This window comes from Cynocephalus volans, chromosome 4, assembly GCF_027409185.1.
Source record: "Cynocephalus volans isolate mCynVol1 chromosome 4, mCynVol1.pri, whole genome shotgun sequence".
In the NCBI taxonomy this organism is placed as follows: domain Eukaryota; kingdom Metazoa; phylum Chordata; class Mammalia; order Dermoptera; family Cynocephalidae; genus Cynocephalus; species Cynocephalus volans.
The window spans coordinates 11,137,608-11,209,696 of record NC_084463.1 but is presented as its reverse complement, the minus strand read 5'-3'; the positions used below and the strand labels follow the sequence as shown (position 1 = coordinate 11,209,696).

Here is a 72,089-nt window from a genome sequence, read left to right as displayed (position 1 = left end):
TGGGAGCTAAAAAAAATAAATAAATATACCAATAAATAAAAAAAAGAAAGAAAGATACAAAAATCACATTAACGTGTTGAACTTTCAAAAGAAGAGAACAGAACTGAGGTTACTGGATGTAGGAAAGGGGAAGGGAGAAATTGGGAGAGGGCCATGAAAATTGACTGCATTGTATAATGTTGAATATACTAATTATCCTGATTTGAACATCACATATCGCATACAGGTATTGATATTAAATGCTGTATCCCCTGATATGTACAGTCAACTATGTTCCAATAAAAAATAAATTAATTTTTAAAAAGAATGTAACAAGTGATCAAAATTAAGTGTTTGTAAAAATAATTTTAATTAAATTTCTGAGAACTGAAATAAACAATAAATAAATATCCTTAAAGAGTTTTCAAAATGCCTCCATCAAGGTCAGAGCTTATCTCCTACTGCATTTTCTAGTAATTATTACTGGTATAGATAAATGCTTTTGATTTTGCAAGTTTAGTGTGTATTCAGCTCCTTGCTGACTCTCTTAATGCTAATAATTTTCTAACCCTAGTTTTCTTTGTAGACAATCAAACACCTACCAAAAATAAGGAAGAGAATGGGCTGGCCCCGTGGCTCACTTGGGAGAGTGCGGCGCTGGTAGCGCCGAGGCCGCAGGATCGGATCCTATGTAGGGATGGCCGGTGCGCTTATGGCTGAGCGTGGTGCAGACCACACCGTGCCAAGGGTTGCGATCCCCTTACCAGTCAGAAAAAAAATAAAATAAAATAAGGAAGAGAAGAAAAAAGACAAAGAAAGTCTGCCTCCTCCTTTACAATTCTCATACTTCTGATTTTTGTTCATTGTTCAGGACTTTCTCATACGTTAAACTTTATTTCAGTTAATGATGGCTAAAATCTGTATCTTCTTCCTGACTTTGAAAATGTCAGTTTGGAAAAGGTTTTCCATTTATTGAACTTTAATGCTAAATAAATGTAGAAAAACATCAAATGCTTTTTTTGGAAATTGCAATCCCAATCAAAAAAGTTTAAGAACAAAGAAAAATGATGAGATTTTGTTTTAATCCATTACGATATAAATTATACTGAAAGATTTTTCTCCCTCGAGTCATCTTTACAATTCTGAATTAATTCATAATCAACCATGACTAACACACACACACACCTGTATCTATCTAATCTACCTATATATTTACATATATACATACAGGTAGAGAGAGAGAATTTAAAAGCTGAACTAGACCTGTATTTTTCTTGTATTGTGCTTATCAGGTTTTACTATAAAACCTATTTCCACCTCATAAAATTTATTGGACAGTTTTTCCTCATTATGTAAATTAGGGACATCTGTACTCACCAATAAAAGCATCTCAATCTGTGAGTTTTGGAGGTGGGAAAAATTTTTAAAAGATTTATCATTATGATGATGATATTGTTATTATTATTATTACAATATTACATGGTTATTTTCTATTCCATTTTTCTATTCCCTATTGAGCAAATTAAGGTTTTTTTATATATTTTCCAGAGTTATATAAGAAGATTCTTATTTGGGATTTGGCTTTTTTGCATCTCTCTCTGTTTCTTGGTTGACATTGCCAAAGGTTTGTCAATCTTGTAAGTTTTTTTCAAATATTCAATCACCTTGGGTTCCATCATCTTTATTTTTAATTATATCTGATTTCCTTGTTTCGCATCTCTTTTGTTTTATTCTGCCACTTTGTCACCAATCACAAGCATTTTATTGATTGATGCTGGGGTGCAGGGCAGCTTGGCAGGCATTTTTTTTTAAAGCTTTACATGTGTTCTAAACTGTGAGAGAGTTGACAACCACTGGTCTGTAATCATTGTTCTCAAACTTATCTGATCATAGGATTGCCTGTGAGGCTTTTGAAAAATGTATACAACACATTTACTGATTATGATTCAGTTGATCTGGATTAAAGCCTGGGAATCCATATTTTTATAAAAATTCGGCATGTGCTTTTGACTGCTACCAAGGTTTGAAATCATTGAATATGAGTAGCTATAAAACACTGTCTATTGCTAAAACTGTAAGTGACCTCTAAACTTGCAGTGATTTCTAAATGAGACATTAACAGATGTTTAGGTAACTTTGGGGAAAACGTGGAGGTGGCCAGCAATCCAGGAAAAGGAAAGAGTATTAGTAAAGAGAAAGAACTGAAAAAAAAAGGAGATCAGCTACTAAAAATAAAAATAGTCATAAAACTGGAGTGCAAGGGAGGAAGAGGTAAGAACGGGAGAGTTAAAAAGAGGCCACAGCATGAAGCACATTAAGATTGGACTTTACCCCAAGAGTTACAAGAAACCATTGAAGGGGCTTAAGCAGGGAGATGACATGAATAGAGTCTTGCTTTAAAGGACCAGTTTAGCTTCAATGGTGACAATTAAATGGAGAGAAAGCAGGACTGCTTTCATGAACTCTGAAGACAGACTTCATCCCTGAGTGACTGCAACAACCCTGGAGGATAAATGATGGTGGCTTAAACTCTGATCCAGCTGGGAAGGAAAGGCCTATCAAACATTGGTAAAAGGCACTTAGAGGTGGAACTAGCAGCAATTAGTTATTGCGTGTTGGGTGTATATGAAAAGGAAGAATAAAGCAGCAGCAGCAATTTACTACTCATAAATTATTCTCTGAGGTGTATATTTTAGATTTATCTACAACTCTTCAGGTAGTCTCTAAAATATTGAGGTAAAAATGTAAGTGTTTACATTTTATTCAAAACTGTCATGTTAGTTAATATTGATGATAATATGTAAATAAATACTCAAAAATGATGAGGAACAGGTTCATTTCATATTATGTCACATTTCTTGTCATTTCAGCTTTGGTCTGTTCTAAACTTACCCACCTTTTCCCATCACTGGAACATATATACAATGTCCTTATTCCCTAAAACTCCATTGGGCCCATTAAAGACACTAACAGAGACTGAGCTGAGAATAAAGGAAATCATGGAGAAACTAGACCAGCTGATCCCACCCAGACCTTTCACCCACGTGAACACCACCACCAGTGCCTCGCACAGCAGAGTCACCATACTTAACCCCAGAGACACATACTGCAGGGGGGATCAGCTGGACATCCTGCTGGAGGCGAGGGACCACTTAGGATGCAGGAAGGAATATGGTGGAGATTTCTTGAGGGCCAGGATGTCCTCCCCAGCCCTGCAGGCAGGTGCTGCAGGAAAGGTGACCGACTTCAACAACGGGACCTACCTTGTCAGCTTCACTCTGTTCTGGGAGGGCCGGGTCTCCCTGTCTCTCCTGCTCATCCACCCCAGTGAGGGGGCATCAGCTCTCTGGAGGGCAAGGAACCAAGGCTATGATAGAACTATTTTCAAAGGTAAATTTGTTAATGGCACCACCCACATCTTCACTGAATGTGGCCTGACCCTAAATTCAAGCGCTGAACTATGTGAATACCTGGATGACAGAGACCATGAAGCCTTCTACTGCGTGAAGCCTCAACACATGCCCTGTGAGGCACTGACCCACATGACCTCCAAGAATCGAGAAATTTCTTATCTTACTGTCAAGGAAAAAAGCCTTTTCAACAGGTAAGTATACTTTTCAATACACAGTGAGATGCCCCCAGCCCAGAGCTACATTGCTCACCTCGACTAATATTAAGCATCACCTTCTCAGATGTCTCCTCTACTCAAGGTTTTTATCAGACATGTGGTACTTCATGGGGCCCCCTTTCATGCCAAAGTTTGCATTTTCATTGAAATGGTCAATAAAAGAAGACTGCACAAGACGGAACTCTGTAATATATAGGCCTAGCTTCTCCATGATGATTGATATTTTCAGATTCAGTCAGGTCTTTTGATACAGACTTAGGTCTTACAAAATGTGCTCTATGGAAAACTATTCTATGTATTCATAGATGTTCCACTGAAAATAAGATTCCTTGATGACATCCATGCTCTTTCACCTTCCATATCATATTCTGTAGATTCTGCCTCTTATCTTTCGCACTCATCCATTTTTCTCCATGCCTAGTGCTGCTATCCAAGTTCAGACCACCATCATCTCACTAGGCTACTTGTACCAGCTTCCTGGCTGGTCTCCCTCCCACCAATCACAGCCTCTCTAATCCATTCTCTACTCTGCAGCCTGAGTAATCTTTCTAAAAAACTAACTCCTACTGGTCATCTCCAGTTGATCTCATGATCAGATATTCCTCAGTATATACTGCTCAGGGTAGAGGAGTCTTTCATACTCCCCAAATGTGACCCAGTGATTTCTGGAGCCTCCGTGTATAAGCATGTTTCCCCTAACAATCTTGGCTGTGTCAATGCCATGCCTTTCTTCCCCTGCTCACAAACAGATGCTCACTTCCTGTCTCCTTGTTCTCCATTGAGCAGGAAAACACTTGATTGCTTAGAATCAGAGTCTCCTCAAGGGCCACTTCGAAGATTTTCAAAGGGTGACTATCTGTCACCACAAACCCCAGAAACTGTGAGCCAAGCCCTGAGACACCTATCAGTTCCAGAGTCTTTTGCTAATTTGCTAACTTTCTGTAAGCCTCAGGGGCTCAGTCCATTTCCTTTTCCGTTTCCATTCTTCCAATGCCCATTTTTTCCCCTGAAGATCCATTTTCCCTAAGCTTTCAAAAAATATGCAAAGAGGAAGTAAAGAATAGACACCAAACATGGAAAGATAACATGAATTCTAGACTCTTGCCTATTTATCCAAGATTGGCTCCGGATGTATAGCTCCTGACTCTCTTCTGAAATAAGTAAAAGTGTAGTTCTGTTTCTGTTCCTTCTCTTTTATCTCTGATGGTGCAGCTCACCAAATATCAGTAGCAGAGAATCAGGTGCCACCTATATCTGTTGTACTTGGCACCTGAGTCCCCATTCCCCTCTTAACCCTTTTCTTCCTGCCTCCACTTACAATACATATGTGCACAGGTTTGAAACAGAGTCAGAGAGATGGTAAGAGCTTTGAAGAAGGAAGAGTCAGGTGGTCTTTCATCAACTGGAGGAAAGAAATACAGTGCACATTTATTAATGCACCAGATTAAACACTCCCTTCTGACAGATATTGAGGATACAGCAGTGGACCAAGCAAATGCATTACCTTCCTTCACATAGCTTACAGTCTTCAGAAAGCACGTTTCTAGGAAAAACTGAAGTAAACATACCAGGAAACACGAGTAAAGAGAGAAGCAGGGGCCCTGGGTAAGTGGTCTCTACATCATGCTAAGGAGTCTGGACTCCTTAGGAAGTGATGGGAAGACAATAAAAGGTTTTAAGCAATAATGCAGTTGCCTTTGCAATTAGAAAGGGTGCTCTGGAAGTTGTATGGAAGAATTTAAGTAGGATAAAACTCAGATAGGATGACCAGTTAGAGGCTGAGAAAAATATTATGCCAACTTGAACAGGTGATGTGGAAGCAGAAAGAGAGAAGAGAACTTGCAGATTAGATAAATATTTTGCGTCTAAAACCCCAAGACATACCAATTGCAGGTGGCAGATGAGCAGAGCTGCCCTGGACTTCAGGTGCTCTCGGCAGGTTATAAAGTCTTCCCAAATCCTAATTCAATTGCAATGTCCAATATAGCTAAAATGTACAAAAATGACTTTCACCTGTAGAAAATTAAAAATTATCATTCAGTTACAAGCAGGAGATTCATGTTACCTGTGTCATGTGGGCAGACAGCAGGCTAATTTGTTGTCCTATTTTTTGAAGGTCTAAAGTAGGAGCTGAAATGGTGAAAGGCTTGAAACACATTGATGTCTCCCGATGTAACAGTAAGTCTGCTCTTTCCTGTGGCAGGTGCTGCTTAGCATGTGTCTTACACAGAGGAAAGTTTATCTGTATTAAACCTAGTAATTGCAGTTTTCCTGAAGCACAATTTCTGGCAAGTGTCAATTCCGTTGGACTCTAAGAGACAAATAATGCAGGAAAATTATTTCAAACTCTGTTTATAACAGATTTCATTTTGATTTATCTAAAAGAAGAAAGTGTTAATATCCTACACATATTTAATCCTGGTCGTTCATCTCCTAGCATCTGAGGCGCTGTGCAAATGACTTTGATGAATACCCACAATTTCAGAGTAGAAATGTTTTGGTTTTGATTTCCTAATTCTTTGTTGGCATAGCCTCTTATCTTTTAGTTGATACACTTACCAATTTTTTATGAAGTTTCCATCTTATTAAATGTTTCGATGGCAAACACAAAGCCATGTTGCTTATGAAAGAATAAAATTTATACTATCTTAGCTTTAAAATAGTATAAAGTTAGTTTACCAACAACATGAGATTTACTTCATCTCATGATTTATTGACAATATTTATTCATTTATTTAGCAAACATTTATTGAAGGTCTTATAAATATGAGGCATTGTGGACAATTGGAGAAAAATAAATGCTCAGTAAACTTGCAATCTGAGAGACATTAACCTACCAAATCTATGAAGAAAGTAAAAAGACAGAAGAGTTTATTTTAAAGTTGTTATTTGAGTGAGCCCTGAAGGATAACTGTCATCAGAGAATGAGGTGAAAGAGAAACCTTATAAACATCACGTGTAGGGCTGCCTGATTTAAGTAAATAATAATAATAATAATCAGTTAAATTTGAGTACTTTCTAATTGTCTGTGAATATACACATTGAGATAAAAGAAAAATGTTGCATGGGACATACCTAAAATAAGATAGTATTCCTTGTTAGAACTCAAATATAATGTGGTACCCTGTATTTTTATTATCTGATAACTCTAGTCATGAGCAAAATAATGATGGACCTTGTTCAACAGGCCAGTGAGGTGAGTATATGGTAGAAGATGAGTCTAGAGGGGAAGAAACTAAACCCTGGAGTTTCTTAAGTGCCATGCTGAGGATTTCAGTATTTATTCAGTAGGCTTTTGAAAGCCACAGAAACCAATTGAGAGAGGGTTATGATACACTTTGTGGTTTAAAAAGCTCATTTACAATTAAATAAAATATGCATGATCTATAGAGAGAAAATTTTAAGTGTTACTAAGGGATATAAAATAAAATTTACATAAATAGAAGAAAAATACTCTGGGTAGATGACTTCATATTGAAAATATGTCAGTTTTCACCGATTCTTAATGCTGCTGTAACAAATGTGGCTTAAAACAACAAAAATGTATTATCTTACAGTTCTGTAGTTCAGAAGTCCAACATCAGTCTCACTTGGCTAACATCAAGGTGTATGTAGCAGGCCCACACTCCTTTCTGGAAACTCTAGGAGAGAATCCATTTCTTTGCCTTTTCTAGCTTCTAGAGGCTGCCTGCGTTCCTTGTAACCCCTTGCCCATCCTCAAAGCCACAACAGTGGGTCATGTCCTCACGTCACATCTTTCTGCCTCCCTCTTCCTCTTCTGAGGACTAATGAGACTTGATTGGCCCACCCAGATAATCCAGGATAACCTCTCCATCTCAAAGTTTGTGCCATTAGTCATATCTGGAAAGTCCCTTTTGCCATGGAAGGCAACGTATTCAAAGATTCAAGAAATTATGATGTAGATACCTTGGAGGGGGCCATTAGCCTCCCTACCACAATCTCTAAACTAGTCAAAAATATAATGAAATCCTAATATTATCCATATATTTTTTGAAATACTCAAGCCTATTCTAAAATTAAGTAAAATAAACATGTAAGAGTAATCAGGAGAGAATTTGTTATATATTTGAAATAGTCCTTCAGAGCACTTAGTTTGATACTTGGCAAAATGAATAACCTGAATAAACACTATATATAAGATATGGTTTATGATAACAGGCTGAAAGGCTATCTTTTCACCAAAGTATGCCAATACATTATTAGGATGGGGAATATTTAATAACTATGGACCTCAAGTTTCTAAGGTTATGGTATTCAACCATCCACAGTACAATGCTCTCAAGCCTCATGTCACACTGAAATTACAACGTAGCTATAGGATTACGAAAATTCCCTATAGTAAGCCAAATCATCTGTATTTAAGAGCTATTCCTAGTGCATTTTCCAATTCTGCGACCAGCACCATTTTGCCACTTTGCCCACAGGTTACAGACAGTACAATCATGTAATGATGTACTATTCTGTGGACAAAGGCAATCAGAGACTGCAAGCCTATGAGAAACTAAAGGAGGGTAAAGCAGAGATTTCTGGTGATCCCCCAATATCCATTCCCTCCTCCCCCTTTAGTAATAGAACCCATCATTTTAGTGAACCCATGGTCACACTTCCTTGTAACTAGTTGTGGCCATGACTAAATTTTTTCCATGAATATAAATGGAAGTGATATGGGAAACTTTTAGGCCATGCCTCTCAAAGCAAAACAACTTGCTCTCCCCTTCCATTTCTCTCCTTCCCACTGGCTCAGCTGTAGATATAAGTGGGAAAGGAAAGAGCTATGTTGGACCATGAGATTGATGTCATATATTAAGCATGGCAGAGCAACAAGGTAGAAGGAACAAGAGTCCCCGACACCATGCAACATCATATTAGTCCTGACCTGCTCACTCTAGACTGTTATGGGAGGGAGATATAAATTTCTATTTTAGGTCATTATTATGTTGGCCTTTCTTACAGCATTCCAGCTTACTTCCCATCTAACACAGAATGCGGTATCAGTACGGAAGTGCTGATGTAACAAAACCTAAGATAGGAGGGTTGACTCAGTGGTGGGGTAGCAGCATAGAGAGCAGCAAAGAAACATGACATGAGAAGTCTGATGATACTTGTTATGTCATGGCAAAACATTTGTTGCACTGCTACCAGTGATACATCGGAAGGCAGGCCATGTACCAACAGAGTTTATAATTCTAGTGGAACTTGCTGGAATAAGAATACCTGAAACTAGGTAATTTATAAAAATTTATAAAGAAAACAGGTTTATCTGGCTCACGATCCTGTAGACTGGAAAGTCCATGATTAGGCAATGCTATCTACCCAGGCTGCTTCCATTCATGGCAGAAAGTAGAAGGGGAGCAGGTGTGTGCATACAGATCACATGGCAAAAGAGGAAATGAGAGAAAGAGGGAAGGAGCCAAGCTCTTTTTTTAGTAATTGTTCTACTTTATTTCATTTTATTATTATATTTGTATTTTTTATCAGCACATCCATTAATACAAATCATAATTTTTTCTTTATGCTCCTTACCCGGCCAATCACTCCCCAACCCCCCTTCCTTCCTTCCCCCCATCTCTGGCATCATTAGGTTTACTCTCTCCTCCTCAAAGTTCAATGTGTTATTGTGGTCTTTTCTCTTTCTTTCTTTTTCTTTCTTTCTTTCTTTCTTTCTTTCTTTCTTTCTTTCTTTCTTTCTTTCTTTCTTTCTTTCTTTTTCCCTATCTATCTTTCTTTCTTTCTTTCTTTCCTTCTTTCTTAGCACATTATGAGTGAGGACATGCATTATATATCCAAGCTCTTTTTAACAGCCACTCCCCAGGGAGGGCATCAATCAATTCATGAGGAATCCACCCCCATGACCGAACACCTCCTACTAGGCCCCACCTTCCAACCCTGCCACATTGGCAATCAAATTTCAACATGAGTTTTGGTGGGACAAATCATATCCAAACTATAGCAATGGCATGGAAAAGACAGAACATCAAGACTTAGCTCATGACCATATCTGGGAGAAAATGAACAGGGAGGAGTCAAGATGACTTAAAGTCTCTCAAAAGAATGAGTAGGAGTGCCTAAAACAAAGCTGGTGATCAAATAGGAATGCTAGGAAAGGAGAGAAGTAGGAAATAGGAGTTAGAGGAAGGGAGAAAGAGATCAAGAAGGGGAAAGACAAGAAAGAAGGCTGGATGTTTAACATGTCAATAAAATCACTTACCACAAGTATCTGTTACCAGACAGTGAAATGATAAAAGAGAAATGCCAAGTTGGGATGAAGATTCCTGTCCCTGGTGGTTATACTTTGCAAAGACGGTGGATAACAACATTTTGCAAACAGATTCCGTTAGATACAATTATGAAAAATGGCTGTTTGAAAGGAAAACTCATTTATCTCTTTGGAGACTCTACGCTACGCCAATGGATCTACTACTTACCCAAAGTCATAAAAAGTATGTAGTTATTTTATATTCTTTTAGAAGTTCGGGCTAAGTTTAAAGTACTTTTTTTTAAAATTTACTTTTTTTTAAACATAATGGATTGTACATATCTGTGGGGTACTGCATCGAATACCAATACCTGTGTGCGATATGTGATGCTCAAATCAGGATAATTAGTGCATTCAATATTACACAATGTAAACAATTTTTGTGGCCTTTTACTAATTTCTTGCTAGCTCTCCTCCCCCTCCCCCTTTCCCACCTCTGGTAACCTCAGTTCTGTCCTCTCCTTTTGAAAGTTCAATGTATTATTGTGATTGTTGGCTTATTTCACTTACCATAATTTCTTCTAAGTTCATCTATGTTGCTGTGAATGGCATAATTACATTCTTTTTATGGTGGAGTAGTATTCCATTGAGCATTTGAAGTACTTCTAATGAGGTCTCTAGTCTCTCATTTGGGCTGTTTTGTTTTCAACTTCGTTTAGCTTTCTGGTTTTGAGCCTTTTAATTTAAAATGTATTTTATCTCTTCTTTCATAAGAAATATTGTTCCTCATAAATTCCAATGAAACTTTTCATTTTGATAGACGTTTCACACATATGAACTGGTAATCTACCCTAAAGGGTAGAAATGTTCCAGTCAGAAATAATCTAGGTGGATATTTTAAATGACAGGATTTTTTTTTTTTTTGTAATATTGATCATTACTTTTGTTAAGAGATCTATTTATTTTTTATCAGCACTAAAATTTTTTGATCTTCATGAAACTGGAAATTTTAAGAAACATTTACTTCTGGATGCAGAAAGACACACCCTGATTCAATGGAAAAAACATAGCCTTCCTTTTGTCACTCTTCAGCTCTACTCTGTGATAGATCATGATTATATTCCTCGGGAAATTGACCGGCTATTGGGAGACAAAAACACAGTCGTCGTCATCAGCTTTGGCCAGCACTTCAGATCCTTCCCCATGGACATTTTTATTCGCAGGACCATCAATGTTCGAAAGGCTATTGAACGACTGTTCCTAAGAAGCCCAGCCACTAAAGTGATCATTAAGACAGAAAACATCAGGGAGATGCATATAGAGGCAGAGAGATTTGGTGACTTCCATGGCTACATTCAGTATCTTACCATGAAGGACATTTTCAAAGATCTCAATGTGGGCATCATTGATGCCTGGGATATGTCCATTGCTTATGGCACCAATACTGTCCATCCACCTGATCATGTGATTGGAAATCAGATTGACATGTTCTTAAACTACATTTGCTAAAGCATAAATATACAGAATCACTAGGAAACAATCTCTGCAAACAATCCCACATGTATTATCAAAGAAGTTTATTCATTTTAGGGACGAAGACAATCATATTTAAAAGAATCTGTCTTGGCAGGAAGGATGCTTAAGGACAATGAAACTGTTATGTAATACAAAGCCAAGAGAATCAGACATGAATAATGATCATGCCATGCCTAGAGCTTGTCTATATATGACAATAAATATTCTTATTCTTTAGGTAAATTTGGGTCATTATTTCTGCTAACTTGTGGCTGGGAGCATCATTCTTAATACTTTGGTAGGGTAAAAGAGAATAAATATATGATCATTACGATGTTTTAAAACAAGGGTCACCTCGCTTTGTCTGTAAATGGCTAGATAGTAAATATTTTAGGCTTTGCAAGCCATATGGTCTCTGTCACAGTTGTTCAACTCTGCCACTGTAGTGCACAAAAAGCCATAGATAACATGTAAACAAATGTGTATGGTCACATTTCAATAAAACTTTATTTATCAACATGGAAATGTGTATTTCATATAATTTTTACATGTTGGGAAATATTATTCTTTTTTTGATCTTCCTCAACTTTTTAAGGATACAAAAAGCATTCTTAGATCATGTGTCCTAAAAAAAAACATGGTGGACCATATTTGGCTTCTAGGCCATAGTTAGCCAATGCCTGGTTTAAAACAAAAAAGTTGATATAATTGAACAAAAACTCCTTAGAGGTGGAGGGAAAAACTAGTAACAACTAGAAATAGAAGAAAACTACCATAACTTCAGAAAAATATCTACCAAAAAATTACAACAAACATCACTTCATAAATGAAACATAACAAACATTTCTTACTAATATGAGAAACAAAACATAAATGCCTACCACTGCTTCTATTCAACAATATACTGGTAGTACATGTCAGAAAGGAACAGAAGTAAGTGTTATTATTTCATTATTCCCTCAGGAAAAAAAAAAAGGCCAAATAAAGAATTTAGGAGGTAGTCTAACACAAGCTCAATATATAAAAATTAATAGCTTTCCTCACAGTAGAAATAATTAAACAACATAATTAAAATAGCATGGTATCTCTGCACAGATATTATGCACATCTTTCACTGTATTTAATACTAGATATTTGGCAATTTTTGACATACTGTAAATGCACTTTTTAAAATCATTACATGTATAAAACATACAATATGTTTAGAAATTTGCAAAAAAACTTAAAAGTACAGTTAAGTGAATTATCAAAACCAAATACCTTCATAACCCAATGGTTAGGAACAAATATAACAAAACATGTACAAGACACATATATGTGCATACACACACACACACACACACACACACACACACACACAATCCACAAATTGAAAGACTAAGTAATCCTAAAAATTCAATGTAATTCCAATCAAAATCAGAGCAGATTGTGTTTGTGTGCATATGTATGAGTAAGTTGACAAAATGATTCTAAAATTTCTAAGAAAATGCAAAGGGCCAAAAAAAATAATCAAGACCCTTCTGAAAAAGAAGAAGGTTGAAGAACTTACTATTCCAAATATCAAGACTTATTTTATAGCTATAGAATTACAACAGTGTGGCACTGCTGCAAAAGGAAAACAAAGACCAATGAGGCAAAATGGAGAGAACAGAAAAACCCCAGCACATACAGACATTGGCTTCACAACAAATGAAGCACTGCAGAGCAGTGAGAAAAAAAAAGTCTTTTCAATAAATGTTTTAGAAAAAGAGGAAATCCAGCAACCACTACACCTATTGCCACTGCAAGGACAGTTCACCACCATGGTAGCAGCCAGGGCCGTTCTACAGGCAGCCCTCTGCACACTCAACTACATTGATACAAGAAGAGTTACCAGTGGAGCCTGCAAATAGAGGAGGAAATCTTTATTCTCATAGCCAACTCCAGAGTAATAGAAGAAACAAGTGCTCTACCAGATGACCAAACACCAACAAAAAAATACTACAACTACAAACAAACAAAAAGATACGACACACCAAAAGAATACAGTAATGCTCAAGTACAAGACCCCATAGAGCAGGAAACCCTTAAAATGTCTAAAAAGGAATTTTAAAGCAGCAAGAGAAAAGGGTCACCTGTAAGGAAGTCCCCATTAGACTAACAGCAGACTTCTCAATTGAAACCCTACAGGCCAGAAGAAAATGGATGATATATTCAAAATACTAAAAGAAAATAATTGCCAGCCAAGAATCCTGTACCCAGCAAGGCTATCCTTCAGAAATGAGGGAGAAATAGTGTATTTCCCAGACCAAAAAAAAAAAAAAAATTGTAGTTCACCACCATACAATCAACCCTGCAAGAAATTCACAAGGGAGTCCTGCATCTGGAATCTGAAAAACAGTAATCACTGTCACAGATACACAAGAGAGAGCAAAACCCACCATTAAAATAAAAATGCAAATGATTAAGAAAAAAAGCTAAATCATGCCACCTCAAATTTCCAACATTGAAAACAAGAAATAAAAGGGTAAGAAATGGACAAAAGATATTTAAAACATCTAAACAAAAAGCAATAAAATGACAGGAGTAAAACAATACCTGTTAATAACCCTAAATGTAAATGGATTAAACTCCCCATTCAAAAGACACAGAATGACTGGTTGGATTACAAAGCTAGACACAAGTACGTGCTGTCTCAAGAGACTCACCTCACCTGTAGAGACACACACAGACTAAAAGTGAAGGGAAAGAAAAAGATATACCATGTAAATAGAAACCAAAACAAGCAGGAGTAGCTATTCTTATATCAGATAAAATAGACTTTAAACCAAAAACCATAAAAAGAAACAAAGAAAGGCACTATATGATGATAAAGGGATCTATCCAGCTAGAAGACATAACAATCATAAATATGTATGCACCCAACACTGGAGCACCCAGATATATAAAGAAAACACTCTTAGACCTAAAGAAAGAGATAGAACCTAATATAATAATAGTGGGTGACCTGAATACCCCTCTAATCATGATACAGATCTTCCAGGCAATAAATCAACAAAGAGACACAGTATTTTTTTTTTTTTTTTTGAGCAAAAAATGCATTTGGTTTTTATTTCTTTTATATTCCTCTGGTTGTATACAGTTTTATTTGTTTTATATTCTAGAATGCTTTAGAGAGTAAACATAATTCATCATCTTAAAAGTGTTGATAAACATTCTTAACATTATGTAAACATAATGATGACATATACCAATTTATGACTTTTTTTTTTTTTTTGATAATCTCTTTTTTTTTTTTTTAATTTTATTTTGTCGATATACATTGTGGCTGATTATTGCTCCCCATCACCAAAACCTCCCTCCCTTCTCCCTCCCCCCTCCCCCCCAACAATGTCCTTTCTGTTTGCTTGTCATATCAACTTCAAATTATTGTAGTTGTTATATCTTCTTCCCCCCCCCCCGTTTGTGTGTGTGTGTGTGTGTGAATTTATATATTAATTTTTAGCTCCCACCAATAAGTGAGAACATGTGGTATTTCTCTTTCTGTGCCTGACTTGTTTCACTTAATATAATTCTCTCAAGGTCCATCCATGTTGTTGCAAATGGCAGTATTTCATTCGTTTTTATAGCTGAGTAGTATTCCATTGTGTAGATGTACCACATTTTCCGTATCCACTCATCCGATGATGGGCATTTGGGCTGGTTCCAACTCTTGGCTATTGTAAAGAGTGCTGCGATAAACATTGGGAAACAGGTATACCTTCGACTTGATGATTTCCATTCCTCTGGGTATATTCCCAACAGTGGGATAGCTGGGTCGTATGGTAGATCTATCTGCAATTGTTTGAGGAACCTCCATACCATTTTCCATAGAGGCTGCACCATTTTGCAGTCCCACCAACAATGTATGAGAGTTCCTTTTTCTCTGCAGCCTCGCCAGCATTTATCGTTCATAGTCTTTTGGATTTTAGCCATCCTAACTGGGGTTAGATGGTATCTCAATGTGGTTTTGATTTGCATTTCCCAGATGCTGAGTGATGTTGAGCATTTTTTCATATGTCTGTTGGCCATTTGTATATCTTCCTTAGAGAAATGCCTACTTAGCTCTTTTGCCCATTTTTTAATTGGGTTGCTTGTTTTCTTCTTGTAAAGTTGTTTGAGTTCCTTATATATTCTGGATATTAATCCTTTGTCAGATGTATATTTTGCAAATATTTTCTCCCACTCTGTTGGTTGTCTTTTAACTCTTTTAATTGTTTCTTTTGCTGTGCAGAAGCTTTTTAGTTTGATATAATCCCATTTGTTTATTTTTCCTTTGGTTGCCCGTGCTTTTGGGGTGGTATTCATGAAGTCTGTGCCCAGTCCTATTTCCTGAAGTGTTTCCCCTATGTTTTCTTTAAGAAGTTTTACTGTTTCAGGGTGTATATTTAAATCCTTAATCCATTTTGAGTTGATTTTAGTATACGGCGAGAGGTATGGATCTAGTTTCATTCTCCTGCATATGGATATCCAGTTATCCCAGCACCATTTGCTGAAGAGGCAGTCCCTTCACCACTGAATAGGCTTGGTGCCTTTGTCAAAGATCAGCTGACAGTAAGTGTGTGGGTTGATTTCTGGATTCTCTATTCTATTCCATTGGTCAGTGTGTCTGTTTTTATGCCAGTACCATACTGTTTTGGTTATTATAGCTTTGTAGTATAGCTTAAAGTCAGGTAGTGTTATGCCTCCAGCTTTATTTTTTTTGCTCAGCATTGCTTTGGCTATGCGTGGTCTTTTATTGTTCCATATAAATGTCTGGATAGTTTTTTACATTTCTGGGAAAAATGTCTTTGGAATTTTGATGGGGATTGCATTGAATTTGTATATCACCTTGGGTAGTATGGACATTTTCACTATGTTGATTCTTCCAATCCAAGAGCATGGGATATCTTTCCATCTTCTTGTGTCCTCTCTAATTTCTCTCAGCAGTGGTTTGTAGTTCTCATTATAGAGATTTTTCACCTCCTTGGTTAACTCAATTCCTAAGTATTTTATTTTTTTGGTGGCTATTGTAAATGGGCAGGCTTTCTTGATTTCTCTTTCTGCATGTTCACTATTGGAGAAAAGAAATGCTACTGATTTTTGTGTGTTGATTTTGTATCCTGCTACTGTGCTGAAATCATTTATCAATTCCAACAGTTTTTTTGTAGAGGTTTTAGGCTGTTCAATATATAGGATCATGTCATCTGCAAACAGGGACAGTTTGACTTCATCTTTTCCAATCTGAATGCCCTTTATTTCCTTCTGTTCTCTGATTGCTCTGGCTAGTATTTCCAACACTATGTTGAATAGGAGTGGTGAGAGTGGGCATCCTTGTCTAGTTCCTGTTCTTAAAGGAAAAGCTTTCAGCTTTTCCCCATTCAGGATGACATTGGCTGTGGGTTTGGCATATATGGCTTTAATTATGTGGAGATACTTTCCCTCTATACCTAACTTATAGAGGGTCTTTGTCATGAATGAGTGCTGAACTTTATCAAATGCTTTTTCAGCATCTATAGAGATGATTATATGGTCCTTGTGTTTGAGTTTATTAATATGGTGTATCACATTTATTGATTTGCGTATGTTGAACCAACCTTGCATCCCTGGGATGAATCCCACTTGATCGTGATGAATAATTTTACGTATGTGTTGCTGTATTCTGTTTGCTAGTAATTTAGTGAGGATTTTTGCATCTATATTCATCAAGGATATCGGCCTGTAGTTTTCTTTTTTGGTTATATCTTTACCTGGTTTTGGTATCAGGATGATGTTTGCTTCATAGAATGAGTTTGGGAGATTTGCGTCCATTTCAATCTTTTGGAATAGTTTGTAAAGAATCGGTGTCAATTCCTGTTTGAATGTTTGGTAAAATTCTGCTGTGAATCCATCTGGTCCTGGGCTTTTCTTTGTTGGAGGCCTTCTGATAACAGCTTCAATCTCCTTTATTGTTATTGGTCTGTTCAAATTTTCTACGTCTTCACGGTTCAGTTTTGGGAGCTTGTGTGTGTCCAGAAATTTATCCATTTCCTCCAGATTTTCAAATTTGTCGGCGTATAGTTGTTTATAGTAGTCTCGAATGATTCCTTGTATTTCAGATGAATCAGTTGTAATATCGCCTTTTTCATTTCTAATTTTTGTTATTTGAGTCTTCTCTCTTCTTTTTTTTGTTAGCCATGCTAATGGTTTGTCAATTTTATTTATCTTTTCAAAAAACCAACTTTTTGATTCGTTGATCTTTTGAACTGTTTTTTGGTTTTCAATTTCATTCAGTTCTGCTCTGATCTTAATGATTTCTTTCCGTCTGCTAACTTTAGGTTTGGATTGTTCTTGTTTTTCTAGTTCTTTAAGGTGAAGTGTTAGGTTGTTCACTTGCCATCTTTCTATTCTTCTGAAGTGAGCGTTTAATGCAATAAATTTTCCCCTCAATACTGCTTTTGCAGTATCCCACAGGTTTTGGTATGATGTATCATTGTTTTCATTAGTTTCAATAAATTTTTTGATTTCCTGCTTGATTTCTTCTTGGACCCATATGTCATTAAGTAGAATGCTGTTTAATTTCCATGTGTTTGTATAGTTTCCAGAGTTTCGTTTGTTATTAATTTCTAGTTTTAATCCATTGTGGTCTGAGAAGATACATGGGATAATTCCAATTTTTTTGAATTTATTGAGACTTGATTTGTGACCTAATATGTGATCTGTCCTGGAGAATGATCCATGTGCTGCTCAGAAGAATGAATATTCTGAGGTTGGGGTGGAATGTTCTGTAGATATCTGCCAATTCCAATTGGTCTAGAGTCTTGTTTTGATCTTGTGTTTCTCTACTGATTCTTTGCCTAGATGATCTGTCTAATATTGACAGTGGGGTGTTCAGGTCCCCTGCTATTATGGTATTAGTGTCTATTTCCTTCTTTAGGTCTAATAGGGTTTGTTTTATAAATCTGGCTGCTCCAACATTGGGTGCGTACATATTTATGATTGTTATGTCTTCTTGATGGATCAGTCCTTTTATCATTAAGTAGTGTCCCTCATTGTCTCTTTTTATGGTTTTTAGTTTAAAGTCTATTTTGTCTGATATAAGAATAGCTACTCCAGCTCGTTTTTCTTTTCTGTTTGCTTGGTAAATCTTTTTCCATCCTTTCACTCTTAGTCTGTGTGAATCTTTATGGGTGAGGTGGGTCTCTTGTAGGCAGCATATAGTTGGGTCCTGCTTTTTGATCCAGTCGGCCAGTCTGGTGACACAGGATTTAAACTACACCTTAGACCAACTGGACCTGGCAGATATATACAGAACATTTCATCCAGCACCTACAGAATATACATTCTTCTTATCAGCACATGGAACATTCTCCAGGAGAGAACACATATTAGGTCATAAATCAATCAGAGAAAATTTTTAAAAGTTCAAATCATCCCAAGTATCCTTTCAGACCACAATAGATTAAAACTGGAAGTCAATAACAAGCAAAATTCTGGAAGCTACTCAAGTGCATGGAAACTGAACACCAGACTACTGAACAACCTATGGGTCCAAGAAGAAATTAAACAGGAAATCAAAAAATTTCTTGAAACTAACAAAAATAAAGATACATCATACCAAAACCTGTGGGATACTGCAAAAGCAGTACTAAGAGGGAAGTTTATTGCAATAAACACTTACATCAAAAGAATGGAAAGACTTAAAATAAATGACCTAACACTATGCCTCAAAGAACTAGAAAACAACAACAATTCAATACCAAAAGTAGTAGATGGAAGAAATAATCAAGATCAGGGCAGAACTAAACATAATACAGACCCAAAAAACAATACAAAAGATTAATAAAACAAGAAGTTGGTTTTTTGAGAAGATAAATAAAATGTGACAAAACATTAGCTAGGTTAACAAAAAAAAGAAGAGAGAAGACCCAAATAACAAAAATCATAAATGAAAAGGGAGACATTACAACCAATACCACAGAAATATGAAGAATCATTAGAGATTATAAACAACTGTACAGCAACAAATATGAAAATCTGGAGAAAATGGATAAATTTCATACAGACTACCAAGACTGAACCAAGAAGAAATAGTGAACCTGAACAGACCAACAACAGGGAATTAGATTGAAGCAGTAATCAGCAATTTTACAACAAAGAAAAGCCCAGGACCAGATGGCTTTATAGCTGAATTCTATCAAACCTTTAAAGAGGAATTAATATCAATTCTCCTCAAACTATTCTAAAAAATTGAAACAGAAGCCATTCTCCTAAACTCATTCTCTGAGGCCAGCATCATCACCCTGGTACCAAAACCAGACAAAGATACAACAAAAAAAGAAAATTATAGGCCAATATCCTTGATGAACATAGATGCCAAAATCCTCAACAAAATATTAGCAATCAGAATACAGCAACACATCAAAAAAAGTATACACCATGATCAAGTGGGATTCATCCCAGAAATGCAAAGATAGTTCAACATATCAAAGTCAAAAAAAAATGTGATACACCACATCAAAAAAACTAAGGATAAAAACCATATAATTATCTCAAAAGATGCAGAAAAAGCATTTGACAAAAGTCAACATCCCTTCATGATAAAAACTCTCAGCAAATTAGGTATAGAAGGAAACTCACAACACAATAAAAGCCACATACGAAAAGCCAATCACCAATATCATCAGAACAGAACAGGAACAAGACAAGGATACCCACTCTCACCACTCCTATTTAACATAGTATTGGAAGTACAAGCCAGAGCAATCAGGCAAGAGAAAGAAATAAAGGGCACACAAATTGGAAAAGATGAAGTAAAACTATCCCTGTTTGCAGACAACATGATATTATATAGAGAGAAACTTAAAAAAACTCTACCAAAAAACTGTTCATTTCAGTAATATTGCAAGATATAAAATCAACATGCAAAAATTGCTAGCATTTTTATACTCCAATAATGAACTAGCAGAAAAAAGAAATCAAGGAAGCAAGTTCATTTGCAATAGTCACCAAAAAAAATAAAATACCTAGGAATCAATTCAACAAAGGAGGTGAAAGATCTCTATAATGAGAACCACAAAACATTACCAAATGACATTAAAGAGGACACAACAAGGTGGAAAGACCTACCATGCTCTTGGATTGGAAGAATTAACACTGTGAAAATATCCATACTACCCAAGGTGATCTACAGATTCAATGCAATCCCCAACAAAATACCAATGATATATTTCACAGAAATAGAAAAACAATCCTAACATTCATATGGAAAAACAAAAGACCCCGAATAGCCAAAGAAGTCCTGAACAAAAATAAATAAATAAATAAACCCAGAGGTACAACACTAGCCAAATTCAAATTCTATTACAAAACTATTGTAACCAAAACAGCACGGTACTGACATAAAAACAGACACCCAGACTGTGGAACCTAGGAATCAACCCACATACTTACAGCCCACTGATCTTTCACAAAGGAAACAAGAACACACGTTCAGGGAAAGACTCCCTCTTCAATAAATATTGCTGAGAAAATTGGGACATCATATGCAGAAGAATGAAACTGGACCTGTACCTCTCACCATATTCCAAAATCAACTCAACGTGGATTAAAGACTTAAATATAAGACCTGAAACCATAAAATTACTAAAAGAAAACATAGGAGGAACACTACAGGAAGTAGGACTGGGCAAAGAACTTACAAATAAGACCCAAAAGCACAAGTAACAAAAGGAAAAATAAACAAATGGGATTATATCAAACTAAAAAGCTTCTGCACAGCAAAGGAAACAATCAGTAGAGCAGAAAAACAACCTACAGTATGGGAGAAAATATTTTCAAACTATACATCTGACAAGGGATTAATATCCAGCATATATAAGGAAGTCAATAAACTACACAATAAAAAAATAAATAATTTAATTAATAAATAGGCAAAGATGATGAATAGACATTTTTCAAAGGAAGATGTACAAATGGCCAACAGGTATATGAAAAAATACTCAACATCACTAATCATCAGAGAATACAAATCAAAACCACATTGAGATATCATCTCACCCTAGTTAGACTGACCACTGTTAAAAAAACCGAGAACAACGAATGCTTGTGAGGATGTGGGGAAAAGGGAACTCTTCTACACTGTTGGTGGGACTGTAAATTAGTATAGCCATAATGGAAAACAGTATGGAGGTTTCTCAAACAATTACAGATAAAACTGCCATATGATCCAGCAATCCCACTGCTGGGTATATACCCAAAGGAATGGAAACGATCCTGTTGAAGGGACACCTGTACTCCCATGTTCATTACAGTTCTATTTCCAATAGCTAAACTGGATAAGGAAAATGTGGTATATATACACAATGTACTACTAAGCGGCCATAAAAAAGAATGAAATTCTGTCATTTGCAGCAACATGAATGAACTTGGAGAAAATTATGTTAAGTGAAATAAGCCAGACACAGAAAGAGAAATACCACATGTCCTCACTCATAACTGGGAGGGAGGGAGGGAGGGAGGGAGGGAGGAAGGAAGGGAGGAAGGAAGGAAGGAAGGAAGGAAGGAAGGAAGGAAGGAAGGAAGGAAGGAAGGAAGGAAGGAAGGAAGGAAGGAAGGAAGGAAGGAAGGAAGGACTACAATAATATGTTGAACTTTCAGAAGGAGAAAACAAACCTAAGGATACTAGAGATGGGAGGAAGGGAGAGAGAGAGGGGAGTTGAGGGGTGATTGGTTAGGTAAGGGGCATAAAGAATAATTATGATTTGTAACAATAAATATGCTAATAAATAAATTTTTTAAAATAGGATATGCACATGGAAAAAAATAAAATTGAACCCCCACATTACACTGTTCACAAAAATAAATTAATTAATTAAATAAAGTCCAGATACATCATAGACCTAAATATAAAAGTAAGGCAATAAAGCTTCTTAAAGATTGCATCTCACATTAATTATGATAGTCAATTTTTAAAAATACCTAAACTTTCAAGAATCCATACATGGTCCTATAGCATATAACTAGTATGCAGCTTGTATCACCTGTAACTCAGATGTGAGTTCAACACCACCCAAACTATCAAAGAGATGAGTCTACCAGTCACATGCTTGCATGCCATGGTAATGTTACATGCTTATAAAAGTTCCTAAATGCTTACTCTCAATTTCTATATTTATTTCACCATGGACCAGCAAAAAACGGTTTACAAACTTGCAAGGTCCTCAGACCATAGTTTGAGTATCACAGTAATAAACAATTCTTGGACTGTTGAAGATAACATAGGAAAATACCTTCATGACTTCAAGGTACAGTAAGGTTTCTTAGTATTGTACCGGCATCCAAGTACGGCTACTCCTTCACTAGAAACAAAGGACTCAAAAGTCGAAGGTTGGTGAAAGGTATGAAAACTTTATTATCAGGAAGTGCAACCTGGGAGACAGTTTTGGCTGCAAACTGTCTTAGAGGCTAGAAAGCCTCAGTAAGTGTTTTTAAAGGGAAGAGTGTAGGAAACAAAAGGGGGAAGTTAGTCCCATCAGAAAGCTCCTATCTGAAATTTTGCAGGTTCTGGGCTTTCCTTATCTCAGGGCTGATACTGTAACTCTTTCATCTAGTTCTTTAATTCTTTCATTCATCGTTGGAATGCAGGTGTTAACTGGCTACCACAAGCTGGATGTTGTTTTGTTCCTGGGCAGCTGTGACTCTAAAGGAAGAATGGTTAGTTCACCAAGTACCTGATTAGTTCATTATCTTGCTCCTCCTGACCACCAAGTCCCACAACATTTTCCCAAGAGGTATGCTATGAGCCAAGATTACAAAAAGACTTCTTTATAGCTAACACTCTGCTTAAAGCTGCATTTTACAAAATAGCTCTTCTGAGGCCAATTGTCTATGAGTATTTGCTGTGGTGGCTCTTACAGACTGAGTTCCAAAAGCACTAATAAAAAGGGAAAATACTGGTTAGTTTTAGTAAATTAAAATTAGGAACACTTATCCAAAAAATACCAATAAAAGATCAAAAAAAAAAAAACTGAAAAGACATTTCCATACATAGAATAAAGGATATATTCTTTTCTCTATTCTCAGACTGATAACATGAAATCCAGATTGATAAATTGGATTATATTTTAAAAAAACATTTTACATGTCCCACGAAAAGTTACAAGTCAAAAGATAAATGACAAATAGGGAAAAAAAACACTTGCAACTTATATTTTTGACAATAAACTAATATGCTCATTATTTAAAGAGCTCTTAAAAATAGAGAAGAAAAGACCCAATAGAAAAATTAGCAAAAGGTATGAGGAGACAATTCAGTAAAAGAAATGAAAAAGGCCCATAAGCATAGACAAAGAAATAAATACCTAAACTGCACTGAGAAACCATTTCTCATCTATCAAATTGGCAAAAAAAAAAAAAAATTGAGAATATGCTATGTTAATGAAGTTCTGGGAAAACAGGCACCCTCAAATATTGAAGATGGGAATTCAAAATGGTACAGTGACTATGAAGGGAAATTTGGCAATATTTAGAAAAAATACATAGGTATTTACCTTTGACCCAGCATTCACAATGACACTAGCAAAAATATGAAATGACTGTGCACAAGATTATTCAATGAAGCATGATTTGTAATAGCAAAAGATAGGAAATAAAATCAGATGTGAATCAATAGAGGACTGGTGTAACAAATTATGATACATGTTCTCAAAAAAACACAACACAGCCACAAAAAAGGAAAAGGAAGAGCTCTATAAACCGTGATGCTGTGGTCCCCAGGATATATCATTAAAGGACAAAAGCAAGCTACAGTTTATAGTATGCACCTTTTTAGGTAATAAAAATTGGAAGGACATATATAAATGTATTTGCTTATACTACAACAAACAAAAACAGCAACAAAAATAAACCCATTGGAAGATAAATCAAACATGAATAAAAAGTCATTCATAAAAGGATTCATGGGCAGAAACAAGACTTCTCTTAATAACACTTCTTACATAGTTTTTCTTTTTGAACCATACACATAATTATATATTTTAAAAATTAAATCAAAAAGGAAAAAAAAGTAATTTCTGAAAACTAAAAACAAGTAAACCTAACTGCAAATCAAGATGAGGAAATAATTTTTTTCTCTGTGTTTAATGGATTTAAGAACAATATTTTGACTGTACTTCCATAGTGGAATATATTCTAAGGGTAAATAGAACTGGGAAAAAAATGCCAACCTTCACACAACAGTCTTTTTTTATCAGGAGTAATATTAAGTAATATTGATAGTATTATTTTGCAGGTATTTTTTATATTTTATTGGATAAAGCAAGTGATTATGTTAATATTAGGAGATAAGACTTAGAAAATTTCTAGAGAAGAAGATACAAGTTTAAAAATTAAGACTTAAAAAAATCATGTTAAATTGATTTGGAAATATCTGTACAAATTCATGATTCTTTTTATTTCCAAATATGCATATTTCCTAGCTCTTTCCACTGAAAAAGCCTAGAAGCAATAATAACCCATTAGCAATAATCATTCCTAGTACCGAGACTGTGGTCTCTAAGACTACTTTCTCACTGAACGGAACCAAGCACTCCTGGAGGAAAGGCTGATTCCAGAATTGGGACAGGAAATATATAATGAGCCAGGACATCTTGTTATGCCAGAAAGCAAATTATCAAAGACAGATGAAGACAGGAGCTAACCCAAAGCTTTAATGACCATAGATGGAACAATTACAGCCTCAAAAAGCATAACGACTGCAGTTGATTGAAATACTTAATATAGAAAAATCTATGCGTTCTTAATGATACTAAAAAAAAGAGAGAGATGCAAAAACAAAACTATCACAACTCATTAGTAAATACAGCTAACTCCTCACTCTGAAAACTGGCAATTAAAGGGAAATATATGAACATTTATCCTCTTTCCTGCTAAAGAAGAAACCAATAGCCCTGACAGATGAGAGAAAATTGTTCTTTGCAGAAGAATTATTGTTAATGAATGTGGAAGAAATGACAGAATCAGGAAATCACCATTTTAAAACTCCTAATTAAAAAAAAGTAATTAAGGCAGAGATCATCAATGAATGAAAACATTAGTAAAAAGGTTGATTAGGAACTTTACTTTGAATGAGTCAGGCTGTCACCTCTGAATCCACTGATCAAACTCAGCTTCCTAATAGCAGGACAAACTGTCATTATGTCCAACATGATTTGATGCAATGTAAAGTATGCATCACCACCTATAAAGTACTCTTGTAATACTCTTTCCCTCTATATAATCTCATCCAATGACTCCCAAATCTATTCTTTTAGCTTTCCAGTCTAATACCAACTTTACATGAGACATCTCTACTTAGAATTGACAGAGACCTTAAATACAGTATGTCAATGCCAAAATAATATCTCCTCTGCCAGATTTTCTCCTCTTCACTTATATCATTTCTTGATCAGCAACATCAGCATCTAGCCAGTTATCATAGCTAGAAAACTGAATTTCATTTAAATAAATAGTTACTGAGCATTTATTCTATGCCAGGCACTAGGTAGCCAATTTCAATACAAATGAACCAGGCAAAGACCACCATGCTCAGTCTAGTGGAGAAATTCAAACAGGTAGATCCAAAGCAATGCAATGTAGTAAGAGGTATACTAGAAGTATGGGCAAGAAGTTGTGGAAACAAATTCCCACCCACCCCCCCAAAAAAATCTTAACTCTATGATAGAGAGATGCTATGGAAAGTTTTATAGAGGAAGTATTGCGCAGGCTCACTCATGAAGAATGAATAAGTAAGGTTGACAAGAGAGAAACAGAAGAGAAACAGGACAAACACACTTGGTAAGAAAAAGAATCATTCAGGAAATAGCAGGAATTGAGAACCTTTAGAGACAGGAACAAAACACATAGGGAATTAATAAGAAAAAGTAGGAGGGAGGCAGCACCCAAATTATGAAAGGATTTATATGGCATGCTGAGGAATGTGGACTTTATCCACAAAGCAGTGGGTAGTGATTAAAAAACCATAACAAACAGAGGACATGATTAGATTTGCCTTTTGGAAGGAGAAATGTGGCAAGGTATTTAGAACAACAGCCAATGCAGTATAATAGAAATAGTAACGAGAATGAAGTCAGACCTGGGTTTGAATTCCAGCTTCTTCATTTACCAGCTCAGTGAATTGGGAATTTAATCTCTGAACTTCAATTTCCTCAGTGTTAAATTCAAAGCATTAAATAAGATGATATATGGAAATTTCTTACCTAGTTCTAGCAAATGGTTACATTCAATAATTTTCTCTCAAGGCACCTAATTATAATTAGAAGCTTGCAATGACACCTACAAATTTGACAAGCATAATTGGTTGGAGAATCCTAATGTTCACTGAAGAAGGAAATAAAGAAGGAAGAAATCGGGGGGAAGAGCAAAGAAGTGAATTTAGGTTTTAGTCATAATGAGGTTGAGGTTTCTATATAAGTATCAAAATGGAGATGTCCTGTAGATAGAATATGAGTATATACTATGTCCCATAGATAGTATATGATAGTAGATATGATAGTATATGATAGTAGATGTAGATAGTATAGATGTCCTATAGATAGTATATGAGATTTAGGAGACAAGTCTGGAAAGAAGATGTTTAATTTGGAAGTCATACCAGTATATATAGGTGGTGGCTAAAGATGAGGAGATGTTAGTATTTTCTCACACTTAAAGGGAGCCCTTGTACACTACTGGGAATGTAAATTGGTACAGCCGTTATGGGAAACAGTATGGAGGTTCCTCAAAAAATTAAAAATAAAACTACCGTATGACCCAGCAATCTCTCTGCTGAATATATACCCAAAGGAAATAAAATCAGCACCTCATAGACATCTGTGCTCTCATGTCCACTGCAATATTATTCACAATAGCCAAGATATGGAAACAAACTACGTGTCCGTCAATGGATGAATGGATAAAGAAATAACAGTATGTATGTACAATGGAATATTATTCAGCCTTTAAAAATGTGGAGATACTGCTATTTTCAACAACATGGATGAATCTGGAGGACATTATGATAAGTGAAATAAGCCATACACCAAAAGAAAAAATACTCCATGGTCTTACTTATATATGGAATCTAAAAAAGTCGAATACATAAAAACAGAAAGTAAAACAATGGTTACCAGGGGTGGGGTGGGGGAATGAACAGGGGATGTGGTCAAAGGGTACAAACTTGCAGTCATGTAGGATAATTCTAGAGATCTTATGCACAGCATGAGGACTATAGTTAATATTGTATTGGATACTGAAATTTGCCAACAGAGTAGATTTTAAATACTCGAACCACAAAAAAATAATAGAAGGTAACTATGTGAAGTGATGGATATGTTAATTTATTGACTGTAGTAACCATCTCACTATGCATATGTATATCAAAACATTATGTTGCATAACTTAAATATACACAATTAAAAGTAAATTTAAACATAAATTCCCAAAAGAAAAATTATCTCACGCAATTCAATTACATGTTCAAATACACCATAGTCTTTCATGCCTCTGACCTCTTTGTATGCTGTTCCTTCTGCCTAGAATGTCTTCCTGCCCCTCCTTCTACCTATCAAACTCCTACTCACTCTTCAAAACCCAGTTTGAACTTCATTTCTTCTGTGAAGGTTTCCCTGTCTTCCCCAAGAAGAATAATGTTTCCACAGTATTTTTGTATCTACTCTATAATAGAAACAAAAACATGTATTTTTAAAATATCTGCCACCTCCGATAGACTGGGAGCATCTTGAGGAAAGAGACTAGGTTATTTTGTTTTGTTTTGTTTTTGTTTTCCAAGGAAGACTTTCATGAAAATATTTCTGGGTCAAAGCTTTATAATCTCTTCAGAAAGCTCCAGAATCTACAACTAGGAATAAGTACTAATGGGATAAGAACCAAGGACAGAACAGCATATGATACCAAAATGTACTTTGTAATCAATACTAATTCGCTGGGCTCACTGAATTAACCCTTTTAACAAGTTAGACCAGAAAAGAAAAAAAAAAAAAAAGGGTTTTGGCAAAATATCTTTAGAAAAATATGTATAATTTGAAAAATAGTTATCAAAATTAAACATTTGTCAGATAAGGCAATCATAAAATGTACATAGCTGTGCTTTTCAAGATTGTTAGGTCAATTCTGTCACCTTGTCTGCAACCGTAGTCATGTTATGCCTAGACATTCTGGTTCTGTTCTTGTGTTCTTACTGACAGTTCTGGTCTTATAAGAGAAGGATTTTTCTGGAAACCTTGTCCGTTACTAATACACATCCTGTTACTAATGGAAGAGTGGTTTATTTATGTGCTAAACAGATTGTAAAGGCCATCATGCTGTATGAAAGCAACTAGGGAAATGATTATTTAAAACATGAATGTGTGGAGTTCCAGTCAAGATGGCAGAATAAGCGGTCCCCAGCGTGTCACTCTCTCCCACAAATCAACCAATTTACAATTATAAAAATGTAGCATCAGCCAAGCTGGGGCCACTAGAGCTCAGGGGAAGAGGAAGACAGATCTATGGAGTTCATGAAGGTGGGAGAAACCACGATGAGAGAAAGAAAAAACTGCTCTGAGCGTTTTGGGCCGCGGCCACTTTAAGGCTCGAGCTGCTGAGAGCATGGAGCAGGAGCTGGCAGAAGCCACAGCTGTGCCCTTCAGATGGAGATGCTTGGAGGCGGCAGGGGAGAAGAAGGCCTTGGTGGCCCCCAGAACAGCAAGACCACTAATAGGGTTCCCATGGACCCAGACAGAAGCAAGGAACCAGAACAGCTGATAAAGGGGAGCCGCTCAGAGGCCGGAGAGTCATCACAAGGAACCAGCGCAGGACCCATCCCGTGGGAAATGTTTGGAGCACAGGCAGTGGGGGAGATGGGCCCACTGGGAGAACACTGGGACACAGCAAGTACAGCCAATCCGCTCCCCAGTCAGCACAGGACCACTCAGAGGAGACTGGTCGAGAATGCAGAATTGCATGGGGTGCAGTTTGATCAAAAAACTCAGGCCCAGATAAGAGTTTCTACACAACCCAGGTGCACCGAGTCTCTGGAGAGCTGGAAGTACCTATAAGGTTAACCATTAAAGCCTGAGCTGCACAAAAAGTCTTCCCTAGGGAAACAGCACCAAAGCAGCAATTTAGCTCAACCACACAACTCAAGTACTGGTTCCCACAGGAAATCCCCCCATTTTAGAAGCAAGCAAAGGACAAAAAATTTGTTGTGTCTCAGGCACACCACCAGCACCTTGGGGCCCACTAGAGGACATGAGGAAGGGAGCCAGAGATCAGACCCCCACCCACAACCACTCACACTGCCAGTGTCTGGGGGTCTTCCCAGGACCCAAGGCATGGAGTCTGGGACTGGATCCCCCTCCCACAACCAGGCACACCACGCCAGCACCTCAGGGCCTGCCCAGTGACCCAAGGCATGGAGAGGGGACTGGAACTCCTCCCACAACCAGGCACACCACCAGCAGAAAGGAGCATGAGCAAAACATCACCTCCATGCGGGTGGCCCATCACAACCACCACGATAACCATGGCTGCCGCAAAAGCAGCTAGACGCCACAACCGCCATACAGATGGTCCGTCAGCCACTCGAGTGCATTGACACAAGGAGAGTCACCAGCAGAGATAAAAAAAGAGGACATCTCTCCCCACAAAGCCCATTTCAGAGTGACAGAAGAAGCATCTGCTCTATGATAATATTGGGGGACCTGATCACACCTCTCAGCATTAGACAGATCATCTAGGCAACAAGTCAACAGAGTAACCATTATTCTTTCAGAAGGAGAGAAGAAATCTAGGGTAATTAGAGGGGGGAGGGGGAGGGAGATGGGGAGAGATTGGACAAGGGGCATTAAGAATAATTATGATTTGTAACAATACATATGCTAGTAATATTGATTTGATCAATATATCTTAGTGTTGAACCCCAAAAATATGTATAATCAATTTTGATGATGCAATAAAAATTTTTTAAAAAAGAATGTGTGAATGTTTATAATATCATAGTAACCTTAAGACATTAACTTCTAGTTCTCTCATCTTATATCCAATATAGGTGAAAATTAACTTACACTTGACCTACAGGGGCTGAGGTAAGTAAATTTGCAAACATTGAGTTATAAACTTCCTTTATTTTTTTCTCCCAAAAACATTTCCCTTAATTCACACTCTTCCCCTGAATGAGTCAAGATTTTTGAGATTACGACATCAACACAGAGCAAAAGATACCTCAGAGCAAGGTGATGGTGTCCCCATTCCTCAATTCTCCCCCTCTCTCTAATCTATTTCCAACAATTAAGATTTCAATTTCAAAATACACCCATAAGATCTTCAAAACACCAGACAAAACCCCCATTCACAAAAACAAGGTACCCTTACTTATATACAGTAAAAACATTCCTTCTTTGTCCAGGTTTATTTTTCCAGTCTTCATCTGAGGCTGACAGCTGGCAGCATCTTCTTTAAAGATAGGGTTTTCTTTCATTGAAATATTCCATGTGGCTCTTTGGCCATCAAGGTATGTTTTACCGCCTAAAAGTATCAAACTTAGAGCAAAAGCTCCACTGTTTCAGGGCTGACCATGCTGAGCTTGTCCTAAAGTTTTCTGCACCTCTCAGCAAATCTCAAAGAGGCAAGGCTGATGTTGCTGAGCACAGTGATTCCTGCCACCACTCCTGGTCTCAAAGCCTCAGTCATGTTGATGACAGCACTTGGTAAAGGAAAGGGTGCCAATGTGAAGATGAACACCAAATAGCTGAGAGCCTCATTCAACCAGGAGGTTAATAACCAGAGCGTGGGAACACTTGGGTTCCACCACTGCATAGTAACAGAGCCCACTCCTACCTAACGGGAGGTCCGAGGAATTCAGGCACCTACATACCTGTGGCCCCTGTAACCAATATTCCTGAGGGTCACTCTGTAATCCATGGTCTGTGCATCTTCTGGTACTTGCATGGCTACACCAAGGAGGACTAGCAGAAGCAATGCTGCAGGAACAGAGCCATCTGGGGTAAAGCTGGGGCCTGCCTCAGGGCATGGTTTTCAAAAGCCCCTAAGTGGCCCTGTGTGCCACTTTGATGCCAGCTTCCTACCAAGCCTCCTTCTCTCCAAACTTCTCATCCCATCCCCCAAGCCCTGGTTTCTCCATTCTCCTCCATTCCTTGGGAGAGGAGAAGATATCCTCCAAGAAGATACACAGCTGTGACCCCAGCAAGCTTCCTTGCATCCATTTAATTCATCCCAAGTTCCTCGCACAGGGTCAGGCACATAGTGGCATCCAATAAATATGTGTTGAATGAATGATGCTGCTCCTCTATATATCCAGAACATGAAGTAAAACAGAACGTAAGTGGTAGTGTACATAAAAAAGGGACGTGGTGCACTTCAAAACTTAGTCAAGTTAATAAATCTTCTGTAAGCCAAGAGGAGGAAGAATCAAGACAAACAAGAGTAGCACCATGATCATCTATGAACAAGGACCAAAATTCTGTGTTTACAGGGCCGAGCCCGTGGCGCACTCGGTAGCGTGCTGCGCTGGCAGCGCGGCGATGCTCCCGCCGCGGGTTCGGATCCTATATAGGAATGGCTGGTGCACTCACTGGCTGAGTGCCGGTCACGAAAAAGACAAAAAAAAAAAAAAAAAAAAAAAAAAAAAAAAAAAATTCTGTGTTTACAGTAAGAATAATCACTGAAACTTCTTTAAGCCTCCTGATTTCTGGATGAGGGTGGAGGGACATGGGGCTGACATTGTCACAGAGGGAAGGAACAAATAATCTAAGAATCAGGAGACCTGGGGCTTCCAAAAAATATATATGCAACCACTAATTACCTTGATTATGTTAATGATACTGAGAACCTGAAAGATCCCAACGGGGAAGATATTGAAGCAGCTGTGAGGAAGAGTAAGATTCTGTTCTGAGAACATTCATTCAATGAACACTAATTTACTCAACAACTATTGTATGGCAGGCCTTGAGATGGGGACACAGTGCTAAACAAGACAGCCGTGGTACCTGTCCTCATTAACACGCACTCTAGAGAGAATATCAGTAAGTATCAAGCCACTGCAATACTACAAAAGGGTGCTGGGTGGGGCCTGGGGGTGGCAGGGAACACAGTGATTACCTTCCCCAGAATTGAGGGTTCCGAGAAAGCACCTGAGAGGAAGTGATATCTAAACCAAGATTACAAGAATGAGCACAGTTCAGGGAGGCAAAAGAGAAGTATATTAGTCTGTTTCCAGTTGCTTATAACAGAATACCTGAAACTAGGTAATTTATTTTTAAAAAGATGAAATTTATTTCTTGCAGTTTTGGAGGCTGGGAAGTCTAAAGTACAGGACATACATCTGGAGAGGGCCTTCTTCCTGGTGGGGTTACTCTTTACAGCAGCACAGGTATCACATGGCAGATGGCCTGAGCAAGACGGCTAACCTGCTCACTCACTTTCCTTGTAAAGCCATCAGAACCATGCGCATTACTCCATGAATGAATAAGTCCATTCCCAAGGGCACAGTCCTCACAATCTAATCACCTCTTAAAAGCCCTACCTTCCAAATACCATAATTGGATATCCACCATCATAACATTGTTACAATGGGGGTCAAGTTTCCAATACATGAACTTCTGGAGATCACATTTAACCCATAGCAAGGAGGTCAGGGGAAGCAACCCAGAAGGAAGGAAGGGAAAGTGTTCCAGAAGGAACAGCTTGTACAAAAGCGACCATCTCTTCATGTAACCAAGTATGTCATTTTCAAATAAGATAGTTCATAAAATATTGTTGGCACTTCTGTTAGGGCTAACTGTATGAATCATTTTTACAATTGTCTAGATACCACAATGGTTAAAAAAAAAAAAAAAAAAAAGCTTACTTTCTCCACTTATTCAATATAATCTCTCAGAATTTAATCTATCCCAGGTTAGACCAAGAGAATAACATGAAACTGCCTGGTGATGTATTGTGGGTGGGGAAGTTTTTTTAACTGGGAAAGATATAATATTATCTCAGTTTTCCTATAACTTTTTAATCTGGGAAGCCAACTTAAATGAGGTGTATAGAGTTACACCTGCTTTGTACTGACTTATGTCTCCTACTGAATTTTAAATTACTCTTGCATAGTGTCTTGAATGCCCCTGCTACACCTGTGCATGACAGAATGTTTGGTAAACAAACAAATATATTGTCCAGCACATTGCAAAGAAAATATCAAGGTTTCTGAAATGCTCAAATGTTTTCTAAAATGTCAGTCTCCTCCCCTTGTGACCCAGCTAGGTCTTGGGGATGAGAGTGACTATGGAATGGAAAAGTCTTCTAAACTGTGCATACAAAATAGAAACAAGAGCTCCCTAGACTGCCACACAGGACAGGTCTGGTTGATGTGACAAAAACTAAAAGTTTCATGCTCCTCAGCCTCTGCACCAACCCTAGGATTGTGTTCACAAAAAGTAATAATGCACCTTCCCCTACCTACACACACACATGTGCACGCACACACACACACACAGACACCTGGGAGGCAGAGTTGCAGAATGGTTAGATCACAGGCTCCCAAGGCAGACTGCTGGATTTGATTTTGACTCTGGCACTTACTGGGTCGCTGAAGGCAGTTATTTAACATCTTCCTGCTTAATTGACTAATCTATAGAATGAATATAAGATACGACCTACCTCACAGAGTTAATTGTTCCCCCCATATTCACTGAATAATTAGGTACCTGGCTAAGTGTTCACTATCTACCAAAGACCCTTCCACTATTCTAGAAGAACTTAGACCCCACATCCAAACCAATTCAAAACTCGCACCTTCTGGTGATCTTTCTAAGTACCAGTGACCTTCACACATAACGTGTTTGACAGCCCACTTTGACGGCCACACCTTGAACCTTGTTAATACCCAAATTGCTCCACATCAGAAAGACTGATATCTCACACTTCCCGACCACAGCCGCCTACTCTTCTTTATCTCTTACATTCTCACTCTCATTACACCTCCCAGAAACACGGAATTCAGTCACAACTTTAGTAAACAAAAATGGATTGAATGTCTGTGATTCCAGGCACTGTTTCCTTGTTTCTTCCACTTCCTTTCAACTTACCAGACTCCTTCTAGCTCCAATTTCTTTTTCCTCCCAACCTAGGCCCTGTAGTGAATTATTGAGCCATTTTTTCCTCTATACTCTCAAATTCATTGAACTCATGTTTTTCTGTTTGAAGTCTCAGTTTTCTCAAGGGAAGCACGTATTAATTCCTAATTTGTCTCTTGGACGGTTTCATTTTTCTAAAGGTAAGGAAGTAATAAGCAAAATTTCTCCATTAGTTATTGCATATACACATGTTAATGTGTATTCTCACCTCATACCACATACAAAATAAATCCCAGGTTACTTATAGATTCAACTTTTTTTTTAATCCAACCATTAGAATTAAATAGTTAAATAGGAAATATAGTTCCCATAAGCCTTCCTTAAAAAAAAAAAAATGTAAAAGCCCAACTTCAGCTAAAGAAGAAAAAAATGGTAAAAATTCTTACAAACAGAATGATGATAAGTACTGAATCCATTTAACGATAGAACTAAGCAAAAAATAAATAAAACAAAACTATGGGGATTATGGTTGGAAAATGAAATATTAGTGTTATAAACTGCAACAATGCAGAGATGTAAATAACAAAAGTTGGAGAAAGGGCAGGTGGAGATATTTCCTTATCATTTATCAATTTATATTTTGGTGCTAAAAGATAGTATTTAATATATTTTTAACAATTAAGAATATATATGTATCTTGTTTATTAAAAGATTTTTAAGTAAATAGAGATAAACACAAAGATAAATGAAAATATAGTAGTGAAGGGGAGGAAATGGGACACGAAGCATAAATAAAAATTTGGTCACTGCTTATGGTAGGGAGTTAATAAATACTCCTGAAGAAAGAAAAGATGATAAATTTATGGTACGTGTAAGTTTATATGTTACATTATATAAAGACAATCACTAGAATAAAAGCACAAACCTTTCTATTTTTTAGAATACACACAAATGCTCTAAAATTTCAACCCAGTAATTCCATTTCCAGGATACACATACGAGATTATTAATTTCAATATTGTATTAGCAAAAGATTGGGAAAATCTACATGTCCATCAATAGCAAAACTGCTTAAAGAATGATACATCCATACCATGGAATACTGTTCATCCATCTCGATGGATGAGAGGCAGCTCAATATGTACTGACGTGAAAGACAAACAAAAGACCTCATTACATAAGAAGCAAGCACAGAACAACACACCTAGTATGCTACCATTCATGTTTTAACACAGGGAATATATGTGTTGTATACATATGTGCACATGCATATATAACACAGGCTCTGTAAAGATACTTATAAAAGAGGGAAGAGAAATTAATTCTGGGAGGAAAACGGTGTGGCAAGGTATAGGAACGAAAGAAAGGTTTATTCCACACTTCACTGCCTTTTGTATCTTCTGAATTTTGTATCATGTTTGCATGATATCTATTCAAAATTTAATTAATTTTTATTTTAAAAAAGAACTTTACATTTCACTGCTGAAATCTTAATTTTTTTCACTATGATGTTTCCTTTCACTCTATTAGGACTTAGAAACACTGAAATATTTTTTAATAATTACTTCTTTCAATTTGCCATTGTAACCATTTCTTAATCCAAAAAAGTTTTTTCTTACCCATATCTTTTTAGGTTCAGTATTTTTTTAAATGAATTTTAACATCCTATGGAATAAGTGTCAAAGTAAACATGGAACACTTCACACATATAACTTACTCAAAACTTCTAGCATTTTAGATATGGTCAATTCCTAGATTGGACACTTCAGTGGTTACACGTGAATAAAGATATGAATTCATCATTAAGGTTAATGAAATAAGGAGAGTGTATTAGTCCATTTCTGTTGCTTATAACAAAATACCTGGAACTGGACAATTTGTAAGAAAATGAAATTTATTGCTTACAGTTTCTCAGGCTGGGAAGTCCAAAGTCCAGGGAACACATCTGGTGAGGTGACCCTACAGCAATGCAGGTTGACACATGGTGAGAATGGAGGAGCAGAGAGAGAGAGACTCTCACATGCTCCCACTTTAAAGTCCTCAGAAACATGCCTCTGGTAACCATTATTAATCCATTCACTATGGTATGGTCCTCAGAATCTAATCACCTCTTCAAGGCCCCATCTTTCAACTACCATAATAGGATTTCCCACCCTCTTTACACTGTCACAGTGGGGGCTAAGTTTTGGGGAGACATCAATCCACAATATTCCACTGCTGGCCCCCAAAACTCATGACCTTTTCATATACAAATACATTCATTTCATCCCTAGAGCGCCAAAGTCTTAACTTGTTTCAACTCAAAAGTCCAATGTCTCAAAGTCCCATCTGTAAAATCAAAATAAGTTATCTACTTCCAAGATACAATGGTGGGCCAAGCATAGGGTACACATTCCCAGTTCAAAAAGGGAGAAATAGGCCAGAAGAAAACAGTAACAGGTCCTAAGCAAGCCCAAAACCCAGAAGGGTAGGCATTAATTCTCAAAGCTGGCAAATCATGTACCTTGACTCCATGTTCAATGTAATTTGCATGTTGGTTATGGGGGTTGAGTCCCCAGGTCCTTGGGCAGCTCTGTTCCTGTGTCTTTCCTGGTCTCATGAGATGCCTTAGCTCTCGCAAGCTGACACTACATGCTGGTAACTCTAAAAGTCTCAAGGCTCCACGGCATGGCCTTTGTGGAGTTTTTCTGCTGCAACTCTACCCACACACTTCCTCTTGGCATGGCTCTAGCAAAGACTCTATGGAGTGAATTCGCCCCTGCAACAGATCTCTTCCTGGGCCCCCAAGCTTTTCTATACATCCTTTTAAATCAGGGTGGAGGCTCCCAAGCCTCCACAGCTCTTGTATTCTGTGAGTCTGCAGACTTAGCATCACGTGGATGCCACCAAGGCTCCCAGCTTGTAAACTGTGGGTCCAGCCACAAGTGGGGCCAATTTAGCCATGGCTGGAGCAGCAAAAATAGCTGGGGTGCTGGTGCTGGAAGCAGCTTTACGACGTGGCCCTGGGCAGTGAGCCCATGGAGGGTGCCTCAGGCCTGTTCCCTGAAACCATTCTGTCTCCCTGGGCCTCTGGGCCTGTAATGGAAGGGTTGGCCCCAGAGGCTTCTACAATGCCTTCAGGGCCTTATTCCCCTTCTCTTGATAATCCCTTTCTTTTATACGAATCTTCTTAGCATCATTGCATTTTTTTCCTGAAAATGCTCTCTGCTTCTCTACCACATGGCCAGGCTTGCAAATTTTCCAAATCTTCACACTCTGCTTTCCTTTTAAATTCTGGCTTTACATCATGCCTCTGCCATCATAACTCAGGGTAGACAGTTACAAGTAGTCATGCAGCTTCCTGAATATTTTGCTGCTTAGAAATTTCTTCCACCAAAAACCCTAGGTCAGCACCTTGAAGTTCCACATTCCATAACACCTGCATGAACAGAATGCAGCCAAGTTCCTTGCCAGTTCACATCGAGGGTAATCTTTGCCCCAGTTTCCAATAAGTTACTTCTAATTTACATCTGAGATCTTCTCAGAATGGCCTTTACTGTCCATATCTGCTCACCACCATTTAACCAGTCTAAGAAGTTCCAAACTTTCCCTGGTTTTCCTGTCTTCTAAACTCCCACCAGCAGCTAGGCTTTTTCTAGCCTGCTCCTTCAAATTCTTCCAGCTTCTCCTCAACACCCAGTTCCAAAGGTGCTTCCACATTTTCAAGTATTTGTTATAAGCAATACCCCACTTCTCTGGTACCCATTTCCCATATTAATCTGTTTCTGTTGCTTGTAACAAAATACCTGCAATTGGACAATTTGTAAGAAAACAAATTTTATTGCTTACAGTTTCTGAGGCTGGGAAGTCCAAAGTCCAGGGAACATATCTGGTGAGGTGACCCTACAGCAATGCAGGTGTCACATGACAAGAATGGAGGATCAGAGAGAGAAAGACTCTCACATGCTCCCCCTTTAATGCCCTCGGAACCACGCCCCTGGCCACCACTATCAATCCATTTACTATAGTACAGTCCTCAGAATCTAATCACCTCTTCAAGGCCCCACCTTTCAATTTCTATAATAGGATTTCCCACTCTCTTTACACTGTCATAGTTGGGGCTAAGTTTGGGGGGACATCAATCCACAACAGAGAGGTTGGGCTACATACATATAATATGTCTCATTCTTTGTCATTTCAGTTTGGGTGTGGACAAAAGATGCCTACCTTTCTGTATCATGGGGATACCTTCATAATATTCTCACACCGTGAACCTCCACTGAATCTAGCAGTTTTAGCAGCACAGACTGAGCTGAGAATAAAGGAAATCATGGAGAAACCAGATCAGCTGATCCTGCCCAGACCTTTTACCCACATGAACACCACCATCAGTGCTAACCACAGCAGCACCATCATCCTCAACCCTAGAGACACATACTGCAGAGGAAATCAACTGGACATCCTGCTGGAGACAAGGGACCACTTGGGACACAGGAAGGAATATGGCAGGGACTTCTTGAGGGCCAGGATGTCCTCCCCAGCCCTGCAGGCAGGTGCTGCAGGAAAGGTGACAGACTTCAACAATGGGACCTACTTTGTCAGCTTCACTCTATTCTGGGAAAGCTGCATTTCCCTGTCTCTCCTGCTCATGTACCCCAGTGAGGGGGCATCAGCTCTATGGAGGGCAAGGAACCAGGGCTACAACACAGTGATTTTCACAGGCAAATTTAACAGTGGCACCACCCAGGCCCTCTCTGGATGTGGCCTGACCCTAAACACAACTGTCAAACTTTGCCAGTAGGTGGATGCTCAAGACCAAGGAGTCTTCTATTGTGTGAGGCCTCCAAATGTTCTTTGTGAGGCCCTGATCCTCATGACCATCAATGACTTAGCAAGGAAGAGCAGAAATTTTAACATAAGGTAAACATGACTTCAAAAACAACGTGCAATTAGACAATGAGGATATTCCCATATACCAAATACCCCAATCATTTTAATTAACAGCAAGAAGTGTAATACATATTGGTTACCAGCTTTGTTCTCCCAATGGCCACAGTTCCTATCAGGTGACCTTCTCCACACGGCTACTCTCCAGTCCTTCAGGCCCAAGGATGGACAGCATCTGCTGTTGTACGTTCAAGAGGACTGCATCACCCCATTTGTTTCCTTGAACCTTGCCCTTTATTAAAATCATCTGAGCTACCAATTGTGTGCCTATCAGCTATTTCCTGCTGGGACCCTGACTTAGAGGAAAATTCATGTGCAAATGCATTGAAAGTATATTCACAAAACTGAAACAGGCAATGTAGCTGGGTGTCAGCTGACAGGAAAGAGAGTGACAAAAGATAAGGCAGGAAGGTGGCCAGAGCCAGCCATATCATGAAGAATTTGTTAAAGAAGTTTGGATTCTATTTCAAGTAAAATGGGAATCTATCAAAGTGTCCCAAACAGGGAAACACTTTTTTCTTTTTTATTAATTTGTAACTTACTAACTAATACATACGCATTGTCCAAAACATCAAACTAGTGCATCAACCATACCAAAATACAGCAATATCTACCACACTCGCTCTTCCCCCAGAAGCAACCACTGTTAATTATCTTAACTTTTAAATTTTATTTACTGCCATACTTTTTAAATATTGTGCTTATGTAGCTTTTTCAGCTACATGAATCTCAATTTTCTAACCAAATGATCTATTTTTCTCAGGTGAAAGAAGTCAGAGGCAACACAGGGCTGGCACAGCTGCTGCCCAATATGCCATCAGGGACCCATCTGAGACCCATCTTTCTGCTCAGCCTCTTGAGCATGTTGGGTCTTTCTCTCTTGCACTTGCCACCTTAGCGTCTCCACCTCCAGCAATTCGACTGCATTCCAGACAAGAAGAGAAAGGGCAAAGACCAAGAGGTAGAAGGCACATTCCAGATGCATCTGTCCACTTCTAAGAAGCTCCCTAGAAGTCCCACCCAGTGGCTTCTGATCATGCGTCATTGGCCAGAATGATGTAAAATGACTACCATTACTGGTAAGAAAAGCAGGAAAATATAATTTTTTCACTAAGTATGTTGTCACCCTATGTTCTGTCAGTAAGGAAAAGGATGAGGTAGGTCACCAACGATGTTTATAACACTGTCATTTCTTGGTGTATCCATGTTGACATTTTCTATCAGTTTCCTGGGTTGGTAGCAAAAGATTTCATTCTCTTCACACTTAATGATTCATTTTCCCAATATAGCTATGTACAGGAGTTTTTTAAATTAAATTAGTAGTGTTTGTATTACTAATTCAATTTTACTATCTGTTGAGCCAAGTAGTACATCTTCCTTTCTCTCCCCCAAAGAGAGGAGTTTTACTGAAATTAATAATTAATTTTAATTAATAATTGCCTCATTTTTTCATTTGCTTAGTTTTTTGTGTATTTATCTTTAATTTGTCCACATCCTCCATCACATCTGTCAAAATTCTTCTGATTTTACTTTCCAAAATATCAGCACTGTCGGACAATGCATCAAGTCTCTCTCTGTCCCTGCAGAATTCTTCCCAGATCCCTTTATCCATCTGTCCCATTCAGGAATGGGTGCTGCCTAGCTGCAGCTCAGCTCTCCACCTGGGACTCCACCACTTCCTTGGGTAACATCCCTTGTTTCCTGAGTTCTCTGCTCACTTGGCTCAAGCACATCTTAGAAAAACTTACTAAAAAAAGGGAAAAGAAAATTTAAATTTACTTCTTGTATATCTAAAAATATCTTTATTCTACCTTTACCCTTTTTTGAATAGTTTGGCTGGGTTTTGAATTCTAGGTTGATCATCATTTTCCTTTTTAAGGATCAACATTTTCCTTTTTAAGGTCCATTATCTCCCAGCTTTCTGCAACTACAGAGAAGTTCAGAGCCATTATCATTCATAATGCTGCTATGTTATTTGTTTCTCTCTCTTCTCTTCTCTTCCTTTGGCTTCCTTTCTCTCAAAATCATCTCTTTATAATGGTGTTATGACTGGAGGTGGATGGGATTAAGAACTTTTTAATTTATCATATTGAACACACCAGGGATCTTTCCAAGCTAGATATCACATTATTATTTCTTGAATAATTGCATACCAGTCTTTTCTCTATTCTCTCCTCTGGAATTCTTCATAGTCCAATATTTTATCTCCTGGATTTACCTTCTAAGCTTCTTAATTTTTTAATTTTATACCTCTTTACCTTTTTGCTATATTTTCTTGACTTATCTTTTGGCACTTCTATGTTGATTTTTTTTTCAGCCACCATTTTTGTTTTCATATTAAAGAGATCCTACTTGTTCTCTGAATATTTTTTTATACCATCTATTTGTTTCCTGGATGCAAAATGTTTTCTTATTTTTATGAATATAGTCAGTCTATTGTTATATGACTTTTTTGAAGTTTTCTCTTATTCTTTACATTGTCTCTGTTTCTTCTGGCTTCCTTTTATCTGTGCAATTATTTGGTCTCTGTTTCACATTGAAGATCTTCATCAAATGCCTGAAGTCCTTAGACATCTGTTCATACATTATGTCATGCACTTAAAAGCCACCTGGATGCTCCTAAGTGCATGGATGGGGCTGATCAACAGGATAATCTCACGTGTGCTCAAAGGTGGTAAACAGGGCTATTCACTGGGACCATACCCCCAACAACCAGCATCTGGAAGCTTTTTTCTTGGCCTGCTCCATTTCTCAAGAGAAAAAATTCTCTAATCTCTGAGGAGTCCAGCTCCTTGCTAAAACCCTATGTGTCATCTTTCAGGCCCACCCGTAGGTACTTTCAAAGGCTTTCTCTGACAGGTCTTGTGGGGAACACGTGCCCTCCCCACACTGAACTTGGTGCACAGCCCGATGCATGGCAGTCTCTGAAGGGCATTTCAGTCAAGGACTAAAGCCCACCAAACAAAGCCACACTCTTACGTATGTCTGCAGTCCGAGCGCAAGCATCTCTATGCAGAGGCCTCTTTATGAGGGGTGCTTAGTCAGAGGTCAGGCACCTCTGCCAAGACCTCCATATTAGGGAACACTGAAGACATTTTTCTCCACTGTGACTCAATGTTCAATGCTTTCCCATTCCTATGCACTTCCTCTCAACCTCCCTTCTGGCCAATGAGATAATCCCACTTCTAAACTGATCTACCTGACCCTCACCCAACACCATTCCATGGGGAAATGGAACATTGAGAGCTGGTACTTTCTCTTTTTTGGCCTCTTGCTTATACTAGTGTAGTAAATGATCAAAGGCTTGACTGTTTTCACTTTGCTTCGTTCTTTTAATCAACTACTCCAGTACCTGGCAGCTCAGCTCTCTGCAGCTCAGCTCAGCTCTTTGCAATATCCTGCCAGGGTCCTGGCACTGCGGGAGCAAGATGGCAGAGAAGGACTGGAGGTCCCACAGTTCAGCATTTTGAATCCTCATGTTCTCATCCCCAAGTCTCACTCCAGACCTTCACTGATGTCCTTGAATTGGAGGCCCTCTGACTGAATTCCTCCTCTGAATCAGGCTTTTTTGTCTCCACCACTCCACCAAAACAGTGGTTATCAAGATCATACTCACGTCCATGCTGCCAAATCCAGTGGTCACCCTCAGAACACACTTCACATACCTCTTAGCAGCACCTGATGCTCATGATTAGCTTCCTCCTTCCTAAAGTAGAATCTTCCCTCAGCTTCCAAAACCCACACTCTCCTGCTTCTACTTCCATATCACTAGCCACTTATTTGGTCTCATTTATTTATACTCTTCTTCTTTTCAGTCTCTAAAAGCTGTCTTAAATGTTTCCCCAGAACAAGCCTAAGGACATCTTTTTGCTTTCCGTACACTGAGTCCTCAGGAGATCTCATCCAACCTCATCACTTTATTTATTTTAACTAGGTAAAATGCCAGATTAAATGTAGTATGTAAGCATTTTTTAAAGATTTAACATGTGTACAGCTGTGCTACCATTTTTTTTAATTCTTATCTTTTTTTAACAAAGGCAATATTCACAATGAACTATTTTAAAGAGTAAACTTCTGTGGGATTTAATACATTCACAATGTTGTGTAGCCATCACCTACATTAACTTCCAAAACATTTTCATCATCCCAGACAGGTCTTATCTTTTTACAATGCATTACTGATGAAGTTTTTGAATGTGTGGCCCAGCCCCCTTTTCTCCACAATTCCTGTGGTTTTTACTGGGTGATTTTGTACAGTGGGTGGTTTTACAGCAGAACCGACTGTACACAGGCAGCAAAGCACTGTATCTACATATTTGGTGATGCTGACTATTGTTAGCCTGGGTTCCCCAAAGAAACAGAGCCAATAGGATATGTGTGTCTCTGTGTGTGTATACGTATATATGAATATATAGTCATATATATAGATATACACTATAAGGAATTGGCTCACGTAATTATGAAAGCTGAGAAGTAGCAATCTGGAGACCCAAAAGAGCGAGTGGTATAAGTTCCAGTCTGAGTCCAAAGGCCTGAGAACCAGGAGAGCCGATGGTATAAGTTCCAGTTTGAGTCTGAGTCCACAGGCAGGGGAGGACCAGTGTCCCAGCTCCAGGGTGCCTTCTTGGATGCCCTGCTTGTGCTTCATCTTTGCTTTTCCTGGTTCCTTACACCACCTGCCAAAGCACCAGGCAGACCAGCAACATGCTAGTTCTTGCAATCAACGTACTTGGGTCTTGACTCAGTCACAGCCCTCATGCGTGACCTTCAGCAAGTTATTTATCATCTCTGAGTCTTAGTTTCAGCAAGTTATTTATCATCTCTGAGTCTTAGTTTCAGCAAGTTATTTATCATCTCTGAGTCTTAGTTTCCCCATCAACCTCATCACTTGAAATACTCCTATACACCAATAACTCCCAAATCCATATCTACAGCTCCAGCTTCTTCCCGAATTCCATCCATTCTCGTCTTTCCCATCCAGTCCATCAATGTGTCCTGTCAACTTTATCTACACAACAACTTTACCACTCCTCACCATCTGCTCGGCTGCCACCCTAGCCCACAGCAGATCATCTCTCACCCACACTGAAAGAATAGATCCCTAAGCAGTCTCTCTGCTTCTACACTTCCACCCCTACCCCAAATGATTACAATGATCCTTTAAAAATGTAAATAGCAATAGGTCACATGACAAAATTTTCCAGTGGCTTCCCATCAAATAGAGAATAGAATCTAAACACCTTACCATTGTTTACAATGCCCTATATAATCTTAAATATATTACAACAATAATTAACATTATATCCTCCCAAATTAAAAAGACGGCCATTCAGAGATGACCTGAGATTCATGTTAATTTCAATGCCTGAGGAGATTAACAGGCTAATTGTATGTTTCCCTTTCTTGAAGTTCCAGTCTGTACGTACATTGAAATAATAGAAAACTTTGAATCCACTGAAGTCTCAGTATAATCGTAAGTCTGCTCTTTGCTGTGAGGTGTGGTACTTAGGGCGATGGCTCTCAAATTGACTAGGGATCTCAGAATTGACAGGAGAGCTTTTTAAAAAGGAATTCCCCAGTTTTCACCCCGAAAATTAGGTCTGGGGTGTGGCCCCCAAATCTGTATTTTTTTTTTAAAGCTTCCCATGCATATTGCTAAGTTTAAGAACTACTGCTTTAACAGATGGATATTCCTACTTAAGTGAACAACTGTTCAGCTTCAGTACTAATATGGCCATGAAATAATGGTTTTCTGGATCATAAGTTAGAGCTGTTAAAGATATCAGCTTATTCCTAAAAAATGCATGGGCCAAAGAGAATATCAAAACTGCAATTACAGAAATAGAATAGAATGTCCACAAATACACTCAGCTTATTGTTCAACAAAGGCACCAAAATAATTCAACAGGAAATGGATAGTCTTTTCTACAAATGGTGTTGGAACAACTGAATATTCAAATGAAAAAAAAAATAATAAACCCTGGCCTCTACTGCATACCAAATACAAAAATTAACTTAGGATGAATGATAAGATCAGACAAACAGTTACAACCATAAGCTGCCAGAAAAATAATAGAATATGATTGCAATATTTAGGTAGGTAAAATTTTACTTCTTAAATGAAATACAAAAAGCAACAACCATAAAAGAAAAAAATGATTAAAATAAACTTCATCAAAATTAAAATGATCTATTCATCAAAAGACACTGCAAAAGAAGATAAACCACAGGCTAGAAGAAAATATTTATAATACATAAATCTGACAAAGAACTTACATCCGGAATATGTAAAGAACTCTTAACAACTCAAATAACAGCAGCCACCAAAGAAAAACCCCAATTTTAAAAATGAGCAAAAGGATTGAACTGACACTTCACCCAAAAAAGTGACATGAATAGCCAAAAGCACACAAAAAGATGTTCAATATCATTAGCCATCAGGGAAATATAAATTAAAACCACAAAGATATGCTACTTTATACTAAAAAAAATGGCTAAAATTAAAGACTGACAATACCAATTGTTAGCAAGGATGTGGAAGTCTCATGTATTTCTGGATAGAGCACGTAATAGCACAATCACTAGAAAAACGATTTGGCAGTCTCATAAAATTAAGCATACATCTACCCCTTGACCCAGCAATTTCACTAAACATTAACCCAAAAGAAATGAAAACACATTCACAAAAGACTTCTACAGGAATGCCTAGAGCAGCTTTATTCACAATAACCCCAAACTGGAAATAACCCAAAAGTCCATCCAGAAGAGACAGGATAACGAATTGTGGCATAGTCAAACAATGGAATGCCACTCAGCAATTTTTTTAAAAAATGAATGACAGATAAAAGCAATAATATGGATTAACCTAAAAAACATTATACTGAAGGAAAGAAGCCAGATGCAAAAGAGCACATACTATATTATGTCATTTATATGAAGTCCAAGAATCGACAAAATGAATCTGTGGTGACAGAATTCATAACAGTGGTTGCCCATGGGGAGTGGAAGGTGGCGGGAAGGAACATTCAGGGGTACTGGAGAAGTTGTGTATCTTGGGTGATGTGTTGGTTACACAGATGTAAACATTTGTCAAAACTCATCAAACTGTACAATTAACACGTGCATTTCACTGTATGTAAATTTTACTTCAATTAAAAAAACTCACTAAATTGTACATTTAAGATATGTGCATTGTATTTGTAAATTATAGTCAATTTTTACAAAAGCTAAAAAATTGCAATCACAGATCACTGTATGTATAAAAACAAAATCTACAATTTAAAACTGATATGATAAGCACAATATATTCAGAAGAAATTTCATTGCCTTAAATATACTTATTTTTAAAAGTGAGAAATGAAAATATATTTGAAAAATGGCAAAAGAGAAGCCTAAAAGAGAAGAAATGAAATATAAAAGCAGAAATTATTAGAAAATAAAAAGATTTGATAAAGAATTCCTAGAGCTAATTTCTTTGAAAATATCCACAAAACTCTTACAGATTTAAGCAACAGAAAACACATCCAAATCATTAAAAGTGAGAATTAGCCTTTATTCACAAGTAGAGATGTACTTGATAATGGAAATTAAGAAATTTAAATGCACTATTCTAAGCTAAAAATTCTGAAAATAAGGATGAAATGCATGATTTTCTAAAAACACATATACTTCCAGAAATGACTTGAGAAAGTAGCTCATCTGGATACCAATAATCATGAAAAATATTGAAATTTTTACCTAAGAAATAACTGCAAAAGCTGTACTATGTCCAGACAATTTTACTATTGAGCTCTATCAGGGCTTTGAGGGAACATAATCACATACAATTTAAACTGTTCCAGAGCATAGAAAAAGATGGCACACTTCCCAATTCATTTCCCCAAACTAGCAATGCTTTAATACCAAAGCCCAACAAATAGAGCACATAAAAGAAAATCACAAACTAATCTCACTATTAATATAAATAACATGCTAATCCAGTAGCACAATTAATTAGTTGCATAAATACTTCACAATATTAAAAAATAATTATTTTAATAAATGCAAGGATTAAAAATAATTAAAATAAATGCAATATTAAAATATACACAAAAGCCTCCTAAAAATAGAAAACTGTCTTCATCTATTAGAGAATAGTTATTTCATATACACAGCCAACATTAAAGTTAATGATAAAATACTAGAGCCCATTCTCACTAAAGTCAGGAACAAGAGCAGTGTGTTCATTATTATTTAGCATGTTTTTGGAAGTTCCAGCCAATGCAATTAAGGACAGAAAATTTTTTTCATTGATAAATGTATTAGTCCATTTCTGTTGCTTATAACAGAAATACCTGAAACTGGGTAATCTGTAAAGAAACAATATTTATTGCTTACAGTTTTGGAGGCTGAGAAGTCCAAAGTCCAGGGAATAAATCCAGTGAGGGCTTTGCTCTTGGTGGTGACTCTACACAGCAATGCAGGGCATCGCGTAGTGGATGGCTTGAGCTGAGAGAGAGAGCTTCTCATGCACTCCCCTTTTAAAGCCATCAGAACCACACCCATGACCACCATTAAACCATCAATGGATTAATCCATTCACTAGGGCATAGTCCTCAAAGTCTAATCACCTCTTCAAGGCCCCACCCTTCAATGATCATAATAGGATTTCCCTCCCTCTTAACCCTGTCACAGTAGGGATTAGGTTTCTAATACATGGATTTGGGGGGACACAATTCAATCCATAGCAATAAATTTTAGTAAAATGAGGACAAATTAATCTCTATTTTCAGATGATGCTTCTCTATATGGAAAACTTAAGTAAATCAAATGAAAATTCACTAGTCAAAGTCTGCAAGGTAACTGGTTAAAAAAATACAGAAAAGCCAACAGGTATATGTGTTTATCTTTGAAAATAAATTTGAAAAATGGCAAAAAAGGAGAAAAAAAGATATATATACACATATCACCAGTAATCAGTTAAGAAATTTAACAGGGAAAAAACTCCATTTAAACAAGAAACATAAAATACATAAGAAACATCTTAATAAGAAATGTGAAACATATAATGAAAACTACCAAACTTTACTGAGGTCCAGAAGAGAAAACCTGTTTATTAGAATGTTTAATATAACAAACATAAGACAATCTTAATTAAAATATCAATAAAGTGTTTAAGAAGTTAGTAATTCCAATGTTCATTTGAAAGAATAAACAAATTATAACTGACAGAAATTATTTTAAAAGATGTTTAATAAGATAATAAGAGATGTGTAATATTTGTTTTACCAAATGTTAAAATGTACTATAAAAACACACATATTGGAATAATAGTGTATTGCAACAGGGATAGAAAATCAAGAATCAGATACAATTACATATAATCATTTCCTCTATGATAAAAAAAATGTCATTTTGAATCAAAACAATCCTCTGTGGGAAGATGGGAGGAGTTATTCCCATTTAACAGAGAAGGAAACTGAGGATCAGAGTGGTGAAGTAATTTTTTCTAAGTCACCCAGTTAGCACCCAGCTAGAAAATGTTATTAACAGTGACTACTTCTTGGAGATAGAATCATGAATGACTATTCTAGTTTTTGATGGTCCCTTTCTATAAACAAATGGAAATCCTAAGAATAATATTCTGGAAATATTAAAGTGATGTAAATTTCATTTCCCATATGTTGTGTATCCTATAAGTCCCACCTACCTAATCAACAGTTTTCATCATTTCAGGGAGAAAGAGAAGTATTGCTCAGTTTTGATCTTCAAAATCAGAATTCCAGCGCACAGAAACAGAAGAACTTGAAAACTAGATTGATTGGTGTGTTTGGCTGGTTGGTTCTTTGAGGAGAAAAAAAGAGGATTTCTAATATCCCTTCATATGTTACATATCATGAGAATCAAGTCTGACCAACTTGATCAGAGTCATGCATGGAAAAAGCCATAGGTAGGCAAGAAAGGAGATACGGCATTCCTACTACCTAGAGAGGAAATGTAGAAATCCCTTCGGGCACTGGGGAAAGGAGCCCAGGGAGAAGAGGGAGAGAGAGAAAGAAATAGAGAGATCATCAAGTAAAGTTCTTAATTCTGCCCCCTCACCCCAACATTAGGAAAGATACAGTAAAAATACCCTGGATAGTTAAAGGTGATGCCAAAAGCAAAGGGGGGACTTGAATTTCACCTTCCATTTGGTACTTTGGCAAAAGAATGGCTTGCAGGGTGCATTGTTCCATTAGTCAAGTGGAAAGATGGTGCAGATGAACGATAAGAAGGGCAGGGGGTGGGGGGAGAGGGCTGCTGCTGGCACACTGAGTCTCCAGCATCATTCAGAGTCAAGTGTGAGCTCAGTCGTCAGTGGGCGTGATGACAAACTCTCCTAAAAGCAACCATCTTGCATTTCCCTTGACTGGAAAACAGACCACTGGCTACATCAGCCAAAAAGCATCACCAGATGCAGAAAGAATAGCAGTAGACACTCAAAACTGAGGTAGCATGAATTACAGTCAACCAGAGTTCAGTGGGAACCAGCAGAGAAAGATATCTGCTAGGACAGAAATCTCTTGCTACCACAAGGTCGTGTAAGCTGCTCTCTGTGCCCAGATACCAACCAGAGAAGAGAAGGAAAACGAAAGGAGGGAGATCAAGGGGGTATGGCAGGGAGAGGAATCCTCTAAGATCATCCATTTACCAACAAAAGAAATGGGGAAATCATCTGAAAGATACCTTCTTAGGCTAGAAGAGACATTAACCTGTGATGAAAAATTTTACTTTTCCCCCTCAAGAGTCAGAATAATATTAAACCAGTCAAAAAAAAGTTAGAAAGCTACATATCTGAATTTTAGTTTGTCAGTCTTTACCCTGTTGTGTGTTTTTCCTAAGAACAGCTATCATGTGTTGAACACTTAAGGTGTGCCAGGCACCGTGCTAAATGCCCTACATTCATATCCCATAACAACAATCTCACGAGGCAGGAGCTGATATTATCCTTGGACTACAGAAGAGCAAACTGCAATTTTAAAAGATTAAGTAAATTTGACCTAGATTAGACAGCAAATAAGTGACAGAGCTAAGATCTGAGCCCAACGTCAGAACTCTCTCACTCTAACCACTATGAAATACTACCTATATTCTATAAGTATGCTCACTTTTCAGATGTTTAAAGAGTTTAAATGACTAACCCAACCAGCAAGTCTGAACCAAAGCACTCTGGCTCAAGATATGCCAGTTGCTATTTCTTGAATAATTTAAGTATTTTTAATATCTTACTGTTGCTTTTATAACTGGAAAACATAAGGCATATACACAAACTAGATTAGGGCAGTGGTAAATGAAAGAATAAAAAGCTAACAGAATATAAAATAAGTTTGGTAAGGTTTTGTGAAACTTTGTGAAAGACAAACTCAAGGAAGTAAAGAAGGAGTAGAATTATTAGCAGCTGAGCACTGGAAGCCCAGAGGGGAGCCTAACTGCTGTAATCCAGCGATGAGGAATCACTACAACCAACTGGCCAAGTGAACTCGTATGGGGCCCAAGGAAGTATCCTGAAAAAACCTCTGTCTCTCAAGACAACCACATCTCCTACTGGGGGAAACAAACAGAAAAAAAGCTTCTTATGAAATGACATGCATACAGAGTACATCAGCATAGACAACCCAAATCTTATCTTAGAGTTCTCAGATTCAAAATGCAATGGTGGAAAGCAAGGGAAGGACAGACTGAACAATGTGATTGCAGTTGGCGTGTATTATAGGGGTAAGGTGGCTGCACAAGACCTTAGCAGTTGCAGCTGTGTTAACCAGGGCATCTTGCACCTGCTGTGAAAACAGGGGTGAATAACTAAAGGAATTTAATTTGCTATGATGCATGGAGAGAGGGAGGGAGGGAGGAAGGAAACTAGAAAACTAATGAAAAGTATGCTCTAAATCCCAAATAAACAAGCATGTTGTAGATCCCTGTTTGTAAAGAGGAGATTTGCTGCAAACTACTTTCTGAAATCCTTTCAGGAGTACCGAGGGCCCTCCATATCTGAGTTCTGCATCCTCAGATTTAACCAACTGCGATCAAAAATGCACTTAGGCCTATGATAGTCTGTACTGAATAAATACAGCCCTTTTTTTCTTGTCATTATTCCCTAGACAATACAGTATAACAACTATTTACAGAGCATTTACATTATATTAGGTACAATAAGTAATCTAGAGATAATTTAAAGTATACCAGAGGATGAAAACTCTATGTCACTTTAAATCAGGGACTTGAGCATCCATGGTTTTTGGTACCCTCAGTGGAGGGGGTGATCCTGGAACCAACACCCCCCCTCCCAGTTACCAAGAGACAGCTTGGCTTGGGTAACACCTAGACTTCATAGACAGCTCTAGTTGCTTAACTCAGTTTGTTAAACCACGATTTTGACAAGGGCAATGTCTTGAGTGTGGGTCCCAGGTCATCAACTGCCTTGTTTTGGAAGTGAAGGATGCATTACCAACCTCAGCCTCAATGGTGAAGAGCCTATACACTACTATGTTTCATATTTGGATTTACATTAGGTTATGGACTACTTAAGTGCAGGAGATATATTTTTTTCATGTTTATATCCACTCAACCTTGTACAGCTGTTAACATGGTACAAACAATAAATGTGTGCATGTCAGCCACCACTTGGTAAGGGGCACAAGTTGAGAGACTCTTTAATCCATCTTTCATCTGAAAACTTGTGTACCTGTGCTACATTCTCCACATGCCAAGGCAGGAGAAAAAAATGGCTGATCCTTTTGATATTTGCAAGTGTATGGGAAGGGCTGTATACAAATATAGCAGTGCCGAATATTGCTTTTGAAGGGTATCTGTCTTACTGGAGAATGAAAAAGTGAATGAAAAATACAAGACTGAGATGAAGTCCTCAGTCCTTCCAGCTCCTTTTGGAAGGCAGACAGATTTCAGAAATTTGCCAACAGACTGAATTAAATGCTGTCAATGACCATATGAAATGAAAACTTATTTACCTCACAGGAGATTTCTACACTGCACCAGTGGATTTACCACTTCCCAAAGGTTTTAAAAAGCACATTTTTTTCTATCGTAATCTTAAAATTCAAGTTTAGTTTTATGAATTTCCTAAATGTAATCCTTCTATGTTGTCAGTCTTTCATGGTTGTATTCACCTTTTAGATTTGTATTAATTTTTAAATACAAGGGTACTTCAAAAAATTCAAGGAAAAATTGAATTTACAGATAATATGAATCTGTCCATGAAATTTTTGATTTTTATTCAAAATATTTTAACATTTATTTGTACATATTTGTGGGGTACAGTGTGTGGTTTCAACACATTCATATACTGCACAATGATTCACTTCGGGTAGATAGCACAGATTTGTACCCCTTTTCCTCCTCCTCCCCTGCCCCCTACCTCTTGTAACCATTATTCTATTCTCTATTTCTATAAAATTTGTTTTCTTTTAGATTCCACATACAAGTGATATCATGTAGCATTTGGTTTTTTGTGCATGACTTACTTCATTTAACATGATGGTTTCCAGTTCCATCCATGTTGCTGCAAATGATAGGATATACTTTTTTTTAATAGCTGAGTAGTATTCCATTGTGTATATACACTACAGCTTTTTTATCCATTCATTCATTCATGGACATTTAAGTTGATTCCACATCTTGGCTATTGTGAATAGTGCTGCAGTGAACGTGGGAGTGCAGGTGTCTTTTTGATATATTGATTTCATTTCCTTTGGGTGAATCCAGTTGTGAGATAGCTGGGTCTTATGGTAGATCTATTTTTAGTTCTCTGAAGAACACACATACTGTTTTTCACAGTGACTGTACCAATATGTCTAGGAGCACATTGTTTAATTTGAATGTATTAATATGGTTTCCAGTGTCCTTTTTGTTGTTGATTTCTAGTTTTATTTCATTGTGGTTAGGCAAGGGTGATATGATTTTGATTTTTTTTAATTTGTTGAGACTTGTTTTGTGACGTAACATATGGTCTATTCTAGAGAATGTTCCATGTGCCACTGAGAAGAATGTGGACCTGCAGGTCTTGGATGAAATGTTCTATAATATAAATGTCCATTGGGTCCAGTTGGCCTATAGTAGAAATTAATTCTGATGTTTCCTGTTTAATTTTCTGTCTGGATGATCTGTCCTTCACTGAAAGTGGTGTATTAAAGTATCCAACTATTATTATGCTACAGTCAATCTCTCCCATTAAGTCCAACAATAATTGCTTTGTATAACTGGGTGCTCTGGGTGCAAATATATCTAGAATTGTTATATCCTATTGTTGAATTGATCCCTTTATCATTATATAATGATCTTCCTTTTCTTTTTTTTACTTTCCTTGGCTTGAAGTCTATTTTATCTGATATAAGTATAGATATTCCTGCTTTTCTTTTTTTTTTTTTGGTTTCCATTTGCATGAACTTTTTCTATCCTTTCACTTTTAGTTGGTGTTTGTCTTTATCAGTTAAGTGAGTTTCTTATAGCCAGCAAAGTGTTGGTTCTTGTTTTATAATGCATTCAGCCACTCTGTGTCTCTTAATTGGGGCATTTAATCCATTTACATTGAGGGTTATTATTGATATATAGGGATTCACCATCATTTTTCTTTTTTTTTTTTTTTCCTGGTTGTTTTGTAGATCCATTTTTCCCTTTTTCTGGTCTTACTGTCTTCCTTTGTGGCTCAGTGGTTTTTCTCTAGCTTTACATTTTGCATTCTCACTATTTATTTTTAGTATGCCTCTTCTTAGTTTTTGTGTCATAGTTACCATCAGGCTTACCAAAAATAAAGTTATAATTATAACAAATTATTTTAGAATAATAACAACTTTAATATCTAAGAAAAAGGAAAGAACCAAAGCCAACTCTACATTTTGGCATCATTCTCCCCCAACTTTTTGACAATTTGTTGTTTCAAGATACATTTTTTAATATTGCCTTTTTCTTATACAGTGCTGTATATGTTAGTATTTCATCAGGTTTGTCCTTTAGTCTTCATACTAAAGATGTAAGTGGTTTATTCTCTACCCTTACAACATTGGAGTATTCTGAGGTTGCCTGTGAACTTACTTTACTAATGAGTTACATACCTTCAAGTTTTCTTGCTGCTCTTTAGTGTCATCTTCTTTCAGATTGAAGAACTCCTTTTAGCATTTCTTGTAAGGCAGGTCTAGTGTTAATTCCCTTAGCTTTTATTTTTCTGAAAAAGAATTTATTTCTCCTTCATATTTGAAGATTAGTCTTGCTGGATACAGAATTCTTGGCTGACAGTCTTTTTCCTTCAGCACTCTGAATATATCATCCCATTCTCTTCTGGCCTGTAGCATTTCTACTAAGAAATCCACTAAGAGACATATTGGGGCTCCACTGAATGTTATGTGTTTCTTTTCTCTTGCAGCTTTCACTATTCTCTCTTTGTCTTTCATTTTTCATAATTATGATGTGCTGTGGAGTGTTCTTCCATGGATTGAATTTGGCTAGTAACCTCTGAGCTTCTTGTACCTGGATGCTAGTATCTTTCTCCACACTTGGGAAATTTTCAGCCATTATTTTCTGGAATATGCTTTCTACATCTCTTCCTTTTTCTTCTCCTGTATGTATGCCAAGTATGTGGAGGTTATTTCACTTGAAAGGAATACCACATTTGCTGTATTTGTTTCTTTTGTCTTATTCTTTTTTTCTTTTTGCTCCTCTGGTTGGATAATTTCATGTGTTTTATCTTCAAGTTCATTGATTCTTTCCTCTGTTTAAGTAAGTCTGCTTTTGGAGCTTTCTACTGTATTTTTCAATTCAGATAATGTATTCTTTATTTCTAGAATTTCTACTTTTTTAAAAAATTGATTCTATTGCTTTGTCAAGTTTATCATTTTGCTCCTGAATTATTTTCCAGATATCATTCAATCTGTATTTTCTTGTGACTCCCTGAACATCCTTAAAGGGTTATTCTGAATTCTCTGTCAGACATTTCATAGATCTTCTGTTCCTCTGCATCCATTGCTGTGCTTCATTTGTTTCATTTGGTGGCAACATATTTCTCTGTTCTTTCTCAGTCTTTGTGTGTTTATGTTGATGTCTAGGCATTTGAGGACACTGCTATTTGCTGCTGATTCTCTGAAGAAAGCTTTTTGTGAGGATCATTAATCCCCTCCAGGTTTGGGCTGTGTGGAAATTCCAACCCAGGAAGGAGTCTTTCCTGCAGATTGAGCCCCCTGCAGTTCTACTGCCTTGATCAATTTCCACCAAGACCAGCTACCCATGCTGTGCCCAATGTTCTCCCAGTGGGCCAGCCTTTCTCCTGCACTCCAACCACTTCCCATGGGGCCAGCCTTGTATGCATCCCTTGCAATAACTTACCAGCCTCTAGGCAGCTCTTTTCTCCTGCCAGTTGCACCCATCTGCTCCTATGCAGGCTGCAAGAATCCTGCCAGTGGTCTTTATGGTGTGTGGGCTGTTATGGTGCATTCTGAATCCCTCCTTTCCCCTGCAGACTCCAAGCAGGTTTTTGTGAAGGGTGCTGCTGTGGCTATCTCCAGCCTGTTTAACAGCTAGTCCCCCTCTCTGTACCAGGCTGGCTCAGAACAATAGGCACTATCCCTACACCCTCTCACCATTGCCTCTTACGCCTTCATGAACTTTGTAGGTCTCTTCTCCTATTCAAGTGGTCCCAGGTTGGCAGTCTTTGCTTTGTAATAGTTGTAAATTGGTTACATGTGGAAAGGTGTGATGCAGGTAGTCATCTATTCTACTACTTGATGATGTCACTCCCCTCCATGAATTTTTTGAAGACCCCTGGTATTCACTTCCCTATCACACACACACGAATATTTTAAATATTCATTCTCTTCACATGATCTAATAAAAGTTCTGTCATTCCAGTTTTTATTCATCTGAGCTAGTGTTCTGCACTTTCCAGGCAACAATCCTCTAAGTTTAATTATCTTACATGTTTTGAAATCTTACCAGAATCTGAAATGAGTCCTTCTCTGTGCTAGGCTTACTTTGAGACTTGTTAAACAATGAGATGGAAATTTCAGGACACCTAGAAATAGAGACCAATCGAAAGTTTCTGTTCACTTCTCAGGCAACACCAAGCAATGTTCAAACATTACATCACAGTTTTAAGCCTTCTGTCACAAGTGTGAAACCTTCATCCTGCCCCCAGACTAAGCTAGAAATTCAACTGGTGCTGAGTGTTAGATACTCAAGTTCTGTAGACACAACAGCACAAGAATCTGACTCCTTTTATTCATTCCCTGGGATAGAAATAAATGCGCCCTGGTGAAGACAATCATAACCCTAGCAACTTGTTGAGGTAGGTCCCTCTCTGTCCTCTAGTTAAGTATTAAAAGAGCGAGCAAGTATCATTTCTAGAGAGAGATTCCTCAAAGGGATCTAGCAAATATTGTATGTTCTCTTCCCTCACAAATATTTTATTTTCCTGAAAAGGAGCATAATGTTCTTAAGTGACTTAAAATTAAGAAGTCACAATTTGATTATTCTTTTTGTGTGTGTCATGGTAACAGTAGGGGAATACGGTAGTAGGCTTTGGGCCATAAAGGGTATTTAAAACCATTTATTATTTATTTATTATGTATTATTTATTATAATATTGTTGTCTACCACAACAATAAAGTGAACACTTTAATCACTGGGTCACTATATTAATTAGGATTCTTCCAGTTGCTAAGGACAAAAGTTTAAGCAAGCCAATTAGCTTAAGAAGGGATATCATCACATAACTTAAATACAGGGATTAAAATGACAGCTGGACCCACCTCTCACAGTGTCATCAGGGCTCATCTCTCTCTATTTCTCAACTTTGCTTCTGGTTGCAGGTCACCTTCCTTCTTCAGAAAAGCTCTCACCATGCAGTAGGAAAGGTGCTGCCAACTGACCCAGGTTCACATACTTCCAGCTTCGCAACCACAACGGGAAAAAAAGATTTTTCTCCCCTACCATCCACTTATCTATTCCAGAAGGAGTCTATATGGGCCATGTGCCCATCCCTGAACCAGCCACTTGGCCAGGGGACAGGGTCATGTGTCCACAACCACAGCAGTGAGGGAGACAGGCCACCAGGCTTGACAGGGTGACAGCTCAACCAGATGGAATGAGAGAGGGTTGGTGGCCTGAGGGGGGTAGATTTAAGGCTACTATAGTCAAATATTTGAAAGTGATAGATGCTTTCTATTTCAGAAAACAAATCTAGAGTTTATTTTTCCATCAATCCTAATTCTTTTAAAAGTTATCATGGAACTGGATTGCCTAAAAACCATGTACTCAAGATGCAGAGAAAATATTCACATTCAGTGAAAAGACACGGACTCCCATTTATTACTCTGAAGCGCTTCTCAGTGAAAGACGAACATATCACCCGAGAAATTGACCTGGTAGCAGGAAACCACCTGTCAATGTTTTCATCCACCAGGTCAAAAGGCCATTGAGTGTTCACTCCTGAGAAGCCCAGACACCAAAATGACAAGGAAAACATTAAAGATGTGCATTTGGAAGGAGAGAAACTCGGTGACTTTCATGGCTATATTAACTCTCTTATCCTAAAGGATATTTTTAAGACCTCAATGTAAGTGCGCCTGATGCCTGGGATAGAACCATCATACATGGCACTGAAAATATCCACCCTCCAGAACATATGATTGGAAATGAAAATGAAATGTTTTTAACATGCTGTTGCTAAATTATAGTAAATAACCAGGTGCCACTCTACACAGATAGCCACACAAATACCACACTCTCCCAGTTTTTCCTTCCATCCCTCTAGCCATACCTTCTCAACATCTACACTGGCTCCTCTTCCCCTTCCTCTCCCTACCAAAGTATATTCTGACATTGCTCTGGTTTCATTCTGGACCTTCTTGCCTTCTCCATCTATAGTTACCAACTCTGAGCTTCCTGCTCTCAAATCTGCATCTCAAGTCCAGACCTCTCACCTGATCGTCCAACTGCTGTACCTAACTGCCTGCTAAACAACTCCACACGGCAGCTCTGGGTCCAAAATATTAACTCCTCATTCCTACCTCAACCCCAATTGCTCTTCCTCCAGTGTTCGTTACCTCATGAAACAGCACCTCCATCCAGCCATCACTCAAGTCTGTAACCTGGAAGTCATCCTTAATTTCTACCTCTCCTTCAACAACTCCTTTCACATTTAAACAATCACAAATTCATATTCCACGTCCTAAATACCTCTTAAATGTTTACTGACATAGTTGTCACTTCTCTATACATGTGCCCACTAGTCCGAGCTACCGTCATTCTTTGCCTAACTACGTAGCCCCCTAACTCTCCTACAACCATTCTGGCCCCCTCCCTCCACCAATCCATTCAAATCCAATTTTATCAATCTCTGGCTTTAAAATGTTCAAAGGTTTCATAGCCCAGGGTGTCTCAGAAGGAAGTGTTCAGACTAACTTCAGCAGAATCCTTATAGAGGAACTTGTTAAAATGTTGGCTCTTGAGCTGCACCAAACCCAAAGAATCGTAAATTCTAGGAGCATGATCAAGACACTGAATTTTTAATCCCGAATCCTTAATAAGGTTTACAGGACTTCCATAATCTGATCTCTTGCAGTCACAGGTTAGGACACTTTCCTATGCTGTACGATAGATGGCACATTATGCTTTTCCGTGAGTTGCACTCATGGTCCTGGTTACCACTGGTAATCCCACTGGTTAAATGTCTCATTCCCTGCCTGATCAGAAGCTCCAGGAGGATGGCAGCATGACTGTCTTGGTTACCACATATTCCCAGTGCTCAGTGGGCATAACATTTGGTGTTTAATATTCACTGCTATTAGAATAAAAGAGAATTTAATTTAAAGGGCTTTCTCCAAAACAGGGTTAGTTAAATGTACCTGAAAACATCTTCATTTGTTGACGTAGTGTACAGACCAAGAAAGAGCTCAGTTTACAATGATTTAAATCATTTAATTAGTGGCTGGAAGAAGAAAGTTTCTCTTCAAAAGTAATTATATTTGGAGACTTTCTCCAGTCGCCAGTGAGATTCAATGATCAGAAATATGTTTTGGACTACATTCATGGAATTTCTGATCATAAGTACTGTAAAGGTAAATCCAAACCTTAAAAAAAAAAATTTGCCCCCTGGTGTAAAAAGGGAAAGAGACCCCCTCCTTTTCTTAGAGCATTTCCTTTAGAAAACTAGTAATTGTAAATTCTTTCTCTGTCCCTTTGAGATATATATAAATCTTTTCAAAAGTTAAATAAACTTCTTGCCAGCTTTACAACCCAGGAATGTCTTTCTCAAGGACCTGGGAGTCCTTTGAAATGTAAACATTGAGGAAAATAGTGCCCCTTATCTCCCAGTCTCTATAAGAGCTTAACTTAGGCATCTGGCTCCAAATTGTAGCTACTTACCTGTCATAGAGACAAGAGAAGTTTTATTCCTTTGGATAAAAGCAATTATCAAACACAAATGTCCACCCTAATTACCAGGTGAACCTCAGATGAACTATGTGTGAAAAACAGGGCTGCCACAACCTCTTATTTGGGGGAGGAAGGATGTTAATATTAAGCTACAAAGCAGTAGATGTGACAGGAACTCAATTCCAGCATCGAGGGCTGTGGAAACTGTTTACTAAGTAAGTACCATTCTTTGTTAAGATCACTCCCATCACCAAAGGCAAAGCAGTACTTCATTCATCAAGAACATCGTCCTTAGCCAAACCAACTTACCTTGATTTAGCCAAATCAGCTTTTCCTTTTATGTACAAGTTGGTAACAAAGGTGGCCAACTTTTTAAAATTTTTCATTTTCTAGAATTTTATATAAATAGAATCATACAGTATTTACTCTTGGTCTGGCTTCATTCACTCAGCTTAATTAAGATTCATCCATGTTGTGGCATGTATCAGTAGTCTGTTCCTTTTCTTTCAGGTAATATCTTTATTATGCTATTCATACATTTTTCTTCCCACAGAGCTCCATCATTTTAGGTTTACTATTTCTTTCTTTCTTTAAGGTATAATTGACAAATAAAAATTATATGTATATACATATTTTTGTACATGTACATGTGTATGTGTGATGTTTTGATATATGTATACATTGTGAAAGGAATAAATCAAGCTAATTAATGTATCTATCACTGCACATATTTTTTGTGGTGAGAATATTTAATATCTAATCTCATAGCAATTTCAAGTATATAATAATTATTAACTATAGTCACCATGCTCTACAATAACTTTCCAGAATGTATGCATCCTCTCTAACTAAAACTATGTACCCTTTAACCAGCATCTCCCCATCCTTCCCACCCCCTCAAGCCCTTGGCAACCACCATTCTATTCTCTGCTTTTATAAGTTTGTCTTTTTTAGATTCCACATTTAAGTCCATTCCTTTTTATCGTTGAATAGCACTTCATTGTATAGATATACCATACCACAATTTATTTATCAACTCATCTGTTGATGGACATCAGGGTTGTTTGTAGTCTGGAGCTATTACAAATAAAGCTGCTACAAACACTCTTGTACAAGTCTTTGTAAATACCTAAAAGTGAACTGGTAGGTTCATACAGTAGATGTATGTTTTACTTAATAATACAACTCAATAGACTTAGCTGACTTCCATTTGTTATATAAAATTACCCCTCCACAACTACTTCCCTCCCCCCACTGTAGTTCCTATTTTCATACACACACTACTATATGTTTTTCATTTAAATCAATAGGAGCCTTAATTTTACAACTAGAAGAAGAAAGAGGAAATAGTAGTAGAGAGAGGAAAAAAGGTAGAAAGAAAAGGAAGAAGTATTTCAATGGGTCTCCATTCATTCCCTTGAAGAGCTTATTTGAGTGTATATGTTTATGTGTAATTATTTTATTTGTAGCATTTTAGAAATATATATGTACAACTTCAGGTTGAGTGTTTTTTAAAAAATATGTGTATCCTTTTATGAATAATTCATTTTACTTTAAAGCTATAAGTATAGATAGTCCTCACTTTGCACAGTTCTGTTATGCAGGATTCTCAGTTATCATAGTTTAGTTAAATAGCACTAGTCCCTGGATGACATGGTTCAAATTTCAGCTACCATGTATATTAAATGTGAGTAATTGCATAAAGTACAAACTTTACTGCTAGCTCCTCAGTCCAGAAATACTACATAAACAACAGACGCATATCATGATCAGTGACCAATCATATCACCTCTTTCAAAGTCAACCAGTGATCAGTTATTCAGTTCAGGCACAGACAGCAAAGCATGTAGTTATGTTGCCTCCTTGTCTCCCATTGACAAATCCAAATGGCATTTTACAAAACTGGATAAATGAAACAGGGAATTAGCCAGCATAGATGAAAGTGCAATAAAAATACAAAAAATCATGCTGGAACTGAAATTCAAGTTGAGCTTAAATGCAGTTATAGAAGAAACAGCTGACCATGGGAATGTTGACACCACCACTGTTCAAAAGACTCCAGATATGCAGCCTGAAAGACGTTGTGAACATGAACTCATGGACATGAAGAGGGAAAGTGCTTGTGGATAAAGGGATGAAGATGTCCCAGGGGAAGCAACACCAGCAAAAACTTCATGTTAAATTGACTCTTGGAGGTATTTCACAACATTGAAAGAAGAAAGGATAAAATGCTGGAAGCTGATCCAAACATAGAAAAGAATATGGCAACTGTAGAAATGATGCTTGCTTCATCTAGTAATTTATATAATGAGAAGGTAAACACTTTCAAACTACTCTTGATAAGTTTTTTTCCCACAATAAAATGCAATGCTTTAATTTTCTTTGCTTCTAATGCCCTAAATTACAGTGTACTATAAATAATATTAGTTTTACTATTTTTTCACTCCAAATACATTAATAGCCAACAATAAGAGAGTTCTGAATGTTTTAACAAAAATTTTTGAAGGTCACAGAACAATCGTAATCTTTCCCACTGATTATTAAGGTTGCTTTGCGTAGTTCTGGCCTGTATAGTCCTGCACTACCACACAAAGCAAGGACTGCCTATACTACTTATTTCTCATTAAACAAGTTAATTCAAGTGCCTGAAACAGTGTTTGTCACAAAGGTAATTCAATAAATTTCACCTATTATTTCAAAGACATTACATACCGTTTTTCACCTCTATTGCAAAACCTTTTGTTTAATGGCTATACTTTCTGCTCCTATTTTGCTCCTTCCATTCCCTCTTGAAATCATTCCAGTCAGGCTTTTGTCTGCAACTCTCCAACAAAATTGCTCTCATCAAAGTCTCCAATCACTTCTGAATAGCTAAATCCAATGATAACTGTAAGTCTTACTTGACATACTTGGCAGCAGCATTTAATTCAATTAATCACAAAAGAATCGTTTCTGGTTCGCTCCTGCCTTACAGGCTGATCCTTTTCCATTTCCTTTGCTAGTTATTCCTCTCTCTGACATTTAAACATCAGAATGCCCTGGGGTTCAGTCTTTGGATCACTTCTTTAAAAACAATCATTTCTTTGATGACCACAACCAGTCTCATGATTTCAAATGCCACACACATATGGATGACTCCCAAATCTGTATCTCCAGCGCTGACCTCCCTCCTGAAATCCAAATTTGTATGTCCAACCACCTAATTTCCCTTAGATGGCTAACAGGCAGCTGAAATTTGACTGAGACTGAGCAACAGCAAACTAATTTTCCCTCCCAGACCTCCTCCTCCCCGTATATTTTTCTCTATTCCATAAAGAACACCTTCATTTACTAAAACCCTTGAATGTACATTTAACTCTGTCTTTCTCTCCTTCCACCTCCTCCTTCTCTCCCATCCCAGCACTCATATACCCTATATTGAATGCATCAGCATATTCTGTCAACCTTACCTCCTAGTTACTAGAACTATTCCCGCTTTAGAAATAAAAAAGCTGAGCCACGAAAAAGTTATTTACTGGTCCAAGGTCACAGAATTGATTAGTAGCAGAGTTGGGATTTGAACCCAGATAGCCCAGCTTTAGTGTTTTAAAATGGCAATTTCCTCAGTTGTAGTCATCACGGTTTCCAAAAAATTGAGGTCTAATTTCAAGAATGTTTTTGATAAGGAAAATAAACAAGACAAACAGTAAACAAAAATAACAGTTTCTTCCAACTAGACAATTCAATAAGAAAATATACACCTAATAAAAAACATCACTTTGTAAACCAAAACATTCTCCATAATGTAATTTTCCATTCAGTTTTATAACCTTTTTGTCTGTATATATAATTTTTGAAAATTGGGACCATACTTTTTTTCTGTTTTCTAATTTTTTTTTAATTCATAATGTATCATAAACTTTTATCCATGATAATGGAGCATCTAGCTAAAATTAAACTTCAGTTTTTTGGAAACCATGAGCAGTAGAAGTAAGAAAATTTGCCATTCCAAAACTACATAGTTTTTCTATTGCTGTAGAAACAAAGGATTAAATTCACCTTTAACACACTGCTGGTTTTGGCAAAAACACTCCTTGGTTTTGCAAAGATGAAGCAAAGATAATGTTGAGAAAATGAAAAACTAAAATTGCTCAGGATGGAGGCAAGAAAACTGGATGTGCTTCATCTAATCTAATCTGATTTAATCACTACCCCAAGACTGATTTGGAAAAGTGGCATTTAGGGAGACCTTTCATAAAAACCTGACACCCTTCATTGTCTAAGAATATTTCTTTCCTCAGAGAAAGAGATGAGATTAACAGATTATGATTGTTGTCTATCATTCTTCAGTTACAGCAATACTATGTGCCTCTTTCCTAGATATTCTGTACTGAAGGGTGAGAAAAATAGCATTTCAAAATCACTTGTTCAAAAACCTCTTTCAAGACTACCAGAGTTTTTATTAGAAAACAGATTTTAAAAACAAACAAACAAACAAACTTGCCCCTCACTTCCCAAAACAAGGAGAGCCAGTTATGACAGGAGGTTATCATGAGCCCATATGGTTGCCATGAGAAGACAAGAAAAGTCTTTATGTGCTCCATTTAAAAGTTGCCTGCCATTACACAGAGCCCTTATGACTGGCATTAGTACCTTTATCAAAGAGACCACAGAGAGCAAGTTCTCCCTCCCAGCATGTGAGGACACAGCAAGAAGGCATCATCTGTGAACCAGCACATGGGCCCTCACCAGACACCAAAGCTGCCAGCCCCTTGATCTTGAACTTCCCAGCCTCTAGAACTGTGAGAAATAAATTTCTGTTGTTTACAAGCAACCCAGTCTATGGTATTTTGTTATAGCAGCCTGAATGGGCTAAGGCATACCTGCACCACTCTTTAGAAGGTCCGGGACAATTAAGATGAAGAGCCCCATTTTTGGGAGAGTGCTAGATAGGGTCACCACATACAACAATGCAGTTTGTGCAGTGTCGATAGCATCCTGCCTGAGGGGTAAATGGGGCTGAAATCCAGTTGTGTTCTGTCTTCTACACCTGTGCATACTAGTGTGAGCTTGCTTCAGCCCAGAGAATGGGATGTCTTTTTGTAATCTGCACACAGACTCTGCATGTGCTGAAGAAGCCATGGTGCTACTAGAAGCCTAATGTTGCTTAACATTATGTTTTATTGGGAATCAAGTTATTAAATCCTTTGATTAATCACTATCTCCTGGTGTCCTAATATTTCCAAATAATGGAGGATTTAAAGTACCAAAGTAAGGCCTGGTTCTTTAAGATCAGAAAGTGGAAGTTGACTCTAATTTTGGCAGACCTATAAGACAGACTGTACGTTACTTCTAGTGTTTTGGAGAGGTTTTGTTTGTTTTTGTTTTTTGTTCTATTTAGTCCCTAGGAAACAACTTTCTTCAAAGTCACCATGCCCAGTGATTTAGCCAAGATTTTCTGTAGATTGATCACCATATAAATTGTTTATCAAGATTGACATTAATTATTGACAAGATGTTTGGAGAAGACAAGCCAAGCCTCAAGACCAACCAATTGGAATTGAACATCAGCAGCAGCTGCTCTGGTGTCCAACTGAAAGGGCTTTCTTGATCATATCAAAATGAGATGGGGACATGGGGTTTTTCTGTGCTTGATGTTATTATTTATTTTACTATTAATTTTCAGTTTTATTATGTTATGGCCTAAATCAAGGGCTTATGTATGCCTAATAAGACCAATTGTTGCAAATGACCCATAAACATTTAAAGAATCTGTAGCCTCTAAATGAAGGCACATTATTAATTCTGTTATTTATATCCTTATATGTGTTTTGCATAATTAGTCTATAAAAAACTATTACTGTTTTTAAACAAATGGTCCTGGAACAATTGAATATCCACATGCAAAAAGTGAACTTCAATCCATACCTCACACAATACACAAAAATTAATTCAAAATGGACCATAGACCTAAGAGTAGAACCTAAAACTATAAAACTTCTAGAAAAAAACAAAGGATAAAATCTTTATGCCTTTGGCTAGGGAAAGATTTCTTAGATATAAAACCAGAAGCATGATCCGTAAAAGAAAAAACTGATCAACTGGACTTCATCAAAATTAAGAAATTCTCTTAGAAAAAGATTGTTAAGAGAATGAAAATACTAGCCCGACTGGGAGAAAAAATATTTGCCAATCACATATCTGATAAAGGACACTAATCCAGAATATAAAAAGAATTCTCAAAACTCAATAATAAAATAAGCTTGTGATGGTTAATTTTATGTGTCAACATGGCTATGTCATGGGACCCAGTTTTTAGTCAAACACCAGTTAAAATGTTGCTGTGAAGATATTTTTTTTTTAGATGTGATTAACATTTAAATCAGTAGACTGTGAATAAAGCAGATTACTCTCTATAAGGTACATGGGCATCATCCATCAAGTTAAAGGCCTTAAGAGAAAAGAGTGAGGTCCTCTGAAGAAAAAGAAATTCTGCCTCCAGACCACTTTTGGACCTAAGACTACACCAATTCTTCCCCAAGTTTCCAGCCAGCTGATCTGCCCTGCAGATTTCAGACTTGCTAACCCCCACAATCATGTTTGCCAATTCTTTAAAATAAGTACCTCTTTCTGCATACTCGTATATACACAAACTGATACACACACACACACCATACTGGCTCTGTTGCTCTGGAATACCCCTAACACAAAAAACAATTTTTTAAATGGGCAAAAGCTCTGAAAAGACATTTCACCAAAGAAGATATATAGATAACAAATAAGTACATATAATTATTAGCCATTCGTATTAGGGAAATACAAATTTAAAGTACAATGAAATACTATTCATGAAAATGTCTAAAATTCTAAAGACTAACCATACTAAATGTTGGCAAGGATGTGGAGCAACTGGATCTCTCTACATAGCTGGTGGGAATGTAAAATGGAAAAATAACTTTAGAAAAAAATTTAGCAATTTCTTGAAATGTTAAATATACACTTACCATATTACCCAGCCATTCCATTCCTACGTATTTTCCCAAGAGACACAAAAGACTGGTCTAAGGTCATGATCAAACACTTGTTCATAAATGTTCATAGCATCTTTATTTATAATATCCAAACACTGGAAACAATCCAAATGTCCATCAAAAGGTGAACTGAGGTAAAACCATACAATGGAATTCTACTTAGCAATAAAAAGAAACGAACTGTTGATACTTGCAACAACATCGATCAATCACAAAACTAATACACCAAGTGAAAGAAGGCACACAAAAGAAAGAGTACATATAAGAGTACTTCAAAAAGTTGATGGAAATATTTGTATTATCTTTTAACTCTATTTTTCCACAAACTTTTTGAAGTACCCTCATACTGTGTAATTTCATTTACATAAAACTCCAGAAGATATAAAGTCATGTATAGTGACAGAAAGCAGATCAGTAGAGGACTAGGAATTGGAGGAAGGTCAGAAAGAAGGTAGAAGGAGGGATTATAAATAGGCGTGAGTGGGGGACATGGTCTTGACTGTGGCAACAATTTCACATACGAGGGTACTTTAAAAAGTTCATGGAAAATAGAATTAAAAGATAATACAAATCTTTCCATGAACTTTTCGAAGTACTCTTGTATATCAAAATTTATGAAATTTCACATTTAAAATTTATGCCATTTATTGTGCTGATTATACTTCAATAAGGCTATAAAAAAAACTACTGTATTTCAATTATTCCTTACATATCTAACAGTATTTGCTTTACATATTTCAGGGTTATATTATTTAGAGTCCAAAATTTCATAACTAAAATATCTTTGTTGTGAAGTATACCTTTTCATTAAAAATAATATTGTCCTCTATGTAAATTATTTTACCTTAAATTTTCTTTAGGCTAGTATTAATGTAATAGCCAGCCCAGTTGGTTAAGAGTGTGGTGCTGATAACACCAAGGTCAAGGGATCAATCCCTGTACTGGTCAGCTGCCAAAAAAAATAAAAAATTTAAAAATTAAATAAAATAAATAAATGCAACAAGGGTTTGCAATCTTGGCACTATTTACATTTTAGCCCTGATAATTCTCTGTTGTGGGGGCTATCCTGTAATGGTTGGCAGAATCCTTGGTCTCTAACCCACTAAATGAGATTAGCAGTCCCCTCCCAGATGTGCCAACCAAAATTGTTTCCAGACATTTCCAATTGTCCACTGGGGGACGAAACCAACCCTAGTTGAGAACCACTAATTTAAAATAATGGCTGGGATATAATAAAGGTCACATAGGCATCTGCTAACAAATTGTTCTATCTATTGTTATGTGGCCCTTTCTCTTTTCTAGTGCCAGTGGCCACTGCACTGTGCAAAAGCCCACAGTATCAGCCCACTGCCCACAGGCTGCTACATGACGTGGCTGTACTTGTTCTTGGGCCTCTCAACTCAAATGCTTCAGATGCTGTTGACTTCACAGTGTTCACTCTAGGTCCCAACCACACCTCTAGCTCTTATCCCCTTAAATGAAGGGATCAGTGGAGTTCTCCGATAATTTCTTCTACTTATTTCCTAGGATTCTCATAATTTTTCAAAAAGCAATAGCACAGGCCAGTTCTAATGTCTTCTTTCAACATGTCTGCTCCTGCATTTCAGTAGCAGATGGTCTCTAATACTGTGGCATATGGATGGCCTTCCTCCCTATTTCCAAGCTCATTTAGGATTTGTTCTTTGGGATCATCTTACGAAGTTCTGGGAATGTGGGGAAGCCTTACATATTTCCTAGAACTCTATCCTATATATTTTTATGATCAGAATGGATCTCCTTAAAAATAGACCTGATTTTCCCTAAAAGAAAAGATTTAGCTTTGCTCAATCAAAACTATGGAACAGATTGGATTTTAGTAGAAAAACAGTGTGCTTAGAAACTCTTGGTAGAAACTAAAACATGTTTTGTTTGGTTTTGTTTTAATTCCTGCAATTTTTTTTTTTTTACCACCACACCACAATATAAAAATAGTAGCAATTGATAGATTTATCAATCTGACCTTTTATGAAATGTTGATGTTATGCTTTTGCTATAGATACATGTTTTCCCTTGGATTGCTTGATAAAGTATCCGTGGTGTATTGAAGACATCTGAGATAAAATTTTGCAAGGAGTCAGAAGGTAATATTTTCTTGACGTGCTCAAATTTGGGGTCACTTTAGTATCACAAAGAAGATTATAGTCTAGAGTTATCTATCTGAATAAACGTGCTATTCACTGACTTATAGAACTGGTGAGGATCGGAACTCACATACTTCAGCCTCCAACCCAATTCTGCACTCTGGACTATATCATCACTGCCAAATGATCACTTTCTCCATGCAATAAAAGAGGACTAAACTGCTCCACATGAAATAAGAAGAAAAGGCTGAGAGAACATTTGCTCCTTTAGGAAAAGAAGAAAAGAAGAAAGGTAAAAAGAGTAAGTTGAAATTAAAAAGCAAATACCAAATTAAGGAGATAAAAACTGCAACAAAGGGCGATACCATCCTAAATAGATAAATATGTTTTACAATTAATTTTTTAAAAAAGAAAGAAAACCCTGCTTCCATAATAGAAAATTAGTAAAGGACACAAAAAATTCATACAGAATGACAATTGAACTATATATGTACTCATTAAAAAAAGTTAAACTTTACTTATTAATAAAGAAATAACTATAACTAAATAAAGACACACACACACACATATAATTTCCTTTCAAATTGCCAATAATTTTTTTTTTAATATTACCCAATACTGCTCACAAAAGAACAAGGAAATGGGTACTCTAGTACACTGCTGGTGGTAGTCTAAATTAATACTAAACAATACATCTAAACACAAAATCATACTCTATAATAGCATTATGGTTACAATACTAAGAAACCTCAGGTTATAAAAACTAGAGGTACTAAAATCAAGGCTACAATAGGGAAAGAAGGAATGGAGTAGAGAGTTTCAGAATTTCAACACCAAAATTCTTTCCACTGCAGGAATTTTAATAAAGGCATTTTTTATTCATCCAAGTACGTTTTATTTCTAGCTACAAAAAAATTTATTCAATAACTGTCATAAAAATTACCTTCATAGAGACTATGTTTTCTGAGTCTAACGTGGCACTATTATGAGAGAGAGAGAGAGAGAGAGAGAAAGAAAAAGGGAGAGACAGAGACTGTATAATCCTATATGACTGCAAACTAAAATACAGTTTCCTAAATAGCACTTGCCTTAAAGAGAAAAGTATGAGGAGAATTTTTAAAAGATTTCAAGCTAAATAAAAGCAGTACTTGAAAAATTTGTAAGATGAAACTGCAACTATATTTAGAGAAAAACATTTTGCTACTACTACTAATAAAACAATGAGTAATAAATATTTTTCTTACAGCCTGTGCATTTGTTAAGGCCTTTATACATTACCACATTTAAACTTATTTGTGTTTTTATTGTAAAATAATATATACGTATGGAAATAGAACATGTATATTTTAAATAATAATAACAATAATAAAGCAAACACATGGGTAAACACCCCATTTTGTATGAAGAAAATATTGCCAAAACCTTAGAAACTTCCTGTGTAGCCCTCTTCCAATTACATATTCTCCTCCCCCCACAAAGCGAACCCACTATCCTGACTTTGATCCCTTACATCATAGTTGTCCCACTTATGAATACATTCCTAAAAATATACTGATTTGCCTGTTCTTTTAACTTTATTTAAATGGAATCACATTGTATGTATTCTCTGCACCTGCTTATTCTGCTCAACAATTGTCTGTAAAATTCATCCAGGTTACTGCATGTAGCTATAGATCTTGTTTTCACTGCAGTATCATACAAACACGCCACAATTAATTATAAATTCTACTGCTGTTAAATACTGGGGTTATTTTCATTTTATGGCTATGAATATATTTACACATGTTTTCTGATGTATATGTGCAAGATTTTCTGTAGGTTAAATATCTACACGTAGAACCACTGGATCTTAGGATGTATACACATTTCATTTTACTGAGCAATGTCAAACTAGTCTCCAAAATAGTTGAACCGGTTACATTATCACAAGTGCTTGAGGCCTCCACATACTTAACCCAGATACTATCAGATTTTATAATGTTTGCCAGGCTGGTGGGAATGTAACCATTTCTTGTTGTACTTTAACTCTGAATTTCCTCATTAATAATGACCTTGAACATCTTTTCCTGTTTATTAGACATTCAAGTTTTCTCTTTTGTGAAGTTACATTCTCATGTTTTCTCCATTTGTCCATTAGGTTCCTTTTTTGGTTTTTGATAGGGATTCTTTGTACAAGGGGTCTGCAAAAAGTTCATGGAAAAAAATGGAATTAAAAGATAAATCTTTTCATGAACTTTTTGCAGTTTTCCTGTCTATATTGGGTATCAGTTTTTGTCATTTATACAATTTGCAATTACCTTCACCTACTTTGTGACTTGTGTCTTTACTTCCCTTATGGTAACTTTCAAGAAAAGAAATTCTTCATTTTAATGCAATTGAACTTACCGATCATTTCTGTTATGCTGTGTACTAGAATATGTACACACACAATGCACCTTATTTTACTTTGTTGTTGGTATGTACACATGCTTGTAGTCTTATTTAGGAAATCCTTTCCTACCTGAAAAATATAAAGACATTATAAGATATTTTCCTAGAATTGATTTGTGTATGATGTGAAATAGGGGCCCAATTTAATTTTTTAAAATATGGGCACCCAACTGTCCTGTTAATATTTATTGAAATAAACTATCTTTCCTCCATTGGCTTCATACCAACGATGTTATACACTGAGAATCCTTTAATGTACACTTTTGTGACTGGATTTTCTATTCTGCTCTATTGTTCTATTTCTGCAACAATACCACTACCTAAATTCTATAGCTTTATCATGTCATTGTATCTCCTTGGAGGGCTATTCTACTCACCCTATTATTTTTCTTCAAGAGTGGACCAATACATAGGCCTTTGAACCTAGATATAAATTTGAGAATCATTTTATCAAAGGTCCATAAAATAACAAGATTGAGATTTTAATTAGGATTACACTACTTCTATAAATAAAATTTGGAAAAGTTGGCATTCACATAATGTTGAGTCTGGTATCTCTCTACATTTGTTTAGATATCCCTTAATTTCTTTCAATATAGTTTTTGCCATCAGAAGGTTTTATAGCTTTTGTTAAATTTATTCCTATGTATTTCATATGTTTCTACATTGTTGTAAATGGTATGTTTTTACAATTTCATTTTCTGTTTGCTTATATATTAAAATGCAACTGATTTTTGTAGATAGGTTTTTGCATCCAGCTAACTTGCTAAATTCCTA

The 72,089-nt window shown here is 37.0% G+C and overlaps 2 protein-coding genes across 4 annotated transcripts in view; both read left to right on the top strand.

The window, feature by feature from the left end:
* LOC134377004 (NXPE family member 1) overlaps window positions 1-11,333 on the top strand; it is a 17,569-nt gene extending 6,236 nt beyond the window's left edge. Inside the window, exons 2-6 of one of the 3 annotated variants that reach the window (XM_063095612.1) lie at window positions 2,850-3,583; window positions 5,724-5,785; window positions 6,930-6,932; window positions 9,856-10,068; window positions 10,798-11,333. In XM_063095612.1, coding sequence (XP_062951682.1) covers window positions 2,850-3,583; window positions 5,724-5,785; window positions 6,930-6,932; window positions 9,856-10,068; window positions 10,798-11,333 — 1,548 coding nt within the window. Of the gene's footprint in view, window positions 1-2,849; window positions 3,584-5,723; window positions 5,790-6,929; window positions 6,933-9,855; window positions 10,069-10,797 lie in introns of those variants that run through there. The other 2 variants (XM_063095613.1, XM_063095614.1) reach the window with 2 other exon arrangements.
* A 27,297-nt stretch (window positions 11,334-38,630) lies between these two features.
* LOC134375130 (NXPE family member 2-like) lies at window positions 38,631-68,243 on the top strand. Its single transcript, XM_063093311.1, is given in 4 exon segments — window positions 38,631-39,331; window positions 39,468-39,541; window positions 40,122-40,319; window positions 68,065-68,243. Coding segments are annotated over 4 exon segments (1,152 nt in total).
* The last annotated feature ends 3,846 nt before the right edge of the window (window positions 68,244-72,089 follow it).